General features: G+C 46.1%; 1 protein-coding gene across 1 annotated transcript; it reads left to right on the top strand.

Annotated features, from left to right (window-relative positions):
- Positions 1-48,786: 48,786 nt before the first annotated feature.
- Positions 48,787-50,524, top strand: LOC109753289 (3-ketoacyl-CoA synthase 6). The gene has a single exon (XM_020312200.4). It carries the CDS (start codon positions 48,825-48,827, stop codon positions 50,295-50,297), a length of 1,473 nt encoding a protein of 490 aa, XP_020167789.1. The 5' UTR covers positions 48,787-48,824; the 3' UTR covers positions 50,298-50,524.
- Positions 50,525-72,089: the final 21,565 nt, after the last annotated feature.

The raw sequence follows: 72,089 nt of genomic DNA, 5'->3' as shown, positions 1-72,089 counted from the left end.
AGGCCCCCGTCGAGGACGCCAGCAGGGCCACTGCCAGGCCCGCACCAGCCAAGTCTCCACCACTGTTCGCATGCAGCTGCCAGCCCAACCAGCTGGGTTGGCACCTGCGTGGCAACATGCAGCTCCCTGACCGGATCAGCAAGCGCATGCGTGGTGGCATGCACATCTTCGTGAAGACCCTACCGCCGCGCCACCTTAGCTGCTTGCCTGCCTACATGGCGCCACATGCAGCGCTGGCCAGGGCGCGTGTCGAAACGAGGGGGAGCGGCGACGGACGGGACGGGCCTCGCCCCCGTCCCCGATAAAGCAAGGGGACACCTAAGCGACGCATTAAATGCGTCTTGTCCTGTAATACGAGCGATAAGCTTGTAGCACTGTACGCCTTTCCACCTCCTGTGTGCCACTGTGGCAGCCCCTTTCGACTATAAAAGGAGGCCCATGGCGTATTGGAGAAGGATTCGGCTCTCTAGAACTACTCAGCCACCGTAGCTAGTTCAAGGGCTCAAGAACACTCAATACATCCACCAAAGCAGGACTAGGGTTTTACGCATCCTCGTGGCCTGAACCTGGGTAAACGATGCTTGCGCTGATTACTAATCCTGCTCTTCTTGCAACCCTGGACCCCAGCAACCGTAGTGGGGATTCTTGTGATCCCGTAGGTGTCGTTCCACACCGACAACCTTCTTCTGCCCAAACCCATACCCATAGAAACTTTCTATACCCACCCCTTTCAATACCCATGGGCACAAATTGACACCCATGCCCATACCCATCGGGTATCCTATACCCAATGGGTATCCAGTGGATACAACATATAGCATTTAAATTTTAAAGAAGTCGAGAAATGAGTGTAAAATTCATGTGATTATGGGTCTGTCTAGTACCAACGTGACCTCCTCTGATGAGTGGCCAACTACATGCAACAATGGAGTACGATAAGTGGTTGGTGGAAGCCTGACACAGTGGGAGGCGGTAGTGGGAACAGGGGATCGCTGGTTTAAGAGTTGGACAAGAGTGTGTTGGTGATGAGCCGAGATTTCATCATTTCAAGGAGTCATGTAGGACATAGGAGGAGTGCGAGTTGGTTGTTGCGAGCCTATGAACTATGGTTGGTTTAGGAAAAAAAATGGATTGAGAGTTGGGCCATAGGAGTTGGATGTTGACTCCACATGTCATAGGAGTTATTTTCACTTATTAATTTTTTTTGGGTATCCATTGGGTTACCCATGGGCGCAATCTTATACCCATGCCCTACCCATATATTTTGCAGGTATGGATACCCATTACCCATGGGTACAAAATCTTGCTAAGTCTTACCCATGCCCGCTGTTTTCGGGTAGGGTACCCGCGGATACCCATACCCATGGGCAAAACTGCCATCCCTAGAAGGGTACACCTCCCAAAATTATATTTATCTCTGATTTAAGCTTCAAGCTCTGGCACCGCTGCAAATCCATGCTTCCCTCTGCGAAGGGCCTATCTATTTACTTTCATCTTATTTTACTTTTATGTTGAGTCATCACCTTCTCAAACAAGCGCCAGTCCTGAGAGCACTATTGTCATCCTCATGCATTATGTATACTTAATGTTGAATGCATCATGACTGGATCTCTTCTACAATGAATTACAATGTTTAGTCGCTGCTTGAACTTTGGAGGTGCTTTGCATTTATGTTTTGCGGTCTCAGAAAGGGCTAGCGAGATACCACTATTGTCATATTATGTCATGTTTATTTTGACAAAGTGTTGGGCATTTGAGATATCTTATTATTGCTCACTAGTTGATTATGTAGTTGATATGAGTTAATATAATTTCTAAGAGTTATTGTTTGCATGGTTAGTCATGATCCTTGCTGAAAATCTGGGTGCTATTTAAGCATATATAGGGAAACAAGAACAAAAGAGTTCGTAAAAGTTTTTCTTCATCACTTTCAACTTGTCAACTGAATTGCTTGAGGACAAGCAATGGGTTAAGCTTAGGGGAGTTGATACGTCTCCATCGTATCTACGTTTCCTAACTCTTTTGCTCTTGTTCTGGACTCTAATTTGCATGATTTCAATGAAACTAACCCAGACTAACGCTGTTCTCAGCAGAACTACCATAGTGTTGTTTTTTGTGCAGAAATAAAAGTTCTCGGAATCGGACAAAACTTTTTGGAGAATTATTTTGGAATAAATAAAAAATACTAGAATCAAGACCCACTGGAGAGGGGGGCAGCTGCCCACAAGGCACCAGGCCAAGCCACCCCCTCTGGTGCGCCTGGTGGGTAGTAGGGCCCACAAGGGTCCGTTGACCCTAACTCCGACGATATAAAATCCTGTTTTTCCAGAAAAAAATAGGAGATGAAGTTTGATCACGTTTTACGATACGGAGCCACCGCCACCTCATTTTCTTCATTGGGAGGCCAGATCTGGAGCCCGTTCCGGGCTCTGAAGAGGGGGATCTTCGGTCTTCGTCACCACCAACCGTCCTCCATCACCAATTTCATGATGCTCACCGCCGGGAGTGAGTAATTCCTTCGTAGGCTCGCTGGTCGGTGAGGAATTGGATGAGATTCATCATGTAATCGAGTTAGTTTTGTTAGGGATTGATCCCTAGTGTCCACTATGTTCTGAGATTGATGTTGCTATGACTATGCTATGCTTAATGCTTGTCACTAGGGCCCGAGTGCCATGATTTCAGATCTGAACCGTTTATGTTTTCACCATTATATCTATGTCCTGATCCGGTCTTGCAAGTTATATGCACCTACTATGTGTTATGATCCGTAAACCCCAAGGGAACAATAATTGGGATACTTTCCGGTGATGACCGTAGTTTGAGGAGTTCATGTATTCACTATGTGTTAATGCTTTGTTCCTGTTCTCTATTAAAAGGAGGCCTTAATATTGCTTAGTTTCCTAATGGACCCCACTGCCACGGGAGGGTAGGACAAAAGATGTCATGTAAGTTCTTTTCCATAAGCACGTATGACTATTTACGAAATACATGCCTACATTATATTTATGAACTGGAGCTATAGTTTTGTGTCGCCCTAGGTTATGACTATTATATGATGAATATTATCCAACGTAATCACCGATCCAATGCCTACGAGTTTTCCACATATTGTTCTTGCTAAGTTATTATTGCTATTGCTACTGTTACTGCTGTCACCGTTACCACTGTTACCATTACTACCACTATCAAACTATCATATTACTGTGGCACTGATCACTTTGCTACAGATATTTAATCTCCAGGTGTGGTTGAATTGACAACTCAACTGCTAATACTTACAAATATTCTTTGGCTTCCCTTGTGTCGAATCTATAAATTTGGGTTGAATACTCTACCCTCGAAAACTATTGCGATCCCCTATACTTGTGGGTTACCACCCCTTAGTTATAACCCCGTCTGTAGCCAATGAGTCGGATGAGGTCTCATTGCTGAAATCGACTGTACGTCATTAGGATAGATTCCGACTAATTGTTGAACTCAAAGAGCCATTGGTTGGTCAACCGAGACACCTCGACGGACTCTTTTGATCATACCTACTGGAGGTGAAGGGCGAGCAATTTGGAAAAACACATGGTGATACCCGTTTTCAATCTCTGCGGGAGAGGATGGCCCGGGCCTGACTGTGGGTGTATCATCAAATTTTGAGTGGTGGTCTGAGACGCTCGGGCTTGATTTGATCAAGTTTACCAGTCAATAATCCTTTATGTGGAATGTCGATCAAACATCTTCCTCGTGAACCAAGTTTGCATAGCCATGCATTCAATTTTTCTTGCGAGAAATCCGACTTGTGCCACGGGGGATGTCCTCGGTGCTCCTTCCTCTACATAGGGCGGATTTGTGACGAGTTTCGCTTCACTCGGTTTTCATCGAATGCCCCGGGAGTCGAATTGATGTGAGATCTTTGAGCCGACGGAATACTTCCTGCGACTCGAAGGTGATTCATCAAAAAGTCATCATTGTGAATCTTTCTAACTTGTCATGACATTATATTTTGCATGTTGACAGACCCTTTGACTCATTTTTTATAGTGGACTCCTCGGCTTTTGTGATACGCCTGACGCTTTGCGTGTTAGTGGTTTCAAATGTTGGCTGCATGGATTCCCGCACGCGTGATTAAAATTTTGACCTCCTTTTTGGACGTGTGTTGCGGGCTTCTGGCGATGGTTCATAGTATTTCCCACTATAAATTTTTTGTTGTATATGTGAATTTTGAGAAACCATGGAAATCCAAATAACATAAACATTAGCAGATATAGTAATGAGAGTTAGCATTTAGATATTATATCGGTGTTGCTGAAGTTTTGGTGCATGGATTTTTTCATAGTGAAGATGATAATCCCATGACTGAGGTGTATAAAGGCACCACTTTGTATGATGAAAATTGATAAAAGTGCCATACGATCAAATTTTCATCCCTTGTTAGAGAACTTTCTACAACTTCAAAAAAAAACACCCAATGCAATTCAGGTGCTTTGTCGTGCTCTGTCAAAAATACCACTCTGAGATTTCTTTCTCAGTTAAAGGCATGGTGAGGGAATCATCTTCCCTGTGTAAAATTTTAGGTGTGTTGTAATGTGGTACAGTGATGTGCATATGTGGGAGAACATTGTAGTAACACTGAAGGCGTATATTTTTTGAATTGGTCCCCTTTCCATATGAAAGCTGGAGAGTACACCTCTTTCGATGTCCACCAGCCATAAATAACCACTAGTTCAAATTATTTGATGCATCTATATTTAAATCGAATGATATCCTTACTAAGTGTCGGAGCTAAATCCGGCAGATCACTCGGTAGAGTATCCGACCTAGGATACTTGGCGAGATGGTAACAAGGATAAGGGTTTTTACCTAGGTTCGGGATCTCACTATGGAGATAATACCCAATGTCCTGCTCTTTGCTTTATTGCGTTGGGGTGTATACAGAGTGCAAAGTACTGAGAGATTCTATTATGTAAGATCTATTCTGCGACGAGGCTGACCCCGGGCTTATATAGCATACTGGGGGTCCTAGGATTTACACAACTAGGCCGGCTACGTCCAAGAAGGTAGAACTATCCACAACCCCGTAGTCTTATCTGTACGTCAAGCCCTGTGGAATTGCCATTACATCGCCATGGGTCGCGCAAAGTGGCCCTGGATAGAACCTCAGTTCAGCCCACCAGGTTAGGAACCGACGTCACGAGAGGGCCCTTAGCTGGGACACAGTCACTAAGTCCACAATCGTGAGTGTTACAAGGAAAAATCTCATCCTCGTCCCACGTGTTGCCTCTAAGGCGACACAGGCGAAAACCAAGATTGAGTGTTGTCAGCCCCCTTGTCGCCCTTCCTCCCATCGCCATTGTTAGAGTAGTCTGCTAGGTAAGAACTCATAGAGGAAGGTGACAAATATTTCTCCTCGTTACATGACGGGGGCTCGCGGTGGGGGAAGCTCGCTCCTCTTCTATTGTGAAACTAGACCATAAAGGCACGCGTTGCTGTGCCCGCTTATTATTAAAAGAATTAATAAATCTAAAAATATAGTAGCAACCATAGGTATTGATCTTAGTTCATTTACATAATCAGCGAGTGGCGGCGATTTGCCTGAATATTTGCTGACAACACATCAAGAACAAACTCCAACATACTTGTTGCTGCATCATATTAAATAATTAATTATAGAGGATCTGAACTCCACCGGCTAAACAAGAGCACTGAGTTTGATCCCAAGTTCACAAGTAATTGGTTGGGTGGAGTTCTAGTATACAGGTAGCCTGAAGATTTATTGTCCCTTCCAACGTGTTTGAGTTTAGAATGGAACACATCACTGCAAAAATACCCATCAGGCAGGGGGAAGGCAGTGCCATGGTGGGAGTGGAGATGTGTTGCACTCCCATCATGGTCGGGGTGGGTGGCGGGGTGGCGCGTTGTGTCCTCCTCCTCTGTTTTCTAGAGCCGTTTGACGCCATGGCCTACTCCTCGTTCCCGTTGCTGCTGACATGCACCCTCTCCAGCATATCATCATCGTAGTCGTGATTCCACACACACACACACACACACACACAAAAGAGTACTCGGTATCAGCACCTATGCAAACCGGGAAAACATGATGAGGAAGAAACCAAAATTTCTGCAAGCAGGGAGGGGAAACATAAATGTCAACCATGGCTGCTCACGAAGCAACAAGAGGAAACATATAGATCAGAGCATAAATAGACTCATGAAGCAGGGAATAGAAGGTGGGCAGTCTAGAAACAACCATCCACTATAACCGGAAGGGGAGAGAATGGAAGGGCAGCGGCAGCACACCTTGTATATGCCATTAATGGCCGGAAGAAACGGCGAAGACTCCACCATCTCCTTTGCCCACGCCCCCGCTCCGCCTGCTTTTTTTCTTTTGAGGGATTACTTTTCTCGTCGAGCCGCTTTGTAAGTCGACCTGGATCACAGCAAACTTGATGGCCCAGTTACAATTTTCAGCTCGGATGATGAGAGGAAGCCTAGGTTGCTCTCGAGAGTAGCGGCCCAGAGACGTTGGCCCGGTCATGAGTGGTGAACGAAAACGGCCATGGGGATGCAGCGAGTGACCGGCAGATCTGGTGCGTTCGTAGGCTTGATCCAACTGTCAGCGAACCAAAGCGCTATGGTGGATCAAGCTCGCCCTGTTATATTGTTTCTTAATGGCTTTGGATAATGTGGGTGTTTGCCAGGTAGTGTCTTCATTGGGTGACAACCGCGCTAGCAATGTTGGGCATATAACCCCACAGTATGACCCGCCTAGTTGGGTTGGGTTATTCAATGGTGGCTGACGAGTAAGACTCAAGATGGGCTATGACGTTCAATACCTCAAGGCCTGCAGGGCGTCTCATAGAATGGGCCGACTGAAGGAAATATGCCCTAGAGGCAATAATAAAGTTGTTATTTTATATTTCCTTATATCATGATAAATGTTTATTATTCATGCTAGAATTGTATTAACCGGAAACTTGATACATGTGTGAATACATAGACAAAACATCGTGTCCCTAGTAAGCCTCTACTAGACTAGCTCGTTAATCAAAGATGGTTAAGTTTTCTAACGATAGACATGTGTTGTCATTCGATGAACGGTATCACATCATTAGGAGAATGATGTGATGGACAAGACCCATCAGTCAGCTTAGCATAATGATCGTTAAGTTTTATTGTTACTGCTTTCTTCATGACTTATACATATTCCTCTGACTATGAGATTATGCAACTCCTGAATACCGGAGGAACACCTTGTGTGCTATCAAACATCACAACGTAACTGGGTGATTATAAAGATGCTCTACAGGTGTCTCCGAAGGTGTTTGTTGGGTTGGCATAGATCGAGATTAGGATTTGTCATTCCGTGTATCGGAGAGGTATCTCTGGGCCCTCTCGGTAATGCACATCACTATAAGCCTTGCAAGCAATGTGACTATTGAGTTAGTTGCGGGATGATGCATTACGGAACGAGTAAAGAGACTTGCCGGTAACGAGATTGAACTAGGTATGATGATACCGACGATCGAATCTCGGGCAAGTAACATACCGATGACAAAGGGAATAACGTATGTTGTTATGCTGTTTGACCGATAAAGATCTTCGTAGAATATGTAGGAACCAATATGAGCATGAAGGTTCCGCTATTGGTTACTGACCGGAGATGTGTCTCGGTCATGTCTACACAGTTCTCGAACCAGTAGGGTCCGCACGCTTAACGTTCGATGACGATTTGTATTATCAGTTATGTGTTTTGGTGACCGAAGTTTATACGAAGTCCCGGATGAGATCACGGACATGACGAGGAGTCTCGAAATGGTCGAGAGGTAAAGATTCATATATTGGAAGGTTATATACGGACACCGGAATGGTTCCAAAGAAGTTCGGACATTTTTTGGAGTACCGGGAGGTTACCAGAACCCCCCGACAAAGTTAATGGGCCTCATGGGCCATAGTACAGAGAGGGAGGCAGGCCACAAGAGGTGGTGCGCGCCCCCTACCCAATCCGAATTGGACAAGGGGTGGGGGCGCGGCCCCCCTTTCCTTCTCCCCCTCCCCCTCTGTCCCCTTTCCCCTCTCCGTTGGAAGGAAGGGGGGCGAATCCTACTAGGAGTGGAGTCCTAGTAGGACTCCCCCCATGGTATGCCAGCCCTAGGGCCGGCCACCTCCTCCTCCCCTCATTTATATACAGGGGCGGGGGGCACCCAAAGGCATATCAATTGTTCTCTTAGTCGTGTGCGGTGCCCCCTCCACAGTTTACTCCTCCGGTCGTAGCGTCGTAGTGCTTAGGCGAAGCCCTGCGCGGATCACATCACCATCATCTTCACAACGCCGTCGTGCTGACGGAACTCTCCCTCGACCCTCTGCTGGATCAAGAGTTCGAGGGACGTCATCGAGCTGAATGTGTGCTGAACTCGGAGGTGCCTTACGTTCGGTACTTGGATCGGTTGGATCGTGAAGACGTTCGACTACATCAACCGCGTTAACCTAACGCTTCCGCTTTCGGTCTACGAGGGTACGTGGACACACTCCCCCCCCCCCTCTCATTGCTATGCATCTCCTAGATAGATCTTGCGTGAGCATAGGAATTTTTTTGAAATTGCATGCCGCGTTCCCCAAAACCGACTCAGGGCCCAGTACTTGAAGGTAGCGGGGTCGAGGGCTCCAGTTTGACAGCTCCTCCCCATGAGTTGTGGCGGAGTGATAGCCTGGCCCTATAGAGGGTTCGTCCTCGCACGAGTCAGTTGCATGTCGGCCTTTGGACGCTACTGCGGTAGGGTGACACTGGATCTGGCCATTTCGGTCGGCTGCAGCTCATTTTCATGTGCTAATGGCGAGGTTTGTGAATTCGGGGTGGAGATGGCGCTGTTGCCAAGCAGCAGATGCATGGGCTATTGAGTTGGTGGCGCTCGGGTCACTAACTGCGTGGTGTGGAGGGACGGGCTGCTTCGGGGGAGCACCTACCTGGATTTCTCAGCACCAACTATGAGGCTCTTGCAAGTGTCACTTTCCTCGCTCGGTTTTCGTCCTAGAGCTCCTTTTCTTCATCTACCCCAAGGTCATGTCTTTTAGGCGAAAGCCTAAGACACATGTCTTGGTCGAGCGGCGGCGGCATCTCCTAGTCGCTGCCTCCTTTAGGGTGTGGCCTTGATGGTCCTCAATCTCGTTCGTGCTTTCCTGGAGCAACATGGTTTGGTAGACGACTTTCTGACATGTCCACATGTCTTTGGGCTTTGTTCATTGCTTTGGAGTCGAAGTTGTTGTGGCTGGGTCCGCGCGGCGGAGATGAAGAGCGATGGGTGTCTAGTTGCGAGGATCCTTTCCAGTGTAACCTTGGCATACATTCCCTTTGTCGCTCGCGTTCAGAATCAGAGTTGTCTTGCCGTTGGTGCGTGTGGTCGGTTGTTTGGCATAGGCCGACGTGGACTTCGGGCGACTGCTCTGGTGTCGACCTCGTATATTGTTCGATGCAGCAGAGTTGGAGTTCGTTGCTCGGGAGAAATGATGACGATGACTCTTGCAGGCAACCACAACGGTGGTCATCCTCTCGGTAGTGTGTGGTGTGCATATGGGTAGCGAGAATGGGCGATGGTGCCTAGTATTTTGGGGCATTATGTATCTGTTTTGGTCTATTTTTTCGCTAATTAACAAAACAATTATTTTCTTCTCCGAATGAAAACCCATGTTCGTCCCTTCAGACTTAACGGCGGCGGTGCTTTGTGCTGTTTCCCTACTGGGGGCATCGTCGTGGAGCTCAAGTGCATTCAATTGTGGCGTACTGTCGTCTTCGTGCTCTCCCGTGGTCATGCTCGGTAGCAAGGTCATGGAGTGCACTTGTGTGTTTCTTCCGGTGTGATTTCTGTTGTTTGATTTTCTTTGATCTGCTATGTAAAAGGGCTCTCTCATTATCTTTATATCATTCGGCAGTGTGACTTTATCTAAAAAGCGAAAGAAAGCCTATTTCTTTTCTCATAGCAGTTTGGCAACCGTCTGGCTACCTTATAGCAGTCATTGCCGCCAAATTCCGTGATCCACTGCCCGTACCGTCTGGCTACCCACGTTCTATGCGCCAGGGCGATCATGCACCGTCCTACCCATGAACAAATAGCCTCTGTCAACTTGGTACTGTTCGAGCCACATGCAGATAATTCGGAGATTGTGAGGCCAGTCCGGACCCCGTAGGTGCGGCCATTACGCGATGGACATGAAGAGCATTCAAGCGCGTGGTAATGGTGGCGTCCCTTTCTGCTCCACCGTGCCCCGTACGTACGGTACTCTCTTTTAAGGCTCTCTTTATTTATTTATTTTTTAATAAGATGTTTTTTTGCGGGTATTTATTTTTTAAGATGTTATGACTTTTTTTTAACACAGTACAGACGCAAACGCTCCTACATACGCGCATATACTCACCCCTATAAACGCATAAACGCACACCTTACCCATATGAGCACCTTCGAGAGACTGAGTCAGCATATCATCTTGCGATTTACGAAGTCACCGTAGGCGCCTCGTCGTCGCCGGAAATCCTAATATAAATCCAAGAATAATGCAAGCACCAGGACTTGTTGGCTGGGGATACCACTGTCCCTCTAATTATCCAACCACAGATTGGTTCGCTGAGATGTTATGGCTCTCTTATTGCCTTTTCGTGCAAGGCGTGTCCTGTTTGTGTGCACAAGGGGGTTTCACGGGAGCGCTGATAGGCGGGCTTGTTTTGTCAAGATGCCTCAGTACACCGAACCAACCTGTGATTGGATGGTTAGGTAACTAGTGGTATCTCAGTCCACTAAGGTTCAAGTCTTGATACTCGTATTTTTCTGGATTTATTTTAGTATTTTCGGTGACGCACGTTCAGCGGGAGAAAACATTTATGTGGACTGCGAGGAGCCTACGGTGTAAAATCTCAAGATGTTATGTAAGCTAGGTAATAGTGGGCTAGTAGTACGAAGAAATTGTTGACACAGTAGCAACAGTCACGTGCTTGAAAAGGAAAAAGTAGACATGGTACTTACGTCGCGTCAATATTTCACGGTGCACTAAAATGAAGAAGCAACAAACCACCATAGATCAGCTAGCTTTGGAGATTAAGCGCGCGTTTGGTTACCTGTTTTTTTTTTTCCTCTTTGCATACTTGTTCTAGTTGGATGTGATTGCGCAAATTCTGCATGTTAAATTGTTGATTTGTGTTTTTTTTGCGGGAAAAATTGTTGATTTGTTGCTTGCATCCCTTTTAGTCGGCGGGCTTGTTTCAACATAAACACAAGTTCGATTGTTTGGTTAAATCAAGGACAATTGTGTGGTAATCTTCTCTCCGATGTGGTGAGGTTACCATAGACACACATGGATAGTTAACAACAAAACTAGAGCAAACAGAACAAACTTAGGCATATATAAGTCTTAACCACGCGTAGAAGTTTAACATAGTACAATAAATTTTAAACGTAGGGCACCACAATAATAGAGTCTTAAACCAACAACCAACACGGAACGGGCAACAAGAGCTTTCTAGGCAGTCACGGCGAAGGCGTCGTCGTGCTTCTTGCACTCTCCACGCTGTTGTCCTTGAAGACGATCAACTTCATGGTGTCGGGGGTCAGCAACTTGAAGGTCACCATGTATCCGATCACGATCTGGTGAACGGCGGCGAAGGTGGCCCAACCCTGATCAAGGGTGACCCTGCTGTCGAGCACCCTGACCATGACCCTCCACAGCCGGTGTTTGTCTTGAGTTTGAACTCCTTAGGGATGGTGGGGAAGTGCTTCACGAACTCCAGAGGCAATGGGAGACTCCCCAGCTTTGGAGCAAGGATAACCTTGTAGAAGTGTCTTGGTACTGACTCCTCATCATAGTATCTGTAGTTCGTCCGCTTGGCGCTTGGGTGACCCTGCACCGACATATCGACCAATGGCGGCACGACCTCCTTGCCCTTCTCCAATGGTGGCACGACCTCCTTGCCCTTGTCGGCCTGCATTATGAACAACACGCAGTTCAAAGGCCAACATTCATTCCTATCGGCCTAATGCTCCTATGTTAACCCACACTACTTACCCAGCACCACACTCTAACCCTCTCTGTTTCACCACCTCTCCCTCGCCATGAACTCCAACCCCAACCCTTTCCTCTAGGGCATTGGATGGAGGGCCTTCTTCTTCGGATGCTCGCTCGGTGACCGCGCGAAGTTCAAGAACACCATGGAAGTGTGCTCGAATTTCAGCAGCATCAAAGACATGCACAAGGAGGCCGACGCTGTGATTAAGAAGGCTACGACGGATAAGCTGAAGACAGTAATTCCTGACCCAGACAAGGGTGCAATGTTAGTGGACATCTGCGTTGGGCCACGAATCAGGCAGACTCTGGTGACGCTAGAGAGAGGGCAAGATGGGCCAAGTATAGGGAGTACACGGTGCCACAAGATCAGTGTGCCACAGTGTATTGGACTAGGACGTTGGTCTCGCCAGAGGGCAACAACGACGCGGTGTTGATGGTGGCAGGATGAGGATGAGACTGTGGGCACCACGGTGGTGGAAGAAAAGAAGATGGCTACGCCCCCCGCCGCTCGACACGACTCCAAGGTCGCCACGGCTAGGATTAGGTGCTTCTAAGCAAGTTTTTACCCCAATCCCCACCCCAGATGTAATCAAAAGATGACCGTAAGAACCCTAGAAGCCATCGGTGCAAAACCGATGGACTCGAGGGTTCATCAGTAGTGTTTCCCCTAAACCAATCCCCCACCCCTGATGTGTGTTCCATCCCCTCCCTAACGCTTCAACCCTATCGGCAAATCAAATCAACCACGACTTAGAAACACTAAATCGAATGACAGGGTAAGGGCTTACCGCCATGACTGATGCGTTGGTCAATCCGATGCACACCGCCGTCTTGGATCGTCTTGCAGTCGCTCTGGTGGTCGCCCCCGCCGGTGTGAATGGGAAAGAGGGGAGAGAGCGGTGAGGAAGGGGGTGCAGGTAATTTATGATGCGGTTTCGGGAAACAACGCGATGTCTCGAGACCGCATCCAAACGTGCAACCACACACGCCGATGTGCCTAGGGTAGCATCGCTCAGGCCTGGCTATGGGAAAATGGTCGATTTGAGCGTTCCTCTGGATGTCCAGAGCTACTTTAAGTTTCGTGCAGGACAACTTTTAGATGCGAACCGAGCAACCAAACAGGCTAAAAACTGCCTACGCGGGCCAGGCCGGGCCTAATGTAGGTAACTAAATGCATACTAAGGCCCTGATGGATGAGCAAGATTTTATTCCATGGAGCTTCATCATGAACAAAATAGAGTAGCGGATTGTTTGGTACTCCCTCCGTCCCATAATATAAGACGTTTTTTGACATTAGTGTAGTGTCAAAAATCGTCTTACATTATGGGATGGAGGGAGTAAGTTATAGCCGTACTAAATATAGCATTGTTGTTTCCCTACACCGAGGGCCTCATGAATCGAGGATCTCTTGCCTCTTGATTGTAACTCTTTCGTTTTGGAATAAAACTCCTACCCCACAAACACACACGCACGCGCGTGATATGTCTCCAACGTATCAATAATTTGTCAAGTATTTATGCCATGTTTACAATTTTTTTTATGATTTTGGTGTGCTTTTATATGATTTAATGGAACTAACCCGGACTGATGCTGCTTTTAGCAGAGTGTCGTGGTGTTGTTTTTTGTGAAGAAATAAAAGTTCTCAGATTGGGCCGAAAATTTATGGTAAATTTTTATGGACAAAAAGAGACCCCTGAAGCTTCGAGGAACGACCAGAAGAGCCACGAGGACACGACAGGCTCAAGGGGCACGCCCCCCTAGGGCGCTCCTACCGAGCTTGTCACTTCCTCATGGACCCCCTTGACGTGAAACCGACAACAAAAATTCCTATAAATATAGAAAACTCCAGAAAGAAACCTAGAACTTTCGCTCCGCCGCCGCAAGCCTCTGTTCCAAAGCGATCTCACCCAGATCCCTGTTTCGGCACGATCTTGATATAACCATGGGCTTTGTTAATAAAGTCTCATCATCTGGTGTTTTCCCCTCTCTTTCTTGTTGTCATGGATTGAGTCTTGCTCTCTGAGGTTTCATTATGTTGGATTAAATAATGGATTTGAGATCACTTGGTGTATGTCTTGCATGTGGAAACCCGTGGTGACAATGGTATGTTCTGTTGAGTTACTTGATGTATGTTTTTGAATTCAACTTGCGGATTCCCGTGGTAATCTAGGCACATAGGTTGATACACGTTTTCGTCCTATGTTCTCCGATAGAAACTTCGAAGTGATTCTTTGTCGCACATTGAGGGATTGCTATATGATTCAATTATGTTACCCTGTTGAGAGATTGCACTAGTGAAAGTATGAACCCTAGGCCTTGTTTATAAGAATTGTAATACCCTTTGTGCACCATTTTATCACTTGCTGCCTTACTGTTTTATATTTTTAGATTACGAAACGTATATCTACTATCCATACTACACTTTTATCACCATCTCTTCGCCGAACTAGTGCACTTATACAATTTACCATTGTATTGGTTGTGTTGGGGACAGAGAAGATTTATTTGTGTTGGAAATATGCCCTAGAGGCAATAATAAATGGTTATTATTATATTTCTTTGTTCATGGTAATTGTCTATTATTCATGCTATAATTGTGTTATCCGGAAATCGTAATACATGTGTGAATACATAGACCACAACGTGTCCCCAGTAAGCCTCTAATTGACTAGCTCGTTCATCAACAGATAGTCATGGTTTCCTGACTATGGACATTGGATGTCGTTGATAACGGGATCACATCATTAGGAGAATGATGTGATGGACAAGACCCAATCCTAAGCATAGCATAAAAGATCGTGTAGTTTCGTTTGCTAGAGCTTTTCCAATGTCAAGTATCTTTTCCTTAGACCATGAGATCGTGCAACTCCCGGATACCGTAGGAGTGCTTTGGGTGTGCCAAACGTCACAACGTAACTGGGTGACTATAAAGGTGCACTACGGGTATCTCTGAAAGTGTCTGTTGGGTTGGCACGGATCGAGACTGGATTTGTCACTCCATGTGACGGAGAGGTATCTCTGGGCCCACTCGGTAATGCATCATCATAATGAGCTCAATGTGACTAAGGCGTTAGTCACGGGATCATGCATTACGGTACGAGTAAAGAGACTTGCCGGTAACGAGAATGAACAAGGTATTGGGATACCGACGATCGAATCTCGGGCAAGTAACATACCGATTGACAAAGGGAATTGTATACGGGATTGATTGAATCCTCGACATCGTGGTTCATCCGATGAGATCATCGTGGAACATGTGGGAGCCAACATGGGTATCTAGATCCCGCTGTTGGTTATTGACCGGAGAGGCGTCTCGGTCATGTCTGCATGTCTCCCGAACCCGTAGGGTCTACACACTTAAGGTTCGGTGACGTCACGAGGAGTTCCGGAATGGTCCAGAGGTGAAGAATTATATATAGGAAGTCCAGTTTCGGCCACCGGGAAAGTTTCGGGGGTTATCGGTATTGTACCGGGACCACCGGAAGGGTCCCGGGGTCCACCGGGTGGGGCCACCTATCCCGGAGGGCCCCATGGGCTGAAGTGGGAGGGCAACCAGTCCTTAGTGGGCTGGGGCGCCCCCCATGGGCCTCCCCCCTGCGCCTAGGGTTGGAAACCCTAGGGTGGGGGGCGCCCCACTTGACTTGGGGGGTAAGTTACCCCCCTTGGCCGCCGCCCCCCCATCAGATGGATCTTGGCCGGCGCCCCCCCTCCCAGGGGGCCTATATAAAGGGGGGGAGGGAGGGCAGCAACATTACAGCCTTGGGCGCCTCCCTCCTCCCCTCCTACACCTCTCCCTCTCGCAGAAGCTCGTCGAAGCCCTGCCGAGACCCGCTACATCCACCACCACGCCGTCGTGCTGCTGGATCTCCATCAACCTCTCCTTCCCCTTGCTGGATCAAGAAGGAGGAGACGTCGCTGCACCGTACGTGTGTTGAACGCGGAGGTGCCGTCCGTTCGGCACTCGGTCATCGGTGATTTGAATCACGGCGAGTACGACTCCGTCATCCACGTTCGTTGGAACGCTTCCGCTCGCGATCTACAAGGGTATGTAGATGCACTCCTTTCCCCTCGTTGCTAGTATACTCCATAGATGGATCTTGGTGATGCGTAGGAAATTTTAAAATTCTGCTACGATCCCCAACAGTGGCATCATGAGCCAGGCCTATGCGTAGTTACTATGCACGAGTAGAACACAAAGTAGTTGTGGGCGTTGATGTTGCCAATTCTTCTTGCCGCTACTAGTCTTATCTTGTTTCGGCGACATTGTGGGATGAAGCGGCCCGGACCGACCTTACACGTACGCTTACGTGAGACAGGTTCCACCCACTGACATGCACTAGTTGCATAAGGTGGCTAGCGGGTGTCTGTCTCTCCTACTTTAGTCGGAACGGATTCGATGAAAAGGGTCCTTATGAAGGGTAAATAGAAATTGGCAAATCACGTTGTGGTCATACGTAGGTAAGAAACGTTCTTGCTAGAAACCTACAAACCACGTAAAAACTTGCAACAACAATTAGAGGACGTCTAACTTGTTTTTGCAGCATGTGCTATGTGATGTGATATGGCCAGAAGATGTGATGAATGATATATGTGATGTATGAGATTGATCATATTCTTGTAATAGGAATCACGACTTGCATGTCGATGAGTATGACAACCGGCAGGAGCCATAGGAGTTGTCTTTATTATTTTGTATGACCTGCGTGTCATTGAATAACGCCATGTAAATTACTTTACTTTATTGCTAAACGCGTTAGCCATAGAAGTAGAAGTAACCGTTGGCGTGACAACTTCATGAAGACACAATGATGGAGATCATGGTGTCATGCCGGTGACGAAGATGATCATGGTGCCCCGAAGATGGAGATCAAAGGAGCAAAATGATATTGGCCATATCATGTCACTATTTGATTGCATGTGATGTTTATCATGTTTTTGCATCTTATTTGCTTAGAACGACGGTAGTAAGTAAGATGATCCCTTATGATAATTTCAAGAAAGTGTTCCCCCTAACTGTGCACCGTTGCGAAGGTTCGTTGTTTCGAAGCACCACGTGATGATCGGGTGTGATAGATTCTAACGTTCGCATACAACGGGTGTTGACGAGCCTAGCATGTACAGACATGGCCTCGGAACACACGCAATACACTTAGGTTAACTTGACGAGCCTAGCATGTACAGACATGGCCTCGGAACACGGAGGACCGAAAGGTCGAGCATGAGTCGTATAGAAGATACGATCAACATGGAGATGTTCACCGATCTTGACTAGTCCGTCTCACGTGATGATCGGACACGGCCTAGTTAACTCGGATCATGTTTCACTTAGATGACTAGAGGGATGTCTATCTGAGTGGGAGTTCATTGAGTAATTTGATTAGATGAACTTAATTATCATGAACTTAGTCTAAATCTTTACACTATGTCTTGTAGATCAAATGGCCCACGTTGTCCTCAATTTCAACGCGTTCCTAGAGAAAACCAAGCTGAAAGATGATGGCAGCAACTATACGGACTGGGTCCGGAACCTGAGGATCATCCTCATAGCTGCCAAGAAAGATTATGTCCTAGAAGCACCGCTAGGTGAAGCACCAATCCCTCAGAACCAAGACGTTATGAATGCTTGGCAATCACGTGCTGATGATTACTCCCTCGTTCAGTGCGGCATGCTTTACAGCTTAGAACCGGGTCTCCAAAAGCGTTTTGAGAAACATGGAGCATATGAGATGTTCGAGGAGGTGAAAATGGTTTTCCAAGCTCATGCCCGGATCGAGAGATATGAAGTCTCCGACAAGTTCTTCAGCTGTAAAATGGAGGAGAATAGTTCTGTTAGTGAGCACATACTCAGAATGTCTGGGTTGCACAACCGCTTGTCTCAGCTGGGAGTTAATCTCCCGGATGACGCGGTCATTGACAGAATCCTTCAGTCGCTTCCACCAAGCTACAAGAGCTTTGTGATGAACTTCAATATGCAAGGGATGGAAAAGACCATTCCTGAGGTATATTCAATGCTGAAATCAGCGGAGGTGGAGATCAAAAAGGAACATCAAGTGTTGATGGTGAATAAAACCACTAAGTTCAAGAAGGGCAAGGGTAAGAAGAACTTCAAGAAGGATGGCAAGGGAGTTGCCGCGCCTGGTAAGAAAGTTACTGGGAAGAAGTCAAAGAATAGACCCAAGCCTGAAACTGAGTGCTTTTATTGCAAGGGAAGTGGTCACTGGAAGCGGAACTGCCCCAAATACTTAGCGGACAAGAAGGCCGGCAACACCAAAGGTATATGTGATATACATGTAATTGATGTGTACCTTACCAGTACTCGTAGTAGCTCCTGGGTATTTGATACCGGTGCGGTTGCTCATATTTGTAACTCAAAACAGGAACTACGGAATAAACGGAGACTGGCGAAGGACGAGGTGACGATGCGCGTCGGGAATGGTTCCAAGGTCGATGTGATCGCCGTCGGCACGCTACCTCTGCATCTACCTACGGGATTAGTTTTAAACCTCAATAATTGTTATTTAGTGCCAGCTTTGAGCATGAACATTGTATCTGGATCTCGTTTAATTCGAGAGGGCTACTCATTTAAATCTGAGAATAATGGTTGTTCTATTTATTTGAGAGATATGTTTTATGGTCATGCCCCGCTGGTCAATGGTTTATTCTTGATGAATCTCGGATGTGATGTTACACATATTCATAGTGTGAATACCAAAAGATGTAAAGTTGATAACGATAGTCCCACATACTTGTGGCACTGCCGCCTTGGTCACATTGGTGTCAAGCGCATGAAGAAGCTCCATGCAGATGGACTTTTGGAGTCTCTTGATTACGAATCATTTGACACATGCGAACCATGCCTCATGGGTAAGATGACCAAGACTCCGTTCTCCGGAACAATGGAGCGAGCAACCAACTTATTGGAAATCATACATACCGATGTGTGCGGTCCAATGAGTGTTGAGGCTCGCGGAGGATATCGTTATGTTCTCACTCTCACCGATGACTTAAGTAGATATGGGTATGTCTACCTAATGAAACACAAGTCTGAAACCTTTGAAAAGTTCAAGGAATTTCAGAGTGAGGTTGAGAATCAACGTGACAGGAAAATAAAATTCTTACGATCAGATCGTGGTGGAGAATATTTAAGTCACGAGTTTGGTACACACTTAAGGAAATGTGGAATAGTCTCACAACTCATGCCGCCTGGAACACCTCAGAGAAACGGTGTGTCCGAACGTCGTAATCGCACTCTATTGGATATGGTGCGATCTATGATGTCTCTTACCGATTTACCGCTCTCATTTTGGGGCTATGCTTTAGAGACTGCCACATTCACTTTAAATAGGGCTCCGTCGAAATCCGTTGAGACGACACCGTATGAATTATGGTTTGGGAAGAAACCTAAGCTGTCGTTTCTAAATGTTTGGGGATGCGATGCTTATGTCAAGAAACTTTAACCTGAAAAGCTCGAACCCAAGTCGGAGAAATGCGTCTTCATAGGATACCCTAAGGAAACTATTGGGTATACCTTCTACCTCAGATCCGAAGGCAAGATCTTCGTTGCCAAGAACGGGTCCTTTCTGGAGAAGGAGTTTCTCTCGAAAGAATTGAGTGGGAGGAAAGTGGAACTTGATGAGGTGATAGTCACCCCTTCCGAACCGGAAAGTAGCGCAGCACGGGAAAATATTCCTGTGGTGCCTGCACCGACTGAGGAGGAAGTTAATGATGATGATCATGAAGCTTCGGATCAAGTTACTACCGAACTTCGTAGGTCCACAAGGACACGTTCCGCACCAGAATGGTACGGCAACCCTGTCCTGGAAATCATGTAGTTAGACAACGGTGAACCTTCGAACTATGAAGAGGCGATGGCGGGCCCGGATTCCGACAAATGGCTGGAGGCCATGAAATCCGAGATAGGATCCATGTATGAAAACGAAGTATGGACTTTGACTGACTTGCCCGATGATCGGCGAGCCATAGAAAATAAATGGATCTTTAAGAAGAAGACAGACGCGGATGGTAATGTGACCATCCATAAGGCTCGACTTGTCGCTAAGGGTTATCGACAAGTTCAAGGGGTTGACTACGATGAGACTTTCTCACCCGTAGCGAAGCTGAAGTCCGTCCGAATCATGTTAGCAATTGCTGCATACTATGATTATGAGATATGGCAGATGGACGTCAAAACAGCATTCCTCAACGGCTTCCTTAAGGAAGAGTTGTATATGATGCAGCCGGAAGGTTTTGTCGATCCTAAGAATGCTAACAAAGTATGCAAGCTCCAGCGCTCAATCTATGGGCTGGTGCAAGCATCTCAGAGTTGGAACATTCGCTTTGATGAGATGATCAAAGCGTTTGGGTTTACACAGACTTATGGAGAAGCCTGTGTTTACAAGAAAGTGAGTGGGAGCTCTGTAGCATTTCTCATATTATATGTGGATGACATACTATTGATGGGAAATGATATAGAATTCTTGGAAAGTATAAGGCCTATTTGAATAAGTGTTTTTCAATGAAGGACCTTGGAGAAGCTGCTTATATATTAGGCATCAAGATCTATAGAGATAGATGGAGACGCCTCATTGGTCTTTCACAGAGTACATACCTTGACAAGATATTGAAGAAGTTCAATATGGATCAGTCCAAGAAGGGGTTCTTGCCTGTATTGCAAGGTGTGCAATTGAGCACGGCTCAATGCCCGACCACGGCAGAAGATAGAGAAAAGATGAGTGTCATCCCCTATGCCTCGGCCATAGGGTCTATTATGTATGCCATGCTGTGTACCAGACCTGATGTAAACCTTGCCGTAAGTTTGGTAGGAAGGTACCAAAGTAATCCCGGCATGGAACACTGGACAGCGGTCAAGAATATCCTGAAGTACCTGAAGAGGACTAAGGATATGTTTCTCGTTTATGGAGGTGACGAAGAGCTCGTCGTAAAGAGTTACGTCGACGCTAGCTTCGACACAGATCTGGATGACTCAAAGTCACAAACCGGATACGTGTATATTTTGAATGGAGGAGCAGTAAGCTGGTGCAGTTGCAAGCAAAGCGTCGTGGCGGGATCTACATGTGAAGCGGAGTACATGGCAGCCTCGGAGGCAGCACAGGAAGCAGTCTGGATGAAGGAGTTCATTACCGACCTAGGGGTGATTCCCAATGCGTCGGGCCCGATGACTCTCTTCTGTGACAACACTGGAGCTATTGCCCTTGCAAAGGAGCCCAGGTTTCACAGGAAGACCAGGCATATCAAGCGTCGCTTCAACTCCATTCGTGAAAGTGTTCAAAATGGAGACATAGATATTTGTAAAGTACATACGGACCTGAATGTAGCAGATCCGTTGACTAAACCTCTCCCTAGAGCAAAACATGATCAACACCAGGACGCAATGGGTGTTCGATTCATCACAATGTAACTAGATTATTGACTCTAGTGCAAGTGGGAGACTGTTGGAAATATGCCCTAGAGGCAATAATAAATGGTTATTATTATATTTCTTTGTTCATGATAATTGTCTATTGTTCATGCTATAATTGTGTTATCCGGAAATCATAATACATGTGTGAATACATAGACCACAACGTGTCCCTAGTAAGCCTCTAATTGACTAGCTCGTTCATCAACAGATAGTCATGGTTTCCTGACTATGGACATTGGATGTCGTTGATAACGGGATCACATCATTAGGAGAATGATGTGATGGACAAGACCCAATCCTAAGCATAGCATAAAAGATCGTGTAGTTTCGTTTGCTAGAGCTTTTCCAATGTCAAGTATCTTTTCCTTAGACCATGAGATCGTGCAACTCCCGGATACCGTAGGAGTGCTTTGGGTGTGCCAAACGTCACAACGTAACTGGGTGACTATAAAGGTGCACTACGGGTATCTCCGAAAGTGTCTGTTGGGTTGGCACGGATCGAGACTGGGATTTGTCACTCCGTGTGACGGAGAGGTATCTCTGGGCCCACTCGGTAATGCATCATCATAATGAGCTCAATGTGACTAAGGCGTTAGTCACGGGATCATGCATTACGGTACGAGTAAAGAGACTTGCCGGTAACGAGATTGAACAAGGTATTGGGATACCGACGATCGAATCTCGGGCAAGTAACATACCGATTGACAAAGGGAATTGTATACGGGATTGGTTGAATCCTCGACATCGTGGTTCATCCGATGAGATCATCGTGGAACATGTGGGAGCCAACATGGGTATCCAGATCCCGCTGTTGGTTATTGACCGGAGAGGCGTCTCGGTCATGTCTGCATGTCTCCCGAACCCGTAGGGTCTACACACTTAAGGTTCGGTGACGCTAGGGTTGTAGAGATATGAGTATGCGGAAACCCGAAAGTTGTTCGGAGTCCCGGATGAGATCCCGGACGTCACGAGGAGTTCCGGAATGGTCCGGAGGTGAAGAATTATATATAGGAAGTCCAGTTTCGGCCACCGGGAAAGTTTCGGGGGTTATCGGTATTGTACCGGGACCACCGGAAGGGTCCCGGGGGTCCACCGGGTGGGGCCACCTATCCCGGAGGGCCCCATGGGCTGAAGTGGGAGGGCAACCAGTCCTTAGTGGGCTGGGGCGCCCCCCCATGGGCCTCCCCCCTGCGCCTAGGGTTGGAAACCCTAGGGTGGGGGGGGCGCCCCACTTGACTTGGGGGGTAAGTTACCCCCCTTGGCCGCCCCCCCCATCAGATGGATCTTGGCCGGTGCCCCCCCTCCCAGGGGGCCTATATAAAGGGGGAGGGAGGGCAGCAACATTTACAGCCTTGGGCGCCTCCCTCCTCCCCTGCTACACCTCTCCCTCTCGCAGAAGCTCGGCGAAGCCCTGCCGAGACCCGCTACATCCACCACCACGCCGTCGTGCTGCTGGATCTCCATCAACCTCTCCTTCCCCTTGCTGGATCAAGAAGGAGGAGACGTCACTGCACCATACGTGTGTTGAACGCGGAGGTGCCGTCCGTTCGGCACTCGGTCATCGGTGATTTGAATCACGGCGAGTACGACTCCGTCATCCACGTTCATTGGAACGCTTCCGCTCGTGATCTACAAGGGTATGTAGATGCACTCCTTTCCCCTCGTTGCTAGTATACTCCATAGATGGATCTTGGTGATGCGTAGGAAATTTTAAAATTCTGCTACGATACCCAACAATTTGATTGCAGGGTTATTTGAGAGAGACCATCTTCATCCTACGCCTCCCACAGAGTGATAAACCTTAGGTCATCCACTTGAGAAAAATTTGCTATTGTCCTACAAAACTCTGCACTTGGAGGCCCAACAACGTCTGTAAGAATAAAAGTTGTGTAGTAGACATCAACGCACTCACACTCCCACACATCATAGAGCAACTCAATGGAAGAAAAACACCGGCGAGCATCTTGACCGGCAAATTTGTAGTGTGTTGTTTGGATAACCAAAACTAACTTTCAGTTCTAACAAAAAGCGTTTAATAGATTGTTTTAGGAAAGTAGTATTAGTAATATTTCTATTAAAAATAAGTATGCATAGAATCCTGTTTAGATGAGAACGGTTGCAAAGTATGCTATGTGATTTATAGATAAATATCTAATTCTCATTTTTCCAAAATCATTTTTTCTTCAAAACTAATATTGAATTATCCTTAAATTCGTTATGATAACCAATGAATTTTTAGTTAAAAAAATTAATTCATGTGCTTGATGGACCTAAGGATCCAATTACTAATGGAGTAGGAGTGAGGAAAATAGTTGTAGATTATTATGAATATCTTTTGTGTTGGGAACCTAGGCCTGGGATGTGTCTCAGGGCAGATTTCTTACTGAGGGAGAGAATGTATCCCAAGAGGATAATACACTTCTGGTAACTAAAGTTACCGACGAAGAAATTAAGAATACAATTTTTAGCTCTTATTCGGATGGGGCCGTGATCTAGATGGGCTGCCTTTTTGTTATTTCAAAGTTTTTGGGAGATCATCACAAGGGATCTTATTAATATGTTGTATGGATTGAGGAAGATCTAGGTATCTCCAAACTTAATTTTTCTACGATTACTCTTCTCCCTGAAGAGAACAATGCTAGAAATATGAGGAAATAAGACCTAGTCTACTAAATTGTTGTTTCAATTTTTTTACTAAACTGCTAACTAATAGATTAGCTTTGATGATTAGCATATTAATATCATGTTATCAATCTGACTTTAGGTTTATCTTAGAAAGTGTAGTTGCTGCTCACGAATGAAGGAAATATGCCCTAGAGGCAATAATAAAGTTATTATTTATTTCCACATATCATGATAAATGTTTATTATTCATGCTAGAATTGTATTAACCGGAAACATAATACATGTGTGAATACATAGACAAACACAGTGTCACTAGTATGCCTCTACTTGACTAGCTCGTTGATCAAAGATGGTTAAGTTTCCTAGCCATAGACATGAGTTGTCATTTGATTAACGGGATCACATCATTAGGAGAATGATGTGATTGACTTGACCCATTCCGTTAGCTTAGCACTTGATCGTTTAGTTTACTGCTATTGCTTTCTTCATGACTTATACATGTTCCTATGACTATGAGATTATGGAACTCCCGATTACCGGAGGAACACTTTATGTGCTACCAAACGTCACAACGTAACTGGGTGATTATAAAGGTGCTCTACAAGTGTCTCCGATGGTACTTGTTGAGTTGACATAGATCGAGATTAGGATTTGTCACTCTGATTGTCAGAGAGGTATCTCTGGGCCCTCTCGGTAAAGCACATCACTATAAGCCTTGCAAGCAATGTGACTAATGAGTTAGTCGCGGGGTGATGCATTACGGAACGAGTAAAGAGACTTGCCGGTAACGAGATTGAGCTAGGTATTGAGATACCGGCGATCGAATCTCGGGCAAGTAACATACCGATGACAAAGGGAACAAAGTATGTTGTTATGCGGTTTGACCGATAAAGATCTTCGTAGAATATGTAGGAACCAATATGAGCATCCATGTTCCGCTATTGGTTATTGACCGTAGATGTGTCTCGGTCATGTCTACATAGTTCTCGAACCCGTAGGGTCCGCACGCTTAAAGTTCTGTGACGTTCGGTATTATGAGTTTATATGTTTTGATGTACCGAAGGTAGTTCGGAGTCCTGGATATGATCACGGACATGACGAGGAGTCTCAAAATGGTCGAGACATAAATATTGATATATTGGAAGCCTATATTTGGACGTCGGAAGAGTTCCGGGTGAAATCAGGATTTTACTAGAGTGCCGGAGGGGTTACCGGAACCCCCCGGGGGTTAATGGGCCTTGTTGGGCCCTAGTGGAGAGAGAGAGAGGGGCCGGCCAGGGCAGGCCGCGCGCCCCCTCCCCTTCTGGTCCGAATTGGACTAGGAGGGGGGCGGCGCCCCCCTTTCCTTCTCCTTCTCCCCCTTCCTTTTCCCTTCTTAGTAGGAGTAGGAAAGAGGGGAGTCCTACTCCTACTAGGAGGAGGACTCCTCCTCCTGGAGCGCCCTACAGGGCCAGCCGGCCTCCCCCCTTGCTCCTTTATATACGGGGGCAAGGGGGCACCCTAGAACACACAAGTTGATCATTGATATCTCCCAGCCATGTGCGGTGCCCCCTCCACCATAATCCACCTCGGTCATATCGTAGCGGTACTTAGGCGAAGCCCTGCGACGGTAGCTTCATCAACATCGTCACCACGCCGTCGTGCTGACGAAACTCTCCCTCGAGCTCTACTGGATCGTGAGATCGCGGGACGTCACCGAGCTGAAGGTGTGCTGAACGCGGAGGTGCCGTATGTTCGGTACTGAGGATCGGTCGATCGTGAAGACGTACGGCTACGTCAACCGCGTTGTCATAACGCTTCTGCTTAACGGTCTACGAGGGTACGTGGACGACACTCTCCCCTCTCATTGCTATGCATCACCATGATCTTGCGTGTGCGTAGGAATTTTTTTGAAATTACTACGTTCCCCAACAGTGGTATCAGAGCCTGGTTTTATGCGTAGATGTTATATGCATGAGTAGAATACAAGTGAGTTGTGGGTGATACAAGTCATACTGCTTACCAGCATGTCATACTTTGGTTCGGCGGTATTGTTGGATGAAGCGGCCCGGACCGACATTACGCGTACGCTTACGCGAGACTGGTTCTACCGACGTGCTTTGCACACAGGTGGCTGGCGGGTGTCGGTTTCTCCAACTTTAGTTGAACCAAGTGTGACTACGCCCGGTCCTTGAGAAGGTTAAAACATCACTAACTTGACGAACTATCATTGTGGTTTTGATGCGTAGGTAAGAACGGTTCTTGCTCAGCCCGTAGCAGCCACATAAAACTTGCAACAACAAAGTAGAGGACGTCTAACTTGGTTTTCCAGGGCATGTTGTGATGTGATATGGTCAAGACATGATGCTATATTTTATTGTATGAGATGATCATGTTTTGTAACCGAGTTATCGGCAACTGGCAGGAGCCATATGGTTGTCGCTTTATTGTATGCAATGCAATCGCCCTGTAATTGCTTTACTTTATCACTAAGCGGTAGCGATAGTCGTAGAAGCAATAGTTGGCGAGACGACAACGATGCTACGATGGAGATCAAGGTGTCGCGCCGGTGACAATGGTGATCATGACGGTGGTTTGGAGATGGAGATCAAAGGCACAAGATGATGATGGCCATATTATATCACTTATATTGATTGCATGTGATGTTTATCCTTTATGCATCTTATTCTGCTTTGTTTGACGGTAGCATTATAAGATGATCTCTCACTAAAATTTCAAGGTAAAAGTGTTCTCCCTGAGTATGCACCGTTGCCAAAGTTCGTCGTGCCGAGACAGCACGTGATGATCGGGTGTGATAAGCTCAACGTTCATCTACAACGGGTGTAAGACAGTTTTGCCCACGCAGAATACTTGGGTTAAACTTGACGAGCCTAGCATATGCAGATATGGCCTCGGAACACTGAGACCGAAAGGTCGAGCGTGAATCATATAGTAGGTATGATCAACATAGTGATGTTCACCATTGAAAACTACTCCATTTCACGTGATGATCGGTTATGGTTTAGTTGATATGGATCACGTGATCACTTAGATGATTAGAGGGATGTCTATCTAAGTGGGAGTTCTTAAGTAATATGATTAATTGAACTTAAATTTATCATGAACTTAGTACCTGATAGTATCTTGCTTGTCTATGTTGTTGTAGATAGATGGCCCGTGCTGTTGTTCCGTTGAATTTTAATGTGTTCCTTGAGAAAGCAAAGTTGAAAGATGATGGTAGCAATTACACGGACTGGGTCCGTAACTTGAGGATTATCCTCATTGCTGCACAGAAGAATTACGTCCTGGAAGCACCGCTGGGTGCCAGGCCTGCTGTAGATGCAACTGATGACGTTAAGAACGTCTGGCAGAGCAAAGCTGATGACTACTCAATAGTTCAGTGTGCCATGCTTTACGGCTTAGAACCGGGACTTCAACGACGTTTTGAACGTCATGGAGCATATGAGATGTTCCAGGAGTTGAAGTTAATATTTCAAGAAAATGCCCGGATTGAGAGATATGAAGTCTCCAATAAGTTCTACAGCTGCAAGATGGAGGAGAATAGTTCTGTCAGTGAACATATACTCAAAATGTCTGGGTATAACAATCACTTGATTCAACTGGGAGTTAATCTTCCGGATGATAGTGTCATTGACATAATTCTTCAATCACTGCCACCAAGCTACAAGAGCTTCGTGATGAACTGTAATATGCAAGGGATGGATAAGACAATTCCCGAGCTCTTTGCAATGCTAAAGGATGCGGAGGTAGAAATCAAGAGGAGCATCAAGTGTTGATGGTCAACAAGACCACCAGTTTCAAGAAAAAGGGTAAAGGGAAGAAGAAGGGGAACTTCAAGAAGAACATCAAACAACTTGCTGCTCAGGAGAAGAAACCCAAGTCTGGACCTAAGCCTGAGACTGAGTGCTTCTACTGCAAACAGACTGGTCACTTGAAGCGGAACTGCCCCAAGTATTTGGCGGATAAGAAGGATGGCAAGGTGAACAAAGGTATATGTGATATACATGTTATTGATGTGTACCTTACTAGATCTCGCAGTAGCACCTGGGTATTTGATACTGGTTCTGTTGCTAATATTTGCAACTCGAAACGGGGACTACAGATTAAGCGAATACTGGCTAAGGACGAGGTGACGATGCGCGTGGGAAATGGTTCCAAAGTCGATGTGATCGCCGTCGGCACACTACCTCTACATCTACCTTCGGGATTAGTTTTAGACCTGAAGAATTGTTATTTGGTGCCAGCGTTAAGCATGAACATTATATCTGGATCTTGTTTGATGTGAGACGGTTATTCCTTTAAATCTGAGAATAATGGTTGTTCTATTTATATGAGTAATATCTTTTATGGTCATGCACCCTTGAAGAGTGGTCTATTTGTATTGAATCTCAATAGTAGTGATACACATATACATAATGTTGAAGCCAAAAGATGCAGAGTTGATAATGATAGTGCAACTTATTTGTGGCACTGTCGTTTGGGTCATATTGGTGTAAAGCGCATGAAGAAACTCCATACTGATGGACTTTTGGAATCACTTGATTATGAATCACTTGGTACTTGCGAACCATGCCTCATGGGCAACATGACTAAAACACCGTTCTCCGGAACAATGGAGCGAGCAACAGATTTGTTGGAAATCATACATACTGATGTATGTGGTCCGATGAATATTGAGGCTCGCGGCGGGTATCGTTATTTTCTCACCTTCACAGATAATTTGAGCAGATATGGGTATATCTACTTAATGAAACATAAGTCTGAAACATTTGAAAAGTTCAAAGAATTTCAGAGTGAAGTGGAAAATCATCGTAACAAGAAAATAAAGTTTCTACGATCTGATCGTGGAGGAGAATATTTGAGTTACGAGTTTGGTCTACATTTGAAACAATGCGGAATAGTTTCCCAACTCACGCCACCCGGAACACCACAATGTAATGGTGTGTCCGAACGTCGTAATCGTACTTTACTAGATATGGTGCGATCTATGATGTCTCTTACTGATTTACCGCTATACTTTTGGGGTTATGCTTTAGAGACGGCTGCATTCACGTTAAATAGGGCACCATCGAAATCCGTTGAGACGACGCCTTATGAACTGTGGTTTGGCAAGAAACCAAAGTTGTCGTTTCTTAAAGTTTGGGCTGCGATGCTTATGTGAAAAAGCTTCAACCTGATAAGCTCGAACCCAAATCGGAGAAATGTGTCTTCATAGGATACCCAAAGGAAACTGTTGGGTACACCTTCTATCACAGATCTGAAGGCAAGACATTTGTTGCTAAAAATGGATCCTTTGTAGAGAAGGAGTTTCTCTCGAAAGAAGTGAGTGGGAGGAAAGTAGAACTTGATGAGGTAACTGTACCTGCTCCCTTATTGGAAAGTAGTTCATCACAGAAACCGATTTCTGTGACACCTACACCAATTAGTGAGGAAGCTAATGATGTTGATCATGAATCCTCAGATCAAGTTACAACCGAACCTCGTAGGTCAACCAGAGTAAGATCCGCACTAGAGGGGTACGGTAATCCTATTCTGGAGGTCATGTTACTTGACCAAGGCGAACCTACGAACTATGAAGAAGCGATGGTGAGCCCAGATTCGGCAAAATGGCTTGAGGCCTTGAAATCTGAGATGGGATCCATGTATGAGAACAAAGTGTGGACTTTGGTTGACTTGCCCGATGATCGGCAAGCCATAGAGAATAAATGGATCTTCAAGAAGAAGACTGGCGTTGATGGTGCTATTACTGTCTACAAAGCTCGACTTGTTGCGAAAGGTTTTCGACAAGTTCAAGGAGTTGACTACGATGAGACTTTCTCACCCGTAGCGATGCTTAAGTCTGTCCAAATCATGTTAGCAATTGCTGCATTTTATGATTATGAAATTTGGCAAATGGATGTCAAAACTGCATTCTCGAATGGATTTCTGGAAGAAGAGTTGTATATCATGCAACCGGAAGGTTTTGCTGATCCAAAGGGAGCTAACAAAGTGTGCAAGCTCCAGCGATCCATTTATGGACTGGTGCAAGCCTCTCGGAGTTGGAATAGATGTTTTGATAGTGTGATCAAAGCATATGGTTTTATACAGACTTTTGGAGAAGCCTGTATTTACAGGAAAGTGAGTGGGAGCTCTGTAGCATTTCTAATATTATATGTGGATGACATATTGCTGATTGGAAATGATATAGAATTTCTGGATAGCATAAAAGGATACCGAATAAGAGTTTTTCAATGAAAGACCTCGGTGAAGCTTCTTATATATTGGGCATCAAGATCTATAGAGATAGATCAATACGCTTAATTGGACTTTCACAAAGCACATACCTTGATAAAGTTTTGAAGAAGTTCAAAATGGATCAAGCAAAGAAAGGATTCTTGCCTGTGTTAGAAGGTGTGAAGTAGAGTCAGACTCAATGCCCGACCACTGCAGAAGATAGAGAGAAAATGAAAAATGTTCCCTATGCTTCAGCCATAGGCTCTATCATGTATGCAATGGTGTGTACCAGACCTGATGTGTGCCTTGCTATTAGCTTAGCAGGGAGGTACCAAAGTAATCCAGGAGTGGATCACTGGACAGCGGTCAAGAACATCCTGAAATACTTGAAAAGGACCAAGGATATGTTTCTCGTTTATGGAGGTGACAAAGAGCTCTTCATAAATGGTTACGTCGATGCAAGCTTTGACACTGATCTGGACGATTCTAAATCGCAAACCAGATACATGTTTACATTGAACGGTGGAGCTGTCAGTTGGTGCAGTTCTAAACAAAGCGTCGTGGCGGGATCTACGTGTGAAGCAGAATACATAGCTGCTTCGGAAGCAGCAAATGAAGGAGTCTGGATGAAGGAGTTCATATCCGATCTAGGTGTCATACCTAGTGCATCGGGTCCAATGAAAATATTTTGTGACAATACTGGTGCAATTGCCATGGCAAAGGAATCCAGATTTCACAAGAGAACCAAGCACATCAAGAGACGCTTCAATTCCATCCGGGCTCAAGTCCAGGTGGGAGACATAGAGATTTTCAAGATACATACGGGTCTGAATGTTGCAGACCCATTGACTAAGCCTCTTCCACGAGCAAAACATGATCAGCACCAAAACTCCATGGGTGTTAGAATCATTACTGTGTAATCTAGATTATTGACTCTAGTGCAAGTGGGAGACTGAAGGAAATATGCCCTAGAGGCAATAATAAAGTTATTATTTATTTCCTCATATCATGATAAATGTTTATTATTCATGCTAGAATTGTATTAACCGGAAATATAATACATGTGTGAATACATAGACAAACACAGTGTCACTAGTATGCCTCTACTTGACTAGCCCGTTGATCAAAGATGGTTAAGTTTCCTAGCCATAGACATGAGTTGTCATTTGATTAACGGGATCACATCATTAGGAGAATGATGTGATTGACTTGACCCATTCCTTTAGCTTAGCACTTGATCGTTTAGTTTACTGCTATTGCTTTCTTCATGACTTATACATGTTCCTATTACTATGAGATCAAGACGCTTAATTGGACTTTCACAAAGCACATACCTTGACAAAGTTTTGAAGAAGTTCAAAATGGATCAAGCAAAGAAAGGGTTCTTGCCTGTATTACAAGGTGTGAGATTGAGTAAGACTCAATGCCCGACCACTGCAGAAGATAGAGAGAAGATGAAAGATGTTCCCTATGCTTCAGCCATAGGCTCTATCATGTATGCAATGCTGTGTACCAGACCTGATGTGTGCCTTGCTATAAGTTTAGCAGGGAGGTACCAAAGTAATCCAGGAGTGGATCACTGGACAGCGGTCAAGAACATCCTGAAATACCTGAAAAGGACTAAGGATATGTTTCTCGTTTATGGAGGTGACAAAGAGCTCATCGTAAATGGTTACGTTGATGCAAGCTTTGACACTGATCCGGACGATTCTAAATCGCAAACCGGATACGTGTTTACATTGAACGGTGGAGCTGTCAGTTGGTTCAAATCTAAGCAAAGTGTCGTGGCGGGATCTACGTGTGAAGCGGAGTACATAGCTGCTTCGGAAGCAGCAAATGAAGGAGTGTGGATGAAGGAGTTCATATCCGATCTAGGTGTCATACCTAGTGCATCGGGTCCAATGAATTTTTTTTGTGACAATACTGGTGCAATTGCCTTAGCAAAGGAATCCAGATTTCACAAAAGAACCAAGCACATCAAAAGACGCTTCAATTCCATCCGGGATTTAGTCCAGGTGGGAGACATAGAAATTTGCAAGATACATACGAATCTGAATGTTGCAGACCCGCTGACTAAGCCTCTTCCACGAGCAAAACATGATCAGCACCAAGACTCCATGGGTGTAAGAATCATTAATGTGTAATCTAGATTATTGACTCTAGTGCAAGTGGGAGACTGAAGGAAATATGCCCTAGAGGCAATAATAAAGTTATATTTATTTCCTTATATCATGATAAATGTTTATTATTCATGCTAGAATTGTATTAACCGGAAACATAATACTTGTGTGAATACATAGACAAATAGAGTGTCACTAGTATGCCTCTACTTGACTAGCTCGTTGATCAAAGATGGTTATGTTTCCTAGCCATAGACATGAGTTGTCATTTGATTAACGGGATCACATCATTAGGAGAATGATGTGATTGACTTGACCCATTCCGTTAGCTTAGCACTCGATCGTTTAGTATGTTGCTATTGCTTTCTTCATCACTTATACATGTTCCTATGACTATGAGATTATGCAACTCCCGTTTACCGGAGGAACACTTTGTGTGCTACCAAACGTCACAACGTAACTGGGTGATTACAAAGGTGCTCTACAGGTGTCTCCGATGGTACTTGTTGAATTGAAATAGATCGAGATTAGGATTTGTCACTCCGATTGTCGAAGAGGTATCTCTGGGCCCTCTCGGTAATGCACGTCACTATAAGCCTTGCAAGCAATGTGACTTATGAGTTAGTCACGGGGTGATGCATTACAGAACGAGTAAAGAGACTTGACGGTAACGAGATTGAGCTAGGTATTGAGATACCGACGATCGAATCTCGGGCAAGTAACATACCGATGACAAAGAGAACAAAGTATGTTGTTATGCGGTTTGACCGATAAATATCTTCATAGAATATGTAGGAACCAATATGAGCATGCAGGTTCCGCTATTGGTTATTGACCGGAGACGTGTCTCGGTCATGTCTACATAGTTCTCGAACCTGTAGGGTCCGCACGCTTAAATTCTATGACGATCGGTATTATGAGTTTATATGTTTTGATGTACCGAAGGTAGTTCGGAGTCCCGGATATGATCATGGACATGACGAGGAGTCTCAAAATGGTCGAGACATAAAGATTGATATATTGGAAGCCTATATTTGGACGTCGGAAGAGTTCCGGGTGAAATCGGGATTTTACCGGAGTGCCGGAGGGGTTACCGGAACCCCCCGGGGGTTAATGGGCCTTGTTGGGCCCTAGTGGAGAGAGAGAGGGGCCGGCCAGGGCAGGCCGCGCGCCCCCTCCCCCTCTGGTCCGAATTGGACTAGGAGGGGGGCGCCCCTCTTTCCTTCTCCTTCTCCCCCTTCCTTTCCCCCTCCTAGTAGGAGTAGGAAAGAGGGGAGTCCTACTCCTACTAGGAGGAGGACTCCTCCTCTTGGCGCACCCTATAGGGCCGGCCGGCCTCCCCCTTGCTCCTTTATATACGGGGGCAAGGGGGCACCCTAAAACACACAAGTTGATCATTGATCTCTCCCAGCCGTGTGTGGTGCCCCCCTCCACCATAATCCAGCTCGGTCATATCGTAGCGGTGCTTAGGCGAAGCCCTGCGACGGTAGCTTCATCAACATCGTCACCACGCTGTCGTGCTGACGAAACTCTCCCTCGAGATCTACTGGATCGTGAGATCGCGGGATGTCACCGAGCTGAACGTGTGCTGAACGCAGAGGTGCCGTACGTTCGGTACTGAGGATTGGTCGATCGTGAAGATGTACGACTCCATCAACCGCATTTTCATAACGCTTCCGCTTAACGGTCTACGAGGGTACATGGACGACACTCTCCCCTCTCGTTGCTATGCATCACCATGATCTTGTGTGTGCGTAGGAATTTTTTTGAAATTACTACGTTCCCCAACAATGAAGTGGTGCATTACGTAGCTTCTTCTAGCCAGAAAGGATTATTTTCTAAAATGAACTATGAGAAGGCTTATGATAGAGGACAATTATTCATGGAGATCTTCATCACTGCAGCTTGAGGGATCTGGAAGGACAGGAACAACAAACATTTTAGGGGGATTGCACATTACTCCTGGATATCTAGATTTAGTTATGATTTATCTATGATGGTGCATAGGACAAAAGATAGATTACACCCCTTCTCTTGCTTATGATTCACTTTACTTTGGTGTTAATCACCTCTCCTGCTGTATTTTTATTTTCTTAGACTTTATTACCTGTCTCACACCCCACCCCTCTTTTAACCCTCCCATGTACATATGTAACTAGTGCTGACTCTGAGCTAATTTAAAGTCAATGGGAGCCTCTCAAGTTTTTTTTTAAAAAGGCTTATGATAATGTTAAATTATATTTCTTATATGAGGTTTTATCTGTAAGAGGTTTTGGTAAGAAATGGATATGTTGGAACAAAAACATTACCCAACAGGGTCTTTAGGTGTTAAAGTGATGGAGTCCAGAGTGACTTATTTGTCACACGTAAAGTCCTAAGATAGGTAGATGCTTGATGTTTAATATAGTGCTTGATGTTTTTGCTAGGATGTTAGTCAAGGGAGGTCAAGCAGGTCTAGTAACTGGGCTTTGCTCTAATTTCGTTCCATGGGGGTCATGTGTTTACAATATGCAAATGAGACCCTCCTTTTCTTAGGAAAGGACATGAAAGTTGTTGTTAACATTAAATGTATGTTAACTTGTTTTGAGTCAATTTTTGGTAGGAGTATCGACTATCATAGAAGTGAGATAGTTCTCGTTAATTTTGATGAAGGTGAAATTGATCCTCTCCTTGAAATCTTTCAACTTATTATTGGCATTTTCCCTATTAAGTATCTAGGATTACCCCTCTACTTTGAGAACCTTCATAGGGAGGATTTGCAATCTTTGCTAGATAAGATCTTAGCTAGGATTGTTGGTTGGAGAGGAAAGCTTCTCTCTCACATTGGAAAAATTACTCTAGTTAGATCTTGTTTAGCTAGCATCCTAATTTATATGTTGCATTTATTTAAATTTCCTAAGTGGGGTATTTCTTTGATTAATTCTAAAGTGTCCAACTGTTTATGAAGTGATAGTGAAGGTAAAGATTAGATACATTTAGCTAATTGATCTTCTATTTGCATGGAGAAAGAGTTTGGGGGCACATAGATCCCTAACCTACAGGATATGAATTTATGTCTCGTTGCATTGGATCCTAGGTTAAAAGATATCTTGAGGGAGAAGGATCTTTATTGAGAAAGGTATTAGATGCTAAATATAATACCAAGTCTCCAATATCATTTGATGTCATGACCCACAACCTTCCCAGTTAAAGAAATGAATTATGTGGGCTATGGAAGCGGTTAATATAGGATATAAATGGGTGACTTTGGGAGAATTGTTGGTTTGATAATTCTCCTTTAGCTACCCAATTTTAGGAATTGTATTCATGTCAATGAAAAAGATGAAACCGTTGCTGAGATTTAGGATGGGAAACACCTTAAAGTTTCTTTTAGAAGAACTCTATCTAAGGATCTTATGCTATAGTGGCATGGTGTGTGAATTATTGCTAGGGCAATTTTGTTCAGAGATCTAGATGAATCTTTGTTGTAGCAATACGATTCTAAACACTTTTACTCGCTAGGTCTTTATATGCATTTGTTAATTTTTGAGGTGTGCAGCTAGTATATCTACCTCACTTTTGGCATATTAAAGTGCCTCCTAAGACCTACTGTTTCCTCTAGCTATTTTCTCAAAATAAAATCAACACATGTCATAATTTGAGGAAACTAGGTCTTGCTAAACCACTATAATGAATATTTTGCTCTGAGATAGAATGTGTGTATTATCTTTTTCGAATGTATTGTAGCTATAGTAGTGTGGAAAGAATTCAATAGCATTTTTTCAGGTACCATTGTTGATTTCAAATCTTTAGCTAGGTTCTGGTTGTGTGATAAGAAGAATATACATTTAAACCTTGCCTCCTCTACTAGCTGACAATGCAGATGCATCGATCTTGAAGGCTACTCTGGCTGCTGCGCCACATTGAAGCTCACTTCCTATCCCTTTGCTTGGCCGCCACACCTATTAAAGTAGTGCTCGAGTGCCATCCACACCGCATCGCTCTGAACTCCTCCTCTCTGCTGCCAGATGCCTCTCCGCTTCAAACCTCCGCTTCATACCACTGATCCACCATACCCTAGTCATGGTTCTCCGCACCGGCAAGCGGTGGCAGCTCCGGATCTTGGCGCTGTCGCCGTTGCTCTCCGGGGCCCCCGGTCTCCATGACCGCCAGCTCCTCCGACAAGGAGATCATCATGTCCTACGACAACAAGGAGGACTAGGCGCGGCCGCAACAGCCACCACAAGAGCCGCGCCTCCTCGCGGAGGCTGCGATGACGGAGGAGGAGTACCATCGGCAGCTTGATCTCATGATCGAGAGATCGCTGTGGGACTATGGTTTGGGTCCGCTGTTGCTGCCTGCATCAAGGCGAGTCTCCTTCACCGCCTCGCTACTGCATCAAGGCGGAGCCGTCATCGTCGCCTGTCTAGCGAGTGAGGCCGAGCCAACGTCCTTCGTGCGCAACCACGGCGTCTAAATTGGATGCTACATGTAGGACGAGCCACCGTCCTCGTCACACAGCCACTACGACCGCATCGACCGGCCAACAGCGCCACTGCGCCGTGCCTGGCGCGACAAGGCCTTCAAGGAGGAGGTGCCACTGGTGATTGTCAAGGCGTGCGGCAACCTCCTCCACTACCTTGGTAGCTGCAGAGGTCGCGACTCATCGTCATCGCGGGCCATCTTGTCAGCCAAGGAGAGGGCGGCGCAACTGGACTGACATAATGCGGTCTGCCGTTCTGTGTTTGCCAAGTCCGATGAGGCGCTAACCTGGGTCCACGAGGACCCCGACAGCACGGAGGCCTGGGCCTGCAACCGCCGCTCACCATTGAGAAGACGGTTGCGCGCTGCCGCCACCATCTCGATGGGGTACTCGCCAAGATCGGCGAGAAGTGGTTGCTCAACTACACTTTCACTGCCGACGGTAGGGCCAGGGCCGCCATGAGGGCACCACGGCCGTGGTTGGTATTAGCCAAGGGGGCCTTTCCCACGGCGTAGGAGGAGGCGGAGCAGCACTTCCGCGAACGCCAGGCGGCGGCCGAGCAGGGCTGCCCCCCCCCCCCCCCCCGCCCGCATCATTCGGCCGTTGGAAGGACGACACCGCCACCACCATCGCCGCCTTTGCGGATGACACGAACTATGATGGTGATGTGACTGGCTAGGGCGGCCACGCAGACGAAATCATCGTCCGCTATAAGATGGCCTAGTTTTTTTTTCTAGTTTTGGGTTGAACGGACAAAATATCATTTGTTTTATGTAAATTATGTCAGAACTTATGTGAATTCCGTCCTGTTTGCATGAAATTCATCCCGCTTACTTAAATGTAGTTTGAAATGTATGCATGCATGATTGGATGGGCATCTTCCAAACACGTCTGCAGACAAATACAATAATGTCCGTTTTTGTGGACAGTGTTCGAGATGTCGTTAGACCATATGAGTTGTTTCCAAATTCTTATCAGAATAAGGGCATCTCCAACGCTGACCCCTAAACCAGACACCGCATCTGTCCGTGGACCGGGGAGGGGGAGCAGTTCGCTGACATGGATGAGGGATGTGGCTATCCAAAGCTATCTGCATACATCCGCCACCTATTCTATTTTCAGTCTGCACGCTTAAAATAGTCGCATATCTAGTTCCAGTTTAGATAAAAATGTTTAAATCTGCAAATCTAATTTAAATATTACAATCGAACAAAGTATTTAAATTATAATAGTTCAAACTTTAATTTAACTAGCACATATGTACTAGCTGTCCCCTTTAACCACCCAGAAATGCTCAATCAAATCTTTCTTCAATTTCTCATGAGTTTGCTCGATGTCAAATTTGTTGATGCATTTGAACAAACTCATCAAATATGGACGGATTCTGCTCTAGAAGTTTGATAGGATCACCATGTTCTCAAATTCAAGAGCTACGGTAGCATCCCCACCCTCATCCTCCAGGATCATGTTGTGCGTGATCACACAACATGTCATCACCTCCCACCAGGTCTTTGGATCCCATTGTTTAGCAGGTCTATGTACAACGACAAAACGTGCTTGCAGAACTTCAAATGCCCTCCCAACATCCTTTCTAGCTGCTTCTTGTTTTTGGGTAAAGTGAGACTTTTTTTGGCCAAGTGGGTCAGAGATGGTCTTGACAAAGGTAACCCACAAAGGATAGATACTGTCAACCAAATAGTAGCCCATGTTTTATTCGTGCCCATTGATAGTATAGTGGAAAGGAGGAGCTTTCCCTTCAGGCAGCCTAGCAAACAATGTTAATCGCTGCAACACATTGATGTCATTGTCAGACCTGGGCATGCCAAAGAAAACGTGTCAAATCCAAAGATCTGTGACACAACTGCTTTAAGAATGATAGTGGGCTTCTTAACATGACCCTGATATTGCCTTTGTAGAGCTTTTGAGTAGTCCTTGCATCTCCAATGCATGCACTCAAGAGATGCGAGCAAACCTGGCCACCCTCTAGCTTTAGACATTGCCAAGATACTCTCGGTGTCCGTGACAGTTGGTTCTCTCAGGTACCAAGGTCCAAACACAGAGACCATGACAGTAGGAAATTGTTGGGGATCGTAGCAGAATTTTAAAATTTCCTACGCATCACCAAGATCCATCTATGGAGTATACTAGCAACGAGGGGAAAGGAGTGCATCTACATACCCTTGTAGATCACGAGCGGAAGCGTTCCAATGAACGTGGATGACGGAGTCGTACTCGCCGTGATTCAAATCACCGATGACCGAGTGCCGAACGGACGGCACCTCCGCGTTCAACACACGTACGATGCAGCGACATCTCCTCCTTCTTGATCCAGCAAGGGGACGGAGAGGTTGATGGAGATCCAGCAGCACGACGGCGTGGTGGTGGATGTAGCGGGTCTCGGCAGGGCTTCGCCGAGCTTCTGCGAGAGGGAGAGGTGTAGCAGGGGAGGAGGGAGGCGCCCAAGGCTGTAATGTTGCTGCCCTCCCTCCCCTCCTTTATATAGGCCCCCTGGGAGGGGGGGGCGCCGGCCGAGATCCATCTGATGGGGGGGCGGCGGCCAAGGGGGGTAACTTACCCCCCAAGTCAAGTGGGGCGCCCCCCTCCACCCTAGGGTTTCCAACCCTAGGCGCAGGGGGGAGGCCCATGGGGGGCGCCCCAGCCCACTAAGGACTGGTTCCCTCCCACTTCAGCCCATGGGGCCCTCCGGGATAGGTGGCCCCACCCGGTGGACCCCCGGGACCCTTCCGGTGGTCCCGGTACAATACCGATAACCCCCGAAACTTTCCCGGTGGCCGAAACTGGACTTCCTATATATAATTCTTCACCTCCGGACCATTCCGGAACTCCTCGTGACGTCCAGGATCTCATCCGGGACTCCGAACAACTTTCGGGTTTCCGCATACTCATATCTCTACAACCCTAGCGTCACCGAACCTTAAGTGTGTAGACCCTACGGGTTCGGGAGACATGCAGACATGACCGAGACGCCTCTCCGGTCAATAACCAACAGCGGGATCTGGATACCCATGTTGGCTCCCACATGTTCCATGATGATCTCATCTGATGAACCACGATGTCGAGGATTCAACCAATCCCGTATACAATTCCCTTTGTCAATCGGTATGTTACTTGCCCGAGATTGGATCGTCGGTATCCCAATACCTTGTTCAATCTCGTTACCGGCAAGTCTCTTTACTCATACCGTAATGCATGATCCCGTGACTAACGCCTTAGTCACATTGAGCTCATTATGATGATGCATTACCGAGTGGGCCCAAAGATACCTCTCCGTCACACGGAGTGACAAATCCCACTCTCGATCCGTGCCAACCCAACAGACACTTTCGGAGATACCCATAGTGCACCTTTATAGTCACCCAGTTACGTTGTGACGTTTGGCACACCCAAAGCACTCCTACGGTATCCGGGAGTTGCACGATCTCATGGTCTAAGGAAAAGATACTTGACATTGGAAAAGCTCTAGCAAACGAAACTACATGATCTTTTATGCTATGCTTAGGATTGGGTCTTGTCCATCACATCATTCTCCTAATGATGTGATCCCGTTATCAACGACATCCAATGTCCATAGTCAGGAAACCATGACTATCTGTTGATCAACGAGCTAGTCAATTAGAGGCTTACTAGGGACACATTGTGGTCTATGTATTCACACATGTATTACGATTTCCGGATAACACAATTATAGCATGAACAATAGACAATTATCATGAACAAAGAAATATAATAATAACCATTTATTATTGCCTGTAGGGCATATTTCCAACAGTCTCCCACTTGCACTAGAGTCAATAATCTAGTTACATTGTGATGAGTCGAACACCCATTGCGTCCTGGTGTTGATCATGTTTTGCTCTAGGGAGAGGTTTAGTCAACGGATCTGCTACATTCAGGTCCATATGTACTTTACAAATATCTATGTCTCCATTTTGAACACTTTCACGAATGGAGTTGAAGCGACGCTTGATATGCCTGGTCTTCCTGTGAAACCTGGGCTCCTTTGCAAGGGCAATAGCTCCAGTGTTGTCACAGAAGAGAGTCATCGGGCCCGACGCATTGGGAATCACCCCTAGGTCGGTAATGAACTCCTTCATCCAGACTGCTTCCTGTGCTGCCTCCGAGGCCGCCATGTACTCCGCTTCACATGTAGATCCCGCCACGACGCTTTGCTTGCAACTGCACCAGCTTACTGCTCCTCCATTCAAAATATACACGTATCCGGTTTGTGACTTTGAGTCATCCAGATCTGTGTCGAAGCTAGCGTCAACGTAACCCTTTACGACGAGCTCTTCGTCACCTCCATAAACGAGAAACATATCCTTAGTCCTCTTCAGGTACTTCAGGATATTCTTGACCGCTGTCCAGTGTTCCATGCCGGGATTACTTTGGTACTTTCCTACCAAACTTACGGCAAGGTTTACATCAGGTCTGGTACACAGCATGGCATACATAATAGACCCTATGGCCGAGGCATAGGGGATGACACTCATCTTTTCTCTATCTTCTGCCGTGGTCGGGCATTGAGCCGTGCTCAATTGCACACCTTGCAATACAGGCAAGAACCCCTTCTTGGACTGATCCATATTGAACTTCTTCAATATCTTGTCAAGGTATGTACTCTGTGAAAGACCAATGAGGCGTCTCGATCTATCTCTATAGATCTTGATGCCTAATATATAAGCAGCTTCTCCAAGGTCCTTCATTGAAAAACACTTATTCAAATAGGCCTTTATACTTTCCAAGAATTCTATATCATTTCCCATCAATAGTATGTCATCCACATATAATATGAGAAATGCTACAGAGCTCCCACTCACTTTCTTGTAAACACAGGCTTCTCCATAAGTCTGTGTAAACCCAAACGCTTTGATCATCTCATCAAAGCGAATGTTCCAACTCCGAGATGCTTGCACCAGCCCATAGATTGAGCGCTGGAGCTTGCATACTTTGTTAGCATTCTTAGGATCGACAAAACCTTCCGGCTGCATCATATACAACTCTTCCTTAAGGAAGCCGTTAAGGAATGCCATTTTGACGTCTATCTGCCATATCTCATAATCATAGTATGCGGCAATTGCTAACATGATTCGGACGGACTTCAGCTTCGCTACGGGTGAGAAAGTCTCATCGTAGTCAACCCCCTTGAACTTGTCGATAACCCTTAGCGACAAGTCGAGCCTTATGGATGGTCACATTACCATCCGCGCCTGTCTTCTTCTTAAAGATCCATTTGTTTTCTATGGCTCGCTGATCATCGGGCAAGTCAGTCAAAGTCCATACTTCGTTTTCATACATGGAACCTATCTCGGATTTCATGGCCTCCAGCCATTTGTCGGAATCCGGGCCCGCCATCGCTTCTTCATAGTTCGAAGGTTCACCGTTGTCTAACAACATGATTTCCAGGACAGGGTTGCCGTACCATTCTGGTGCGGAACGTGTCCTTGTGGACCTACGAAGTTCAGTAGTAACTTTATCCGAAGCTTCATGATCATCATCATTAACTTCCTCCTCAGTCGGTGCAGGCACCACAGGAATATTTTCCCGTGCTGCGCTACTTTCTGGTTCGGAAGGGGTGACTATCACCTCATCAAGTTCCACTTTCCTCCCACTCAATTCTTTCGAGAGAAACTCCTTCTCCAGAAAGGACCCGTTCTTGGCAACAAAGATCTTGCCTTCGGATCTGAGGTAGAAGGTATACCCAATAGTTTCCTTAGGGTATCCTATGAAGACGCATTTCTCCGACTTGGGTTCGAGCTTTTCAGGTTGAAGTTTCTTGACATAAGCATCGCATCCCCAAACTTTTAGAAACGACAGCTTAGGTTTCTTCCCAAACCATAATTCATATGGTGTCGTCTCAACGGATTTCGACGGAGCCCTATTTAAAGTGAATGCGGCAGTCTCTAAAGCATAGCCCCAAAATGAGAGCGGTAAATCGGTAAGAGACATCATAGATCGCACCATATCCAATAGAGTGCGATTACGATGTTCGGACACACCGTTTCTCTGAGGTGTTCCAGGCGGCGTGAGTTGTGAGACTATTCCACATTTCCTTAAGTGTGTACCAAACTCATGACTTAAATATTCTCCACCACGATCTGATCGTAAGAATTTTATTTTCCTGTCACGTTGATTCTCAACCTCACTCTGAAATTCCTTAACTTTTCAAAGGTTTCAGACTTGTGTTTCATTAGGTAGAATACCCATATCTACTTAAGTCATCAGTGAGAGTGAGAACATAACGATATCCTCCGCGAGCCTCAACACTCATTAGACCGCACACATCGGTATGTATGATTTCCAATAAGTTGGTTGCTCGCTCCATTGTTCCGGAGAACGGAGTCTTGGTCATCTTACCCATGAGGCATGGTTCGCATGTGTCAAATGATTCGTAATCAAGAGACTCCAAAAGTCCATCTGCATGGAGCTTCTTCATGCGCTTGACACCAATGTGACCAAGGCGGCAGTGCCACAAGTATGTGGGACTATCGTTATCAACTTTACATCTTTTGGTATTCACACTATGAATATGTGTAACATCACATCCGAGATTCATCAAGAATAAACCATTGACCAGCGGGGCATGACCATAAAACATATCTCTCAAATAAATAGAACAACCATTATTCTCAGATTTAAATGAGTAGCCATCTCGAATTAAACGAGATCCAGATACAATGTTCATGCTCAAAGCTGGCACTAAATAACAATTATTGAGGTTTAAAACTAATCCCATAGGTAGATGCAGAGGTAGCGTGCCGAAGGCGATCACATCGACCTTGGAACCATTCCCGACGCGCATCGTCACCTCGTCCTTCGCCAGTCTCCGTTTATTCCGTAGTTCCTGTTTTGAGTTACAAATATGAGCAACCGCGCCGGTATCAAATACCCAGGAGCTACTACGAGTACTGGTAAGGTACACATCAGTTACATGTATATCACATATACCTTTGGTGTTGCCGGCCTTCTTGTCCGCTAAGTATTTGGGGCAGTTCCGCTTCCAGTGACCACTTCCCTTGCAATAAAAGCACTCAGTTTCAGGCTTGGGTCTATTCTTTGACTTCTTCCCAGTAACTTGCTTACCGGGCGCGGCAACTCCCTTGCCGTCCTTCTTGAAGTTCTTCTTACCCTTGCCCTTCTTGAACTTAGTGGTTTTATTCACCATCAACACTTGATGTTCCTTTTTGATCTCCACCTCCGCTGATTTCAGCATTGAATATACCTCAGGAATGGTCTTTTCCATCCCTTGCATATTGAAGTTCATCACAAAGCTCTTGTAGCTTGGTGGAAGCGACTGAAGGATTCTGTCAATGACCGCGTCATCCGGGAGATTAACTCCTAGCTGAGACAAGCGGTTGTGCAACCCAGACATTCTGAGTATGTGCTCACTAACAGAACTATTCTCCTCCATTTTACAGCTGAAGAACTTGTCGGAGACTTCATATCTCTCGATCCGGGCATGAGCTTGGAAAACCATTTTCAGCTCCTCGAACATCTCATATGCTCCATGTTTCTCAAAACGCTTTTGGAGACCCGGTTCTAAGCTGTAAAGCATGCCGCACTGAACGAGGGAGTAATCATCAGCACGTGATTGCCAAGCATTCATAACGTCTTGGTTCTGAGGGATTGGTGCTTCACCTAGCGGTGCTTCTAGGACATAATCTTTCTTGGCAGCTATGAGGATGATCCTCAGGTTCCGGACCCAGTCCGTATAGTTGCTGCCATCATCTTTCAGCTTGGTTTTCTCTAGGAACGCGTTGAAATTGAGGACAACGTGGGCCATTTGATCTACAAGACATAGTGTAAAGATTTTAGACTAAGTTCATGATAATTAAGTTCATCTAATCAAATTACTCAATGAACTCCCACTCAGATAGACATCCCTCTAGTCATCTAAGTGAAACATGATCCGAGTTAACTAGGCCGTGTCCGATCATCACGTGAGACGGACTAGTCAAGATCGGTGAACATCTCCATGTTGATCGTATCTTCTATACGACTCATGCTCGACCTTTCGGTCCTCCGTGTTCCGAGGCCATGTCTGTACATGCTAGGCTCGTCAAGTTAACCTAAGTGTATTGCGTGTGTTCTGAGGCCATGTCTGTACATGCTAGGCTCGTCAACACCCGTTGTATGCGAACGTTAGAATCTATCACACCCGATCATCACGTGGTGCTTCGAAACAACGAACCTTCGCAACGGTGCACAGTTAGGGGGAACACTTTCTTGAAATTATCATAAGGGATCATCTTACTTACTACCGTCGTTCTAAGCAAATAAGATGCAAAAACATGATAAACATCACATGCAATCAAATAGTGACATGATATGGCCAATATCATTTTGCTCCTTTGATCTCCATCTTCGGGGCACCATGATCATCTTCGTCACCGGCATGACACCATGATCTCCATCATCATGATCTCCATCATTGTGTCTTCATGAAGTTGTCACGCCGACGGTTACTTCTACTTCTATGGCTAACGCGTTTAGCAATAAAGTAAAGTAATTTACATGGCGTTATTCAATGACACGCAGGTCATACAAAATAATAAAGACAACTCCTATGGCTCCTGCCGGTTGTCATACTCATCGACATGCAAGTCGTGATTCCTATTACAAGAATATGATCAATCTCATACATCACATATATCATTCATCTCATCTTCTGGCCATATCACATCACATAGCACATGCTGCAAAAACAAGTTAGACGTCCTCTAATTGTTGTTGCAAGTTTTTACGTGGTTTGTAGGTTTCTAGCAAGAACGTTTCTTACCTACGTATGACCACAACGTGATTTGCCAATTTCTATTTACCCTTCATAAGGACCCTTTTCATCGAATCCGTTCCGACTAAAGTAGGAGAGACAGACACCCGCTAGCCACCTTATGCAACTAGTGCATGTCAGTCGGTGGAACCTGTCTCACATAAGCGTACGTGTAAGGTCGGTCCGGGCCGCTTCATCCCACAATGCCGCCGAAACAAGATAAGACTAGTAGCGGCAAGAAGAATTGGCAACATCAACGCCCACAACTACTTTGTGTTCTACTCGTGCATAGTAACTACGCATAGGCCTGGCTCATGATGCCACTGTTGGGGATCGTAGCAGAATTTTAAAATTTCCTACGCATCACCAAGATCCATCTATGGAGTATACTAGCAACGAGGGGAAAGGAGTGCATCTACATACCCTTGTAGATCGCGAGCGGAAGCGTTCCAATGAACGTGGATGACGGAGTCGTACTCGCCGTGATTCAAATCACCGATGACCGAGTGCCGAACGGACGGCACCTCCACGTTCAACACACGTACGGTGCAGCGACGTCTCCTCCTTCTTGATCCAGCAAGGGGAAGGAGAGGTTGATGGAGATCCAGCAGCACGACGGCGTGGTGGTGGATGTAGCGGGTCTCGGCAGGGCTTCGACGAGCTTCTGCGAGAGGGAGAGGTGTAGGAGGGGAGGAGGGAGGCGCCCAAGGCTGTAATGTTGCTGCCCTCCCTCCCCCCCTTTATATAGGCCCCCTGGGAGGGGGGGCGCCGGCCAAGATCCATCTGATGGGGGGGGCGGCGGCCAAGGGGGGTAACTTACCCCCCAAGTCAAGTGGGGCGCCCCCCACCCTAGGGTTTCCAATCAGCCCATGGGGCCCTCCGGGATAGGTGGCCCCACCCGATGGACCCCCGGGACCCTTCCGGTGGTCCCGGTACAATACCGATAACCCCCGAAACTTTCCCGGTGGCCGAAACTGGACTTCCTATATATAATTCTTCACCTCCGGACCATTCCGGAACTCCTCGTGACGTCCGGGATCTCATCTGGGACTCCGAACAACTTTCGGGTTTCCGCATACTCATATCTCTACAACCCTAGCGTCACCGAACCTTAAGTGTGTAGACCCTACGGGTTCGGGAGACATGCAGACATGACCGAGACGCCTCTCCGGTCAATAACCAACAGCGGGATCTGGATACCCATGTTGGCTTCCAGATGTTCCATGATGATCTCATCGGATGAACCACGATGTCGAGGATTCAATCAATCCCGTATACAATTCCCTTTGTCAATCGGTATGTTACTTGCCCGAGATTCGATCGTCGGTATCCCAATACCTTGTTCAATCTCGTTACCGGCAAGTCTCTTTACTCGTACCGTAATGCATGATCCCGTGACTAACGCCTTAGTCACATTGAGCTCATCATGATGATGCATTACCGAGTGGGCCCAGAGATACCTCTCCGTCACACGGAGTGACAAATCCCAGTCTCGATCCGTGCCAACCCAACAGACACTTTCGGAGATACCCGTAGTGCACCTTTATAGTCACCCAGTTACGTTGTGACGTTTGGCACACCCAAAGCACTCCTACGGTATCCGGGAGTTGCACGATCTCATGGTCTAAGGAAAAGATACTTGACATTGGAAAAGCTCTAGCAAACGAAACTACACGATCTTTTATGCTATGCTTAGGATTGGGTCTTGTCCATCACATCATTCTCCTAATGATGTGATCCCGTTATCAACGACATCCAATGTCCATAGTCAGGAAACCATGACTATCTGTTGATCAACGAGCTAGTCAATTAGAGGCTTACTAGGGACACGTTGTGGTCTATGTATTCACACATGTATTACGATTTTCGGATAACACAATTATAGCATGAACAATAGACAATTATCATGAACAAAGAAATATAATAATAACCATTTATTATTGCCTCTAGGGCATATTTCCAACAGAAATCTTATCATGACATCTCCGCATGTGCTCTCAGACATCCGTAGGTTTTCTTCCCATGAATCAGCGGTTGTGTCATATGTAAGCATTCGTAGTGCGGCCGTGCACTTCTGGTATCCAGAAAACCCAATCCTTCCCACGACATCCTTGTTCAAGACGAAGTTGTCATCAAAGGATTGGAAGCCATGGTACAGACATCAAAGACATTTTTTCGCATCCGAAAGCGTTGGTGAAAATTGTCAGCGAATAGGGCATCAGGGGCAAAGTAGTTGTCCTGTTGCGGTTGCGGTTGAGCACTCGATGACCCTTGATCGATCTCTTGAAATTTAGAACATGCTCTTCCGCACGCTCCGTGTCTGCAAGGGCCACCTATGTCATCGCTGTCTCATCCGTGTAGTCCTCCTCGTCGGACAAGTCGTTGGACAACTCAACATAGTGCTCGTATATGTACTTCATATCCGAATCCGTTGCTTTACAGAAGAAGGGACAAAAAATGTAGCACGGGCATTTCACCGAACACTTACCAGTCATGGTGAGTAACGTATGGCAGATGGTACCTGTGCGGCAGACGGAGGAGAGGTGTGGAATGGCGGCGGAGAAAAAGCGGTATGGAGCCCAAGTGTAGCATTTGAGAAGACGGAGTCGTCGAGTTCCGGCAAGGGTGTGTCGGGGCCGCCGGGATGGTGGAACGGCGGCGGAGGCAAGAGAGAAAAGGATATAGAGAAAGATGAGAGGATGGAGGTGCGGGATCTGGAAGGGGTTTTGGGTGTGTCGATGGTGTCAGAGTCCCGCGTGGTCGCTGTCTGGACTCCCGCAAAGACTCCCTCGCTTTGTTTCGACTTTGCGGGTAGAAAGAGCGTTCGGATTGGTCGGCGGATCGATACAAATCCGTGTTGGATGACTAATCAGATTTGGACCGTTCGAACCCATCGGCGGACCGATACAAATCCGTGTTGGATGGCTCATCAGGTTCGGACCGTGCAGTCCGGACGGTTGGTTGTGGGCGGTGCGAGGATGCGCTTTGTACATGTCCTAAGTATTTAGCCAGGAGCGAGAATATTCAGGGGCTTAGGGCAGCAATTATCTGTAAGTGGCCTACAGTGACAGTAGTCTGTATCTATATATAACTCCGCCCGGCTGCCTCGACAACAGCCGTCACAATCGATCCCGCCTCCTTGCCTCCTTGGACGCCTCGACAATGGTGACTTCACTCCCGCTCAGCCTCCTAGCGCCGGTATACAGCTTTGTCTCCAGCCACCGCCTAAGCCTCGCCGCCTTCCCCTTCTCGGCCACGGCCGCGCTGCGTCTCACCGCCTGGCTCTACCCCACTGTAAGCAGCGCCGTCCATCACTGCACCCCACTCTATGCCGGCCTCACTTTGCTCGCCGTCGTACTAGTCCTCTACATCAGGTCGACCAGGGTGCGCGCGGTGTACCTCGTGGACTACGCCTGCTTCCGGCCGCCGGCCGCCCTCCGCGTGCCGCTCTCCAAGTACATCGAGCACACCGGGCTCGCGCCGTGCTTTGACGACAAGAGCGTCGGCTTTCAGTCGCGCCTCATCGAGCGCTCGGGCTTCGGCGAGGAGACATGCCTCCCGCCGGCCTGCCACGTCATCCCTCCGGAGAAGACGCTCAAGGCGGCCCGCGCCGAGGCCGAGCAAGGGATATTCTCCGCCGTCGATGCCGTTCTCGCCAAGACCGGCGTCGGCGCCGAGGACATCGGAGTGGTGGTGGTGAACTGCACGCTGTTCGCCCCAACGCCGTCCATGGCTGACATGGTGGTGCGCAGGTACGGGCTCCGCAGCGATGTCCGGTGCTTCAGCCTTTCCGGGATGGGGTGCAGCGCCGGGATAGCCGGCATCGGGCTGGCGGAGAACATCCTGCAGTGCGACAGCAGGTGCACGTACGCGCTCGTGGTGTCCACGGAGATTCTCACCTCGGATTACTACTCCGGCAACGAGCGCGCGATGCTGCTGCAGAACTGCCTCTTCCGGATGGGCGCGTCCGCGGTGCTGCTGTCCACGTCCCGCGCGCGGGCGCGACACGCGCAGTACCGCCTCGCCCGGGTGGTGCGCACGCACGCGGGGCACGACGACCGCGCCTACGGATGCGTGCAGCAGGAGGACGACGCGGCGGGCGAGCGCGGCATCGCGCTGTCCAAGGATGTCATGCCCGTGGCCGGTGACACGCTGAAGGCGCACATGACCACGCTCGGGCCCCTCGTGCTCCCGGCGTCGGAGCTCCTTGCGTACGCGCTCTCGCTCGCGAGGCGCAGGCTGCTGCTCATGGCGGGGCAGAAGGACAGCAGCAAGCCGCGCGTCCCGGACTTCCGCATGGCGTTCGAGCACTTCTGCATCCACGCGGGCGGCCGTGCGGTCATCGACGAGCTGCAGCGCGGCCTCGGGCTGTCGGACAAGCAGGTGGAGCCGTCGCGCATGGCGCTGCACCGGTTCGGCAACACGTCGAGCAGCTCGACGTGGTACGAGCTGGCCTACCTGGAGGCCAAGTGCCGCGTGCGCAAGGGAGACCGTGTGTGGATGGTCGGGTTTGGTTCAGGGTTCAAGTGCAACAGCGCAGTGTGGGTGTGCATCCGGTCGCCGGTTCCTCTGGACAGCGGGCCATGGGAGGGCTGCATGCATCGTTACCCGGTGGCCGCGGTCCAGCGAGACTGATTTGCGTTGGTGGCCGTGTGCCCTGCTCCTCTGCTGTTTGAGAGACGATCCTTACTGTTTGAGAGACGAGTAGAATTATTATTACGATCCCACGAATATAGTATCGATTGAGATTTAGTAGTCCCGTTATTATTATTTTTCAGTGTGAGAGACGAGTAGATGAACGGTGTTTTTTTCTGCATGCACGCCATGATTTATGATGGGATTTAAAGTGAATTGACCAGATATGTACGTCTTGTGCACATGAGCATCTCAACTTTTGTCATGTCCTTGCTAGTTCGGAGTTCCCCTTCCCTTCTCGGTGCAACTTTTCATCCAACTAAATGATCCATTGCCCCAAATGAGGCAAAAGCAAAATGTGCTTAAAGCGAAGACAACTAAGTATATGCATCAGAACATATCTTATGTGCCTATGTGTTTTGTATATATGCATCAGAACATATCTTAAAGTAAAGACAACTAAGTATATGCATCAGAACATATCTTTTTTGGGGACTATTTCGGACGAGATTCCTAGTTATGTTTAAGTAATAAAGCGGCGGCGTTGATCCTAAAAAAACATATCTTTTGTTAGTGAAATAGTATATGTTTAGAAAACTTCTAAATGGCAGTGAAACTAGGTGTGAAACATTCCACCTAAGTGAAAAATGTGACCTATGAAATATTCAGAAAAGTGAAATGAAATAGGTACTAAAATGAGTGAGATACTTATAATTCAAAAACATTTAAAAAAGTGAAATATATGTTCCATAAATATTTCAAATAAGCAAAATTCGTGATTAGTGGAATATTTCAAAATAGCGAAATGGAAATAGGTACCAAACACATATTTTAATTATTTCACTTGATTCCAGAAATAATGAATACATATTTCAATTCAGTTAATAAAAATATAATTGAAACCGTGATTTTTGTAAATAAATCCAAGATTAGTATGCTCTAAAGATCTTGTCACTAGGATTACAAATATATATAACTTTCAAAAACAAATTTATAGTTTAAAAGATACAGAAAAACTAATTTATGAAGATAAAAATAAAAATTACCAATTTGGTTTTCATCGGAAGCTTGAATTTGTTGGGCGATTGAGGAGAGAGAATAAAGTGTCCTCTCCATGGCATGTCATGCATGCAATAATACCTTCATGTGACCCAACACTAAAAAATTAAATCAAAATGGAGTATATGAGATATTTTTCTTGATAGCTTGGATGATGTTTGACTATGTGCATCTTACTTATGCAATGATGTTGTGTTGTTCAACATGCTTTATATCTGCTAGATGCCAGATTTTAAATTATAAAGCACCCTTATTTATTGAAGAAGAAAAAACAAAGCCAACAAACAGTGCATAAGGGCATCTCCAACGCGGACCCCCAAACCGTCCGCAATCTTCCGACCGCGCGGTCCGGACGTGTTTTGCCATCCAACACGGGCCTATATTGGTCTGCCGACCGGTCCGGACGTGCTTTTTCCAGCAATCTGGAGGCAAACTGGGAGGGTGGGGGCTTTGCGGGAGTCCGGGACGTCGCCACGTAGGACTCCGACACCCCCGGCCCACTCAAATCCTCCTCCTGGTGTCTTTCTCTTCCACTGCGCCTCTGCTCCCCCTTGTACTACGTCGTTGTCCACATAGGATCCGTCTGCAGCCAGGTACCTCCTCCCCCCTGCCGACGACGTCCATGGAGGACACCACGTCCGGCGGGTGTTTGTTCAAATTCCGTTGAGCTTATTTTTGAACTTCAAGTCATTTTAAGAGTAAGAAGGATGGCGGGGTATGCGACCATGGAGGATGAGTTGTTGCACAATGTGTGGTTGGCCTTATCTGTGGACTTCATTGGCAGGAGCAAAAGGGGGCTCTTTTGGCAGCGTGTGCATGGTACATTTCATGCGCGAAAGCACATGACGCCCTACGACATGCACACCACCCACGAATGCAATATGAAGTTGTTAGTGTATCATTGGTACACCATTCAGAACTCTGTCACAAAGTTTTGTGGCGAGGTTGATCGACTAGAGGCAATGTGGCCATTGCACGCGGCAACCATGGAGATCGTAAGTTTCGCCTCTTCTTGCTCAACTTGTTGATTGATTGATTCATTCACTCAATGTTGCTCTACACGTTATGTAGCATTTACACGCTGCTGTGAAGTACCATAGGCTAGGGGACAGGCCATTCACGGACACACATTGTTGGATGAAGTTTAAGGGGCAGTATGTGTGGGATAACATGATTCATCCATGAAAAACTCATTGAACATATGGTTAATCTCGTTGAATTTGAACTATTTCTCGTTGAATTTGAACTATTTCTCGTTGAATTTATACTATTGTTGTACTAGACTTATTTGCATCTTTTTTTTAAACGGAGTCAAAAGCTTTGCCTCATCCATTAATTAAGAAGAAGAGAGTTTCCCAGTTAATTTGTGTAAAACCGGGCGAAAACCGTCACATGCTCAAAAGCACGACCCCATCCACATGGGAACTACTCCCAAACCGTGGAGCTACGGGACCAAAGCACCCAACACACTACTACTGTAACTCGCAACATATGGGTCTCTATATCGCAAAATAAAACCGAATGAGTCGATGTAACTTGAGGAAAACACATCGACACACACGACCGAGCACACATCGATCTGCAACTCAGAAAGATGAGAGCCATCCATCATGGAACCATTTGTGCCTCCACTCTACCGCTATCCTTTTTGATTTTGCTCCTGCAAGATTTCTCTTTTAGGACACCGGATCTAGGGTTAGAGCCACCCTTCTTGTGCTTCTCCCTCAAAGATTTTTCCTCCAAAAGGCACCCAATCCTCTTTCCAAAATTTTCAGAGTCCAAGTTGGCGAGGAATTTGCAAATCTTGGTGGCTAAAAGGACCCCGGGATTAGGCACCAACTCTCCGGCCACAACTATTGTTGGGGAACGTAGTAATTTAAAAAAAATTCCTACGCACACACAAGATCATGGTGATGCATAGCAACGAGAGGGGAGAGTGTTGTCCACGTACCCTCGTAGACCGAAAGCGGAAGCGTTAGCACAACGCGGTTGATGTAGTCGTACGTCTTCACGATCCGACCGATCAAGTACCGAACGCACGACACCTCCGAGTTCAGCACACGTTCAGCCCGATGACGTCCCTCGAACTCCAATCCAGCTGAGTGTTGAGGGAGAGTTTCGTCAGCACGACGGCGTGGTGATGATGATGATGTTCTACCGACGCAGGGCTTCGCCTAAGCACCGCTACAGTATTATCGAGGTGGACTATGGTGGAAGGGGGCACCGCACACGGCTAAAAGATCAAACGATCAATTTGTTGTGTCTATGGGGTGCCCCCCTGCCCCCGTATATAAAGGATCAAGGGGAGGAGGCGGCCGGCCAGGGAAAGGCGCGCCAAGGGGGAGTCCTACTCCCACTAGGAGTAGGACTCCTCCTATTCCTAGTAGGAGTAGGAGAGGGGGAAGGAAAGGGAGAGGAGGAGAAGGAAAGAGGGGGCCGGCCCCCCTTGCCCTAAACCAATTCGGTTTGGGCCTTGGGGGGGCGCGCCCACACTCCCCTTGCTGCCCTCTATTTCCACTAAGGCCCATGTAAGCCCATTAAGCCCCCGGGGGGGTTCCGGTAACCCCCGGTACTCCGGTAAAATCCCGATTTCACCCGGAACACTTCCGATATCCAAATATAGGCTTCCAATATATCAATCTTTATGTCTCGACCATTTCGAGACTCCTCGTCATGTCCGTGATCACATGCAGGACTCCGAACAACCTTCGGTACATCAAAACATATAAACTCATAATATAACTATCATCGAAACGTTAAGCGTGCGGACCCTACGGGTTCGAGAATTATGTAGACATGATCGAGACACGTCTCCGGTCAATAACCAATAGCGGAACCTGGATGCTCATACTAGCCCCCACATATTCTACGAAGATCTTTATCGGTCAGACCGCATAACAACATACGTTGTTCCCTTTGTCATCGGTATGTTACTTGCCCGAGATTCGATCGTTGGTATCTCAATACCTAGTTCAATATCGTTACCGGCAAGTCTCTTTACTCGTTCCGTAATACATCATCCCGCAACTAACTCATTAGTTGCAATGCTTGCAAGGCTTAAGTGATGTGCATTACCGAGTGGGCCCAGAGATACCTCTCCGACAATCGGAGTGACAAATCCTAATCTCGAAATACGCCAACCCAACAAGTACCTTCGGAGACACCTGTAGAGCACCTTTATAATCACCCAGTTATGTTGTGACATTTGGTAGCACACAAAGTGTTCCTCCGGTAAACGGGAGTTGCATAATCTCATAGTCATAGGAACATGTATAAGTCATGAAGAAAGCAATAGCAACAAACTAAACGATCATCGTGCTAAGCTAACGGATGGGTCAAGTCAATCACATCATTCTCCTAATGATGTGATCCCGTTAATCGAATGACAACTCATGTCTATGGCTAGGAAACATAACCATCTTTGATCAACGAGCTAGTCAAGTAGAGGCATACTAGTGACACTCTGTTTGTCTATGTATTCACACAAGTATTATGTTTCCGGTTAATACAATTCTAGCATGAATAATAAACATTTATCATGATATAGGGAAATAAATAATAACTTTATTATTGCCTCTAGGGCATATTTCCTTCAGTCTCCCACTTGCACTAGAGTCAATAATCCAGATTACACAGTAATGATTCTAACACCCATGGAGCCTTGATGATGATCATGTTTTGCTCGTGGAAGAGGCTTAGTCAACGGGTCTGCAGCATTCAGATCCGTATGTATCTTGCAAATTTCTATGTCTCCCACCTGGACTAAATCCCTGATGAAATTGAAGCGTCTCTTGATGTGCTTGGTTCTCTTGTGAAATCTGGATTCCTTCGCCAAGGCAATTGCACCAGTATTGTCACAAAAGATTTTCATTGGATTCGATGCACTAGGTATGACACCTAGATCGGATATGAACTCCTTCATCCAGACTCCTTCATTTGCTGCTTCTGAAGCAGCTATGTATTCTGCTTCACACGTAGATCCCGCCACGACGCTTTGTTTAGAACTGCACCAACTGACAGCTCCACCGTTCAATGTAAACACGTATCCGGTTTGCGATTTAGAATCGTCCGGATCAGTGTCAAAGCTTGCATCAACGTAACCATTTACGATGAGCTCTTTGTCACCTACATAAACGAGAAACATATCCTTAGTCCTTTTCAGGTATTTAAGGATGTTCTTGACCGCTGTCCAGTGATCCACTCCTGGATTACTTTGGTACCTGCCTGCTAGACTTATAGCAAGGCACACATCAGGTCTGGTACACAGCATTGCATACATGATATAGCCTATGGCTGAAGCATAGGGAACATCTTTCATCTTCTCCCTATCTTCTGCAGTGGTCGGGCATTGAGTCTTACTCAACTTCACACCTTGTAACACAGGCAAGAACCCTTTCTTTGCTTGATCCATTTTGAACTTCTTCAAAACTTTGTCAAGGTATGTGCTTTGTGAAAGTCCAATTAAGCGTCTTGATCTATCTCTATAGATCTTGATGCCCAATATATACTCAGCTTCACCGACGTCTTTCATTGAAAAACTCTTATTCAAGTATCCCTTTATGCTATCCAGAAATTCTATATCATTTCCAATTAGCAATATGTCATCCACATATAATATCAGAAATGCTACAGAGCTCCCACTCACTTTCTTGTAAATACAGGCTTCTCCAAAAGTTTGTACAAAACCAAATCCTTTGATCACACTATCAAAGTGTTTATTCCAACTCCGAGAGGCTTGCACCAGTCCATAAATGGATCGCGGGAGCTTGCACACTTTGTTAGCTCCCTTTGGATCGACAAAACCTTCCGGTTGCATCATATACAACTCTTCTTCCAGAAATCCATTCAGGAATGCAGTTTTGACATCCATTTGCCAAATTTCATAATCATAAAATGCGGCAATTGCTAACATGATTCGGACAGACTTAAGCATCGCTACGGGTGAGAATGTCTCATCGTAGTCAATCCCTTAAACTTGTCGAAAACCTTTTGCAACAAGTCGAGCTTTATAGACAGTAACATTACCGTCAGCGTCGGTCTTCTTCTTGAAAATCCATTTATTCTCAATTGCTTGCCGATCATCGGGCAAGTCAACCAAAGTCCACACTTTGTTCTCATACATGGATCCCATCTCAGATTTCATGGCTTCAAGCCATTTTGCGGAATCTGGGCTCACCATCGCTTCTTCATAGTTCGTAGGTTCGTCATGGTCTAGTAACATAACCTCCAGAACAGGATTACCGTACCACTCTGGTGCGGATCTTACTCTGGTTGACCTACGAAGTTCAGTAATAACTTGATCTGAAGTTCCATGATCATCATCATTAACTTCCTCACTAATTGGTATAGGCGTCGCAGAAACTGGTTTCTGCGATGAACTACTTTCCAATAAGGGAGCAGGTACAATTACCTCATCAAGTTCTACTTTCCTCCCACTCACTTCTTTCGAGAGAAACTCCTTCTCCAGAAAAATTCCGAATTTAGCAACAAAAGTCTTGCCTTCGGATCTGTGATAGAAGGTGTACCCAACAGTCTCCTTTGGGTATCCTATGAAGACACATTTCTCCGATTTGGGTTCGAGCTTATCAGGTTGAAGCTTTTTCACATAAGCATCGCAGCCCCAAACTTTAAGAAACGACAACTTTGGTTTCTTGCCAAACCACAGTTCATAAGGCGTCATCTCAACGGATTTTGATGGTGCCCTATTTAACGTGAATGCGGCCGTCTCTAAAGCATAACCCCAAAACGATAACGGTAAATCAGTAAGAGACATCATAGATCGCACCATATCTAGGAAAGTACGATTACGACGTTCGGACACACCATTACGCTGTGGTGTTCCGGGTGGCGTGAGTTGCGAAACTATTCCGCATTGTTTCAAATGAAGACCAAACTCATAACTCAAATATTCTCCTCCACGATCAGATCGTAGAAACTTTATTTTCTTGTTACGATGATTTTCAACTTCACTCTGAAATTCTTTGAACTTTTCAAATGTTTCAGACTTATGTTTCATTAAGTAGATATACCCATATCTGCTTAAATTGTCTGTGAAGGTGAGAAAATAACGATATCCGCCACGAGCCTCAACATTCATCGGACCACATACATCTGTATGTATGATTTCCAACAAATCTGTTGCTCTCTCCATAGTTCTGGAGAACGACGTTTTAGTCATCTTGCCCATGAGGCACGGTTCGCAAGTACCAAGTGATTCATAATCAAGTGGTTCCAAAAGTCCATCAGTATGGAGTTTCTTCATGCGCTTTACACCGATATGACCTAAACGGCAGTGCCACAAATAAGTTGCACTATCATTATCAACTCTGCATCTTTTGGCTTCAATATTATGAATATGTGTATCACTACTATCGAGATTCAACCAAAATAGACCACTCTTCAAGGGTGCATGACCATAAACGATATTACTCATATAAATAGAACAACCATTATTCTCTGATTTAAATGAATAACCGTCTCGCATCAAACAAGATCCAGATATAATGTTCGTGCTTAACGTTGGCACAAAATAACAATTATTTAGGTCTAAAACTAATCCCGAAGGTAGATGTAGAGGTAGCGTGCCGACCGCGATCACAGCGACTTTGGAACCATTTCCCACGCGCATCGTCACCTCGTCCTTAGCCAATCTTCGCTTAATCCGTAGCCCCTGCTTCGAGTTGCAAATATTAGCAACAGAACCAGTATCAAATACCCAGGTGCTACTGCGAGCATTAGTAAGGTACACATCAATAACATGTATATCACATATACCTTTGTTCACCTTGCCATCCTTCTTATCCGCCAAATACTTGGGGCAGTTCCGCTTCAAGTGACTAGTCTGTTTGCAGTAGAAGCACTCAGTCTCAGGCTTAGGTCCAGACTTGGGTTTCTTCTCCTGAACAGCAACTTGCTTGCTGTTCTTCTTGGAGTTCCCCTTCTTCTTCCCTTTCCCCTTTTTCTTGAAACTGGTGGTCTTATTGACCATCAACACATGATGCTCCTTTTTGATTTCTACCTCCGCAGCCTTTAGCATTGCGAAGAGCTCGGGAACCGTCTTATCCATCCCTTGCATGTTATAGTTCATCACGAAGCTCTTGTAGCTTGGTGGCAGTGATTGGAGAATTCTGTCAATGACGCTATCATCCGGAAGATTAACTCCCAGTTGAATCAAGTGATTGCAGTACCCAGACATCTTGAGTATATGCTCACTGACAGAACTATTCTCCTCCATCTTGCAGCTGTAGAACTTATTGGAGACTTCATATCTCTCAATCCGGGTATTTGCTTGAAATATTAACTTCAACTCCTGGAACATCTCATATGCTCCATGACGTTCAAAACGTCGTTGAAGACCCGGTTCTAAGCCGTAAAGCATGGCACACTAAACTATCGAGTAGTCATCAGCTTTGCTTTGCCAGACGTTCATAACATCTGGTGTTGCTCCTGCAGCAGGTCTGGCACCCAGCGGTGCTTCCAGGACGTAATTCTTCTGTGCAGCAATGAGGATAATCCTCAAGTTACGGACCCAGTCCGTGTAATTGCTACCATCATCTTTCAACTTTGCTTTCTCAAGGAACGCATTAAATTCAACGGAACAACAGCACGGGCCATCTATCTACAATCTACATAGACAAGCAAGATACTATCAGGTACTAAGTTCATGATAAATTTAAGTTCAGTTAATCATATTACTTAAGAACTCCCACTTAGATAGACATCCCTCTAATCCTCTAAGTGATCACGTGATCCATATCAACTAAACCATGTCCGATCATCACGTGAGATGGAGTAGTTTCAACGGTGAACATCACTATGTTGATCATATCCACTATATGATTCACGCTCGACCTTTCGGTCTCCGTGTTCTGAGGCCATATCTGTTATATGCTAGGCTCGTCAAGTTTAACCTGAGTATTCCGCGTGTGCAACTGTTTTGCACCCGTTGTATTTGAACGTAGAGCCTATCACACCCGATCATCACGTGGTGTCTCAGCACGAAGAACTTTAGCAACGGTGCATACTCAGGGAGAACACTTATACTTTGATAATTTAGTGAGGGGTCATCTTATAATGCTACCGTCAATCACAACAAGATAAGATGCATAAAAGATAAACATCACATGCAATCAATATAAGTGATATGATATGGCCATCATCATCTTGTGCTTGTGATCTCCATCTCCGAAGCACCGTCATGATCACCATCGTCACTGGCGCGACACCTTGATCTTCATCGTAGCATCGTTGTCGTCTCGCCAATCTTATGCTTCTACGACTATCGCTACCGCTTAGTGATAAAGTAAAGCATTACAGGGCGATTGCATTGCATACAATAAAGCGACAACCATATGGCTCCTGCCAGTTGCCGATAACTCGGTTACAAAACATGATCATCTCATACAATAAAATTTAGCATCATGTCTTGACCATATCACATCACAACATGCCCTGCAAAAACAAGTTAGACGTCCTCTACTTTGTTGTTGCAAATTTTATGTGGCTGCTACGGGCTTAGCAAGAACCGTTCTTACCTACGCATCAAAACCACAACGATAGTTTGTCAAGTTGGTGCTGTTTTAACCTTCGCAAGGACCGGGCGTAGCCACACTCAGTTCAACTAAAGTTGGAGAAACTGACACCCGCCAGCCACCTCTGTGCAAAGCACGTCGGAAGAACCAGTCTCGCATAAGCGTACGCGTAATGTCGGTCCGGGCCGCTTCATCCAACAATACCGCCGAACCAAAGTATGACATGCTGGTAAGCAGTATGACTTATATCGCCCACAATTCACTTGTGTTCTACTCGTGCATATAACATCAACGCATAAAACCAGGCTCGGATGCCACTGTTGGGGAACGTAGTAATTTCAAAAAAATTCCTACGCACACACAAGATCACGGTGATGCATAGCAACGAGAGGGGAGAGTGTTGTCCACGTACCCTCGTAGATCAAAAGCGGAAGCGTTAGCACAACGCGGTTGATGTAGTCATACGTCTCCACGATCCGACCGATCAAGTACCGAACGCACGGCACCTCCGAGTTCAGCACACGTTCAGCCCGATGTCGTCCCTCGAACTCCGATCCAGCCGAGTGTTGAGGGAGAGTTTCGTCAGCACGACGGCGTGCTGACGATGATGAGGTTCTACCGATGCAGGGCTTCGCCTAAGCACCGCTACAGTATTATCGAGGTGGACTATGGTGGAAGGGGGCACCACACACGGCTAAAAGATCAAACGATCAATTGTTGTGTCTATGGGGTGCCCCACTGCCCCCGTATATAAAGGAGCAAGGGGAGGAGGCGGCCGTCCAGGGAGAGGCGCGCCAAGGGGGAGTCCTACTCCCACTAGGAGTAGGACTCCTCCTATTCCTAGTAGGAGTAGGAGAGGGGGAAGGAAAGGGAGAGGAGGAGAAGGAAAGAGGGGGCCGGCCCCCCTTGCCCTAAACCAATTCGGTTTGGGCCTTGGGGGGGGGGGCGCCCCACACTCCCCTTGCTGCCCTCTATTTCCACTAAGGCCCATGTAAGCCCATTAACCCCCCCCGGGGGGGTTCCGGTAACCCCCGGTACTCCGGTAAAATCCCGATTTCACCCGGAACACTTCCGATATCCAAATATAGGCTTCCAATATATCAATCTTTATGTCTCGACCATTTCGAGACTCCTCGTCATGTCCGTGATCACATCCAGTACTCCGAACAACCTTCGGTACATCAAAACATATAAACTCATAATATAACTGTCATCAAAACGTTAAGCGTGCGGACCCTACGGGTTCGAGAATTATGTAGACATGACCGAGACACGTCTCCGGTCAATAACCAATAGTGGAACATGGATGCTCATATTGGCTCCCACATATTCTACGAAGATCTTTATCGGTCAGACCGCATAACAACATACGTTGTTCCCTTTGTCATCGGTATGTTACTTGCCCGAGATTCGATCGTAGGTATCTCAATACCTAGTTCAATCTCGTTACCGGCAAGTCTCTTTACTCGTTCCGTAATACATCATCCCGCAACTAACTCATTAGTTGCAATGCTTGCAAGGCTTAAGTGATGTGCATTACCGAGTGGGCCCAGAGATACCTCTCCGACAATCGGAGTGACAAATCCTAATCTCGAAATACGCCAACCCAACAAGTACCTTCGGAGACACCTGTAGAGCACCTTTATAATCACCCAGTTACGTTGTGACGTTTGGTAGCACACAAAGTGTTCCTCCGGTAAACGGGAGTTGCATAATCTCATAGTCATAGGAACATGTATAAGTCATGAAGAAAGCAATAGCAACAAACTAAACGATCATCGTGCTAAGCTAACGGATGGGTCAAGTCAATCACATCATCCTCCTAATGATGTGATCCCGTTAATCGAATGACAACTCATGTCTATGGCTAGGAAACATAACCATCTTTGATCAACGAGCTAGTCAAGTAGAGGCATAATAGTGACACTCTATTTGTCTATGTATTCACACAAGTATTATGTTTCCGGTTAATACAATTCTAGCATGAATAATAAACATTTATCATGATATAAGGAAATAAATAATAACTTTATTATTGCCTCTAGGGCATATTTCCTTCAACAATTTCATCAGCCATAGGAACCACACCTCTAAAGGGTTCAAGCGATCGTGTGTCAGCCATGCCTAGACCATCAATCTCCACATATTCATACTCCGGTTGGCTAGGCTCCAATGGAGGTGGAGAAGGCGTCGAGGCAACCGTCGTCGCCCCAAGCGAGTTGACCTTCGAGAGTGAAGGAAATATGCCCTAGAGGCAATAATAAAGTTATTATTTATTTCCTTATATCATGATAAATGTTTATTATTCATGCTAGAATTGTATTAACCGAAAACATAATACATGTGTGAATACATAGACAAACAGAGTGTCACTAGTATGTCTCTACTTGACTAGCTCGTTGATCAAATATGGTTATGTTTCCTAGCCATAGACATAAGTTGTCATTTGATTAACGGGATCACATCATTAGGAGAATGATGTGATTGACTTGACCCATTCCGTTTGCTTAGCACTCGATCGTTTAGTATGTTGCTATTGCTTTCTTCATGACTTATACATGTTCCTATGACTATGAGATTATGCAACTCCCGTTTACCGGAGGAACACTTTGTGTGCTACCAAACGTCACAACGTAACTGGGTGATTATAAAGGTTCTCTACAGGTGTCTCCAATGGTACTTGTTAGGTTGGCGTATTTCGAGATTAGGATTTGTCACTCCGATTGTCGGAGAGGTATCTCTGGGCCCACTCAGTAATACACATCACTATAAGCCTTGCAAGCATCGTAACTAATGAGTTAGTTGCGGGATGATGTATTAAGGAACGAGTAAAGAGACTTGCCAGTAACGAGATTGAACTAGGTATCGAGATACCGACGATCGAATCTCGGGCAAGTAACATACCGATGACAAAGGGAACAACGTATGTTGTTATGCGGTCTGACCAATAAAGATATTCGTAGAATATGTGGGAACCAATATGAGCATCCAGGTTCCGCTATTGGTTATTGACCAGAGAGGTGTCTCGGTCATGTCTACATAGTTCTCGAACCCGTAGGGTCCGCATGCTTAACGTTACGATGACAGTTATATTATGGGTTTATATGTTTTGATGTACCAAAGGTTGTTCGAAGTCCCGGATGTGATCACGGACATAACGAGGAGTCTCGAAATGGTCGAGACATAAAGTTTGATATATTGGAAGCCTATGTTTGGATATCGGAAGTGTTCCGGGTGAAATCGGGATTTTTCCGGAGTACCGGGAGGTTACCAGAACCCCCCGGTAACTTAATGGGCCTTAGTGGGCCTAGGTGGAAGAGAGGAGAGGAGGCCAGGGCAGGGCCGCACGCCCCTCCCCCCCAGTCCGAATAGGACAAGGAGAGGGGGGCGACGCCCCCCTTTCCTTCCTCCCCTCCACCTCTTCCCCCTCTCTCTCCTAGTCCAACATGGAAGAGGGGGGAGTCCTACTCCCGGTAGGAGTAGGACTCCTCCTGGCGCGGCTCTCCCCTTGGCCGGCCGAACCCCCCCCCCCCTTTGCTCCTTTATAGACGGGGGCAAGGGGGCACCTCTAGACACACAATTGATCATTGATCTCTTAGCCGTGTGCGGTGCCCCCTCCACCATATTACACCTCGATAATATCGTAGCGGTGCTTAGGCGAAGCCCTGCGTTGGTAGAACATCATCATTGTCACCACGCCGTCGTGCTGACGAAACTCTCCCTCAACACTCGGCTGGATCGGAGTTCGAGGGACGTCATCGAGCTGAACGTGTGTTGAACTCGGAGGTGCCGTGCGTTCGGTACTTGATCGGTCGGATCATGAAGACGTACGACTACATCAACCGCGTTGTTTTAACGCTTCCGCTTTCGGTCTACGAGGGTACGTGGACAACACTCTCCCCTCTCGTTGCTATGCATCACCATGATCTTGCGTGTGCGTAGATTTTTTTTGAAATTACTACGTTCCCCAACAGTGGGATCCGAGCCTGGTTTTATGCGTTGATGTTATATGCACGAGTAGAACACAAGTGAGTTGTGGGTGATATAAGTCATACTGCTTACCAGCATGTCATATTTTGGTTCAGCGGTATTATGAGATGAAGCGGCCCGGACCGACATTACGCGTACGCTTACGCGAGACTGGTTTCACCGTTGCGAGCACTCGTTGCTTAAAGGTGACTGGCGGGTGTCTGTCTCTCTCACTTTAGTTGAACCGAGTGTGGCTACGCCCGGTCCTTGCGAAGGTTAAAATAGCACCAACTTGACAAACTATCGTTGTGGTTTTGATGCGTAGGTAAGAACGGTTCTTGCTAAGCCCGTAGCAGCCACGTAAAACTTGCAACAACAAAATAGAGGACATCTAACTTGTATTTGCAGGGCATGTTGTGATGTGATATGGTCAAGACATGATGCTGAATTTTATTGTATGAGATGATCATGTTTTGTAACCGAGTTATCGGCAACTGGCAGGAGCCATATGGTTGTCGCTTTATTGTATGCAATGCAATCGCCATGTAATTGTTTTACTTTATCACTAAGCGGTAGCGATAGTCGTAAAAGCAATAGTTGGCGAGACGACAACGATGCTACGATGGAGATCAAGGTGTCGCGTCGGTGACGATGGTGATCATGACGGTGCTTCGGAGATGGAGATCACAAGCACAAGATGATGATGGCCATATCATATCACTTATATTGATTGCATGTGATGTTTATCTTTTATGCATCTTATCTTGCTTTGATTGACGGTAGCATTATAAGATGATCTCTCACTAAATTTCAAGATAAAAGTGTTCTCCCTGAGTATGCACCGTTGCCAAAGTTCGTCGTGCTCAGACACCACGTGATGATCGGGTGTGATAAGCTCTATGTCCATCTACAACGGGTGCAAGCCAGTTTTGCACACGCAGAATACTCAGGTTAAACTTGACGAGCCTAGCATATGCAGATATGGCCTCGGAACACTGAGACCGAAAGGTCGAGCGTGAATCATATAGTAGATATGATCAACATAGTGATGTTCACCATTGAAAACTACTCCATTTCACGTGATGATCGGTTATGGTTTAGTTGATTTGGATCACGTAATCACTTAGATGATTAGAGGGATGTCTATCTAAGTGGGAGTTCTTAAGTAATATGATTAATAGAACTTAAGTTTATCATGAACTTAGTACCTGATAGTATCTTGCTTGTCTATGTTAATTGTAGATAGATGGCCCGTGCTGTTGTTCCGTTGAATTTTAATGCGTTCCTTGAGAAAGAAAAGTTGAAAGATGATGGTAGCAATTATACGGACTGGGTCCATAACTTGAGGATTATCCTCATTGCTGCACAGAAGAATTACGTCCTGGAAGCACCGCTGGGTGCCAGGCCTGCTGCAAGAGCAACACCAGAGGTTATGAACGTCTGGCAGAGCAAAGCTGATGACTACTCGATAGTTAAGTGTGCCATGCTTTACGGCTTAGAACCGGGTCTTCAACGACGTTTTGAACGTCATGGAGCATATGAGATGTTTCAGGAGTTGAAGTTAATATTTCAAGCAAATGCCCGGATTGAGAGATATGAATTCTCCAATAAGTTCTACAGCTGCAAGATGGAAGAGAATAGTTCTGTCAGTGAGCATATACTCAAAATGTCTGGGTATAACAATCACTTGATTCAACTGGGAGTTAATCTTCCGGATGATAGCGTCATTGACAGAATTCTTCAATCACTGCCATCAAGCTACAAGAGCTTCGTGATGAACTATAACATGCAAGGGATGAATAAGACAATTCCCGAGCTCTTCGCAATGCTAAAGGCAGCGGAGGTAGAAATCAAAAAGGAGCATCAAGTGTTGATGGTCAATAAGACCACTAGTTTCAAGAAAAAGGGCAAAGGGAAGAAGAAGGGGAACTTCAAGAAGAACGGCAAGCAAGTTGCTGTTCAGGAGAAGAAACCCAAATCTGGACCTAAGCCTGAGACTGAGTGCTTCTACTGCAAGCAGACTGGTCACTGGAAGCGGAACTGCCCCAAGTATTTGGCGGATAAGAAGGATGGCAAGGTGAACAAAGGTATATGTGATATACATGTGATTGATGTGTACCTTACCAGAGCTCGCAGTAGCACCTGGGTATTTGATACTGGTTCTGTTGCTAATATTTGCAACTCGAAACAGGGACTACGGATTAAGCGAACACTGGCCAAGGACGAGGTGACGATGCGCGTGGGAAACGGTTCCAAAGTCGACGTGATCGCCGTCGGCACGCTACCTCTACATCTACCTTCGGGATTAGTATTAGACCTAAATAATTGTTATTTGGTGCCAGCGTTGAGCATGAACATTATATCTGGATCTTGTTTGATGCGAGACGGTTATTCATTTAAATCAGAGAATAATGGTTGTTCTATTTATATGAGTAATATATTTTATGGTCATGCACCCTTGAAGAATGGTCTATTTTTAATGAATCTCGGTAGTAGTGACACACATATTCATAATGTCGAAGCCAAAAGATGCAGAGTTGATAATGATAGTGCAACTTATTTGTGGCACTGCCGTTTAGGTCATATCGGTGTAAAGCGCATGAAGAAACTCCATAATGATGGACTTTTGGAATCACTTGATTATGAATCACTTGGTACTTGTGAACCGTGTCTCATGGGAAAGATGACTAAAACACCGTTCTCCGAAACTATGGAGAGAGCAACTGATTTGTTGGAAATCATACATACAGATGTATGTGGTCCGATGAATATTGAGGCTCGTGGCGGATATCATTATTTTCTCACCTTCACAGATGATTTGAGCAGATATGGGTATATCTACTTAATGAAACATAAGTCTGAAACATTTGAAAAGTTCAAAGAATTTCAGAGCGAAGTTGAAAATCATCGTAACAAGAAAATAAAAGTTTCCACGATCAGATCGTGGAGGAGAATATTTGAGTTACGAGTTTGGCCTACATTTGAAACAATGCGGAATAGTTTCGCAACTCACGCCACCCGGAACACCACAACATAATGGTGTGTCCGAACGTCGTAATCGTACTTTACTAGATATGGTGCGATCTATGATGTCTCTTACTGATTTACCGCTATCGATTTGGGATTATGCTTTTGAGACGGCTGCATTCACTCTAAATAGGGCACCATCGAAATCCGTTGAGACGACGCCTTATGAACTATGGTTTGGCAAGAAACCAAAGTTGTCGTTTCTTAAAGTTTGGGGTTGCGATGCTTATGTGAAGAAACTTCAACCTGATAAGCTCGAACCTAAATCGGAGAAATGTGTCTTCATAGGATACCCAAAGGAGACTGTTGGGTACACCTTCTATCACAGATCCGAAGGCAAGACATTCGTTGCTAAGAATGGATCCTTTCTAGAGGAGGAGTTTCTCTCGAAAGAAGTGAGTGGGAGGAAAGTAGAACTTGATGAGGTAACTGTACCTGCTCCCTTATTGGAAAGTAGATCATCACAGAAACCAGTTTCTGCGACACCTACACCAATTAGTGAGGAAGTTAATGATAATGATCATGAAACTTCAGATCAAGTTATTACTGAACCTCGTAGGTCAACCAGATTAAGATCCGCACCAGAGTGGTATGGTAATCCTGTTCTGGAGGTTATGTTACTAGACCATGACGAACCTACGAACTATGAAGAAGCGATGGTGAGCCCAGATTCCGCAAAATGGCTTGAGGCCATGAAATCCGAGATGGGGTCCATGTATGAGAACATAGTATGGACTTTGGTTGACTTGCCCGATGATCGGCAAGCCATTGAAAATAAATGGATCTTCAAGAAGAAGACTGACGCTGACGGTAATGTTACTGTCTATGAAGCTCGGCTTGTCGCGAAAGGTTTTCGACAAGTTCAAGGGATTGACTACGATGAGACCTTCTCACCCGTAGCGATGCTTAAGTCTGTCCGAATCATGTTAGCAATTGCCGCATTTTATGATTATGAAATTTGGCAAATGGATGTCAAAACTGCATTCCTGAATGGATTTCTGGAAGAAGAATTGTATATGATGCAACCGGAAGGTTTTGTCGATCCAAAGGGAGCTAACAAAGTGGGCAAGCTCCAGCGATCCATTTATGGACTGGTGCAAGCCTCTCGGAGTTGGAATAAATGCTTTGATAGTGTGATCAAAGCATTTGGTTTTATACAGACTTTTGGAGAAGCCTGTATTTACAAGAAAGTGAGTGGGAGCTCAGTAGCATTTCTGATATTATATGTGGATGACATATTGCTAATTGGAAATGATATAGAATTTCTGGATAGCATAAAGGGATACTTGAATAAGAGTTTTTCAATGGAAGACCTCAGTGAAGCTGCATATATATTGGGCATCAAGATCTATAGAGATAGATCAAGACGCTTAATTGGACTTTCACAAAGCACATACCATGACAAAGTTTTGAAGAAGTTCAAAATGGATCAAGCAAAGAAAGGGTTCTTGCCTGTATTACAAGGTGTGAGATTGAGTAAGACTCAATGCCCGACCACTGCAGAAGATAGAGAGAAGATGAAAGATGTTCCCTATGCTTCAGCCATAGGCTCTATCATGTATGCAATGCTGTGTACCAGACCTGATGTGTGCCTTGCTATAAGTTTAGCAGGGAGGTACCAAAGTAATCCAGGAGTGGATCACTGGACAGCGGTCAAGAACATCCTGAAATACCTGAAAAGGACTAAGGATATGTTTCTCGTTTATGGAGGTGACAAAGAGCTCATTGTAAATGGTTACGTTGATGCAAGCTTTGACACTGATCCGGACGATTCTAAATCGCAAACCGGATACGTGTTTACATTGAACGGTGGAGCTGTCAGTTGGTTCAAATCTAAGCAAAGTGTCGTGGCGGGATCTACGTGTGAAGCGGAGTACATAGCTGCTTCGGAAGCAGCAAATGAAGGAGTGTGGATGAAGGAGTTCATATCCGATCTAGGTGTCATACCTAGTGCATCGGGTCCAATGAATTTTTTGTGTGACAATACTAGTGCAATTGCCTTAGCAAAGGAATCCAGATTTCACAAAAGAACCAAGCACATCAAAAGACGCTTCAATTCCATCCGGGATTTAGTCCAGGTGGGAGACATAGAAATTTGCAAGATACATACGAATCTGAATGTTGCAGACCCGCTGACTAAGCCTCTTCCACGAGCAAAACATGATCAGCACCAAGACTCCATGGGTGTAAGAATCATTAATGTGTAATCTAGATTATTGACTCTAGTGCAAGTGGGAGACTGAAGGAAATATGCCCTAGAGGCAATAATAAAGTTATATTTATTTCCTTATATCATGATAAATGTTTATTATTCATGCTAGAATTGTATTAACCGGAAACATAATACTTGTGTGAATACATAGACAAATAGAGTGTCACTAGTATGCCTCTACTTGACTAGCTCGTTGATCAAAGATGGTTATGTTTCCTAGCCATAGACATGAGTTGTCATTTGATTAACGGGATCACATCATTAGGAGAATGATGTGATTGACTTGACCCATTCCGTTAGCTTAGCACTCGATCGTTTAGTATGTTGCTATTGCTTTCTTCATCACTTATACATGTTCCTATGACTATGAGATTATGCAACTCCCGTTTACCGGAGGAACACTTTGTGTGCTACCAAACGTCACAACGTAACTGGGTGATTATAAAGGTGCTCTACAGGTGTCTCCAAAGGTAGTTGTCGGGTTGGCGTATTTCGAGATTAGGATTTGTCACTCCGATTGTCGGAGAGGTATCTCTGGGCCCACTCAGTAATACACATCACTATAAGCCTTGCAAGCATTGTAACTAATGAGTTAGTTGCGGGATGATGTATTACGGAATGAGTAAAGAGACTTGCCAGTAACGAGATTGAACTAGGTATCGAGATACCGAAGATCGAATCTCGGGCAAGTAACATACCGATGACAAAGGGAACAACGTATGTTGTTATGCGGTCTGACCGATAAAGATCTTCGTAGAATATGTGGGAACCAATATGAGCATCCAGGTTCCGCTATTGGTTATTGACCGGAGAGGTGTCTCGGTCATGTCTACATAGTTCTCGAACCCGTAGGGTCCGCACGCTTAACGTTACGATGACAGTTATATTATGAGTTCATATGTTTTGATGTACCGAAGGTTGTTCGGAGTCCCGGATGTGATCACGGACATAACGAGGAGTCTCGAAATGGTCGAGACATAAAGATTGATATATTGGAAGCCTATGTTTGGATATCGGAAGTGTTCCGGGTGAAATCAAGATTTTTCCGGAGTACCGGGAGGTTACCGGAACCCCCCGGTAACTTAATGGGCCTTACTAGGCCTAGGTGGAAGAGAGGAGAGGAGGCCAGGGCAGGGCCGCACGCCCCTCCCCCCAGTCCGAATAGGACAAGGAGAGGGGGGCGGCGCCCCCTTTCCTTCCTCCCCTCCACCTCTTCCCCCTCTCTCTCCTAGTCCAACATGGAAAAGGGGGGGGGGTCCTACTCCCGATAGGAGTAGGACTCCTCCTGGCGCGCCTCTCCCCTTGGCCGGCCGAACCCCCCCTTTGCTCCTTTATATACGGGGGCAAGGGGGCACCTCTAGACACACAATTGATCATTGATCTCTTAGCCGTGTGTGGTGCCCCCCTCCACCATATTACACCTCGATAATATCGTAGCGGTGCTTAGGCGAAGCCCTACGTCGGTAGAACATCATCATTGTCACCACGCCGTCGTGCTGACGAAACTCTCCCTCAACACTCGGCTGGATCGGAGTTCGAGGGACGTCATCGAGCTGAACGTGTGCTGAACTCGGAGGTGCCGTGCGTTCGGTACTTGATCGGTCGGATCGTGAAGACGTACGACTACATCAACCGCGTTGTGTTAACGCTTCTGCTTTCGGTCTACGAGGGTACGTGGACAACACTCTCCCCTCTCGTTGCTATGCATCACCATGATCTTGCGTGTGCGTAGAATTTTTTTGAAATTACTACGTTCCCCAACAGAGAGCACCATCGATACAAGCGAAGAGGTTTCCACACTTAACACCTACAGCTCAGGCATACTCTGTAGCACCGAAGCCACACCATCGAAGACGACCTCACTCCCAACGTCACTTGGTATGTCAGGTAGCGAGGAAATGCAAAGAGCGGCACGAGGGGAGAAACATTCATATAGGCATGATTCCTGCACATCTGCACCAACCTAGAGCTCGAGCACCGGGGATAGTGGAGGCACAATCGGGGGCCTGCCAAGAGCATCCTCCACGCATGCCGCAGTCGCAGTGACCTCAGCTTGCTCCTCCATGGACAGAACCGAGCCCAGAACATGGGTCGCACCCTCAAGTTGCGCCATAGAAGCTAGGACCTTAGACGAGCAACTAGACACATCACTCTTGATGTAATCCTCAGCGCCAACGACATCCCCGATAGAACCTACATCAGTCATCTCAGGCGACTGGGCGAGTAGCCCAGCTGGCCAACAACAACTTCCATCCGCTCTAAGTATCCCCCGAACAAAGTCGCCCACCCCTGGAAAGCAGTCTTCATGTCATGCAAGGGTCGAACAACCTCCTCCAAACGAGGGACGACCAAGGCCTGCATCTCAGAGTGCAACACTTCCATCTGAGTAGCAAGGAGAGACTCGAGCAATCCCAAATCAGCAACAACAAAATCGTTGGGATCCGCTGCAACTAGAGGGGCAACAACCGAGGCCCAGGTGCGTTGATGTGCATGCAAAGATCCATGGGTCGAGCGGCTGAAGTCGCAACGAGCTATCGAACAACGCAGAGCAGCCATAGGTGAGCGGGGACAGAGGCAAGGACCTTCCCCAGTTGGCTGATGCGAGAGACAGCCACGTTCATGATGGCTTGGGAGGCCATATGCTAGGCATCTGACAGGACCATGACAGTCAGCGACGAGATGCTCCGGTGCCAAGCAACGAAAACAGAGGCCGTAGGTTCTTCTCTTTAAGGCAAGGGAGCTGGACATCTCCTTCGTTCGTGACGACACCATCACTGGCGCCAAGTCTTGCTGCGGACGCTGGTGGCCCCCCACCTTCACCCATGGCTGCTGCGATGTAGCCTTAGGAGGAGCAGCAGCCGAATCAAACGCCCCACTGGAGCATATGGCAGCCAACGGTATGATTTATGCTATTTTCTGAACTTCAACGAATTCCGTCGTGTTTGATGAAATTCGTTCTTTTAGTTAAAAACTGATTTGAAATGTATGCAGATA

Source organism: Aegilops tauschii, chromosome 7 (assembly GCF_002575655.3).
Source record: "Aegilops tauschii subsp. strangulata cultivar AL8/78 chromosome 7, Aet v6.0, whole genome shotgun sequence".
NCBI lineage: Eukaryota > Viridiplantae > Streptophyta > Magnoliopsida > Poales > Poaceae > Aegilops > Aegilops tauschii.
This window is presented reverse-complemented; position numbering and strand designations above follow the sequence as displayed.

Bases quoted from the DNA above. Each gene is read 5' to 3' on its own strand.
- LOC109753289 (XM_020312200.4), top strand. From the start codon at position 48,825: ATGGTGACTTCACTCCCGCTCAGCCTCCTAGCGCCGGTATACAGCTTT.